At 36.4% G+C, this 72,089-nt stretch overlaps 2 protein-coding genes, 1 long non-coding RNA gene and 2 other non-coding genes across 14 annotated transcripts; all 5 read right to left on the bottom strand.

The window, feature by feature from the left end:
- Positions 1–19,495: 19,495 nt before the first annotated feature.
- Positions 19,496–41,526, bottom strand: LOC133769793 (uncharacterized). 5 transcript variants are annotated; one of them, XR_009867266.1, is made up of 9 exons: positions 41,265–41,526; positions 39,367–39,516; positions 38,897–39,041; positions 33,373–33,514; positions 31,454–31,625; positions 22,768–22,866; positions 22,362–22,475; positions 21,872–21,986; positions 19,496–21,317 (listed from the first exon to the last, which is right to left on the bottom strand). It is a non-coding gene; the product is annotated as an uncharacterized LOC133769793 (long non-coding RNA). The 5 variants fall into 5 exon arrangements; XR_009867264.1 differs by lacking the exons at positions 39,367–39,516; positions 41,265–41,526 and having other exon boundaries at positions 38,897–39,330; XR_009867268.1 differs by lacking the exons at positions 31,454–31,625; positions 39,367–39,516; positions 41,265–41,526 and having other exon boundaries at positions 38,897–39,330.
- Positions 35,563–35,629, bottom strand: LOC133770838 (small nucleolar RNA SNORD64). The gene has a single exon (XR_009867519.1). It is a non-coding gene; the product is annotated as a small nucleolar RNA SNORD64 (small nucleolar RNA).
- LOC133770844 (small nucleolar RNA SNORD107) lies at positions 39,242–39,315 on the bottom strand. The gene has a single exon (XR_009867525.1). It is a non-coding gene; the product is annotated as a small nucleolar RNA SNORD107 (small nucleolar RNA).
- Positions 41,527–41,725: 199 nt separating the features above from the next.
- Positions 41,726–46,107, bottom strand: SNRPN (small nuclear ribonucleoprotein polypeptide N). Its single transcript, XM_062205007.1, has 7 exons — positions 46,018–46,107; positions 44,543–44,694; positions 43,491–43,602; positions 42,913–43,065; positions 42,398–42,536; positions 41,995–42,120; positions 41,726–41,902 (listed from the first exon to the last, which is right to left on the bottom strand). Exons 1-7 carry the CDS (start codon positions 46,018–46,020, stop codon positions 41,865–41,867), a joined length of 723 nt encoding a protein of 240 aa, XP_062060991.1. The 5' UTR covers positions 46,021–46,107; the 3' UTR covers positions 41,726–41,864.
- Positions 46,077–62,741, bottom strand: SNURF (SNRPN upstream open reading frame). Of its 6 annotated transcripts, none has more exons than XM_062205009.1 (4): positions 62,637–62,741; positions 56,756–56,851; positions 52,186–52,311; positions 46,077–46,165 (listed from the first exon to the last, which is right to left on the bottom strand). In XM_062205009.1, exons 1-3 carry the CDS (start codon positions 62,648–62,650, stop codon positions 52,206–52,208), a joined length of 216 nt encoding a protein of 71 aa, XP_062060993.1. In that variant the 5' UTR covers positions 62,651–62,741; the 3' UTR covers positions 46,077–46,165; positions 52,186–52,205. The 6 variants fall into 6 exon arrangements, with proteins under 6 accessions (XP_062060993.1, XP_062060994.1, XP_062060996.1 ...); XM_062205010.1 differs by having other exon boundaries at positions 46,080–46,165; positions 52,160–52,311; XM_062205012.1 differs by lacking the exon at positions 46,077–46,165 and adding an exon at positions 51,560–51,595 and having other exon boundaries at positions 52,160–52,311.
- Positions 62,742–72,089: the final 9,348 nt, after the last annotated feature.

The following is a 72,089-nucleotide window of genomic DNA, read 5'->3' as shown; positions in this document are numbered from 1 at the left end:
TAAGGGTATACTGAAGTTAGACAGAGGCTGAATTCCCGTGTGGAGCTACTCTATATTTCTACCTATACCAAAAAGTTTTTGGTACTACAGTTTCCATTACCATTACAGAGAATGATTACATAGTAATATGCTTACTTGTAATGACTTCTCTAAATTTTTAAAACGTCCTGCTTATCACAGAAAATTTAAGGACTTACTACATTAAAGCTAAATTTATGAATTTGGCAAAACATCATCATAAGTCTTCTGATACACGTTGTCTCAGGGAAAAGAGGAGGTGTTTTAATAAGGTAGATATCAAATCTTCCAAGATAGTCTTATCATATTAAAGTATTCATAGTACAGATACCAGTAAGTTCTTGGCTGCTTTAATTGGTTATTATTCTTTAAATGACATATTTCTTCACTGGAAGTTTGTGTTTATTTGTACAATTTTTAGTGGATACTTCACTTGCTTACAATCTAATGTTGGCCTTATTTTCATTTTCTCCTTATTACACCCTTATTATATCCAAGTCTATACCACATGACTTCCATTAAAAGCTACAAAAAAGTAGAGATAGAGAACAGGGGGCATTCAGTCAAAGCTTTAGGTCATCTTCATTCATCTCTAATTCAATTGTACTAGTTCACAATGTCAAAAGTGATAGGACACTTTGGTTATCAAGTGGTCCTGTATGATTTATATTCAGGAGATTAAGAACTCCCCATTATTTTCAAAGTAAAAATGCCTTTATTCTCAAAATCTTTAGTATAAAATTTGAGGTAACTATTGGTGAAATTCTGCTCTAGTTATAAGAAACAAAGACCAAGCTTGGAGATATATAGATTTTAACCCACACAGCTACCATAACAGTCTATATGATCTATACAGACATCACCATGAAGTGTGAGAGGGACAGTGTTAAGGTGAAATGTGACAAAAAGTTAATGAAACGTTTATCATTGGCTAGTACACAAATACAGTCCTTTCATCAAAAGAAATCTTGAACATTCCAAGGGTTAAAGAACATATAGTAATGACAAAATCAGTGAAAATACTCCTGATTTACCATATATTAAAGATCAAAAGTAACTCTTAACCAGAAACTACCACCCTGCCTTAAACTTCACATTGATCAACCTGTCAATGTTCAAGGCTCTGTTAAATTTCCTTGCTGTAACTTATTATCAAATACTTGCCCTTTGGGACAAGTATTGTGGCACACTGGATTGAGCCACTGCTTCCAAAGCTGGCATTCCATATCAGAGTTCCTATTCAAACGACAACTGCTCTTCTCCCAATCTACCTCCCTGCTAACGGGCCTGAAAAACCGACAGTATATGCCCCAGTATTTGGGTCCCTGATACTCATGTGGAAGATCTGGATGGAGTTCTGGGATCCTAGTTTTAATTTGTACCAGCAAGCCATTACAGTCATTTGGGGACTGAACCAGCAGATGGAAGATCGATCCCTGTCTCTCTGTCTCTCCTTCTCTGTCACAGTGCTTTCAAATAAGTAACATCTTCTAAAACTAAACTATGCCAGTATATTTGCATCACCTACCACTACAGTGCCACTTGTCACACACATTTGATTTCACAGTTTAGACATAAAATAACTACTCTGTAGATACCCCATGCCTGCTTTCTTGTGTGAAACACCATGTCACTCTATATCCAGTTAAAAACACTCTTGAACATTTTGGACAAGCTTGGATACATAACCTCCTCCTTACAAATACAAATAATATATAGAACCAATAACATATTATTAGAAAGCATCACTAATTCAGGTAAGATTCACCTGCTAGTGGTAAAACCATGATGTAAATATTTGATAACAAGTAAGATATTTATATAATTTTAAATGATATATATTAACTCCCAATGTACGATAATCAAAAAGTAGAGAAGCCTAGTGGGTATTGACTGAACCCAATGGTAAAGTAAGAGAGAATGCAACAATGTGATATTATTTGTCACCTGTCAAGATTCACTAAGGAGGCCGGCACCGTGGCTTAACAGGCTAATCCTCCACCTTGCGGTGCCAGCACACCGGGTTCTAGTCCCAGTTGGGGCACCGGATTCTATCCCGGTTGCCCCTCTTCCAGGCCAGCTCTCTGCTATGGCCCGGGAGTGCAGTGGAGGATGGCCCAAGTGCTTGGGCCCTGCACCCACATGGGAGACCAGGAGAAGCACCTGGTTCCTGGCTTCGGATCAGCGCGATGCGCCGGCCGCAGCGGCCATTGGAGGGTGAACCAACGGCAAAAAGGAAGACCTTACTCTCTGTCTCTCTCTCTCTCTCACTATCCACTCTGCCTGTCAAAAAAAAAAAAAAAGATTCACTAAGGAAACACATCAATCTTGAAGCGTTGCTGCCCAAACAAAATGTGTAACTTAATCTTTTTCATGAGGTAACAAAAAACTCAAAGTCTGAGGTATTTTATTGAAATTTAGAAATGACTTTTGAGGAATTTCAGTTTCAAAGGCAAATATATATGGAAGACATAATACAGATTAAATAACATTAGAGAAAAATGGCAGGTGAATGTAATTTAGGATCCTTGCCTGGAACCTACATATGGGTGAAACTGCTATAAATAACATGACAGGAACAACTGGTAATAAGCGAAAATGGATTATATAATATTATGCATTTACAGAAGTTTATACATAGTCAATGATTTTGAAATTATTACAAAGGTTAATCTAAAATACGTTCATGCTATTACAAAGTGAATGCTTGGGAATTTTGGGTTAAAAGGACACAATACCTGTAACTAATAAGGCACCTTCTAAAAAAAGTAATCTATTATTTTTAATAATATCAATGTCTAATTAAAGACAAAGGCTGAGGAACTGTTTCATATTAAATTAAACCAGAGACTTAGCATCTGAATGCAATATGGGATCCTAATCTAAATCTGGGATAAGGGGAGAAAGGGTAAAGAACAAGATGAGAACTGGTAAAAATGTGACTATGGACTATATATCACTATACTTTTAAAAGGGATACATATCAGGATTTTGAAGCAGAAAGGGGAAGAGAAAATATAACAATGCAGGAAAAAAAGTTAATCTGGGTGAACAGTATATAAGGATATGGGTTTTTTACATGATTTCTTGAACTCTAAATTGAAATTATTTAAAAAACAAAATTTCAATAAAAATCCAGTATTATAAATTATACTTAGGGAATTTATGAACCTCTAAAAAGGACTAAATGTACAAAAGGTTAAGTTAAAAGAGTCCAGTGGGGCCAGAACCATGGCACAGTAGGTTAATCCTCAGACTGCAGCTGGCATCCCACATGGGTGCCGGTTCTAGTCCCGGCTGTTCCTCTTCCAATCCAGCTCTGTGGGAAAGCAGTAGAAGATGGCCCAAGTGCTTGGGCCCCTGCACCCGCATGGGAGACCTGGAGGAAGCTCCTGGCTCCTGGATTTGGATCAGCACAGCTCCGGCCATTACAGCCATTGGGGGAGTGAACCAACAGAAGGAAGACCTTTCTCTCTCTCCTTCTCACTGTGTGTAACTCTACCTCTCAAATAAATAAATAAAATATTTCTTGGAAAAAAAAAAAGAGTCCAGTGATCCAGGATGCTTCTTAGGACTGAAGGACAAAGTAGAGAATTTCTTTGTGTTGTAAATCATCTGCAATGATTCAATCTTTTTTTTTCCCCCCATGGCCACTTACAGTTTAAATTAGACTTAAGTTTTAACATTACCATTTCACCTATTAGATTGGCTAAAAAGTTAAAAGATTATTAATACCCACCATAGACAAATTGTATGAAAATCAGCAGTGCTGTTATATCATTGCTCTATGGTAGCTAAGAAAGCACTTTCAAGGATATTTTCACAATATTTACTGAAACCAAAGTATAGGTAACTCACAACTTAACAACACAACACCTAGTAAACTACCCTAATAAATGAGGAATGAAAGTGCTTTTGAAAAGATATATAATTATGTAGATTACATCATTATAGGCAGCAAAATCAAAGAAATAAAAACCCACAATAGAGAAATGCATAAACCCATTATAATCTGTATTCTAAATCCGAAAAAATGTTAAGTAGCTCTATGTAATGATTTGGAAATATATCAATAATATAGAACCTGAAGAATCAGGAAAATAACAAGGAAAGGAAAGAATTTCTTTATATTTTTGGTTTCTATACATAGAAACCTTTTCTGAACAACACTAAACCTATGCTTAAGGTTGGGGTCAAACTATAACCTGTGATCTAAATCCAGTCCTCATATGTATTTTGGGAAATAAGTTTTATTGGAAGATAGCCACATCCATTCATTATAGCTGCTTTCACACTACATTAGGGAAGTTGAACAGCTGCAACACTATGGCATGAAACTTAGTTCTTTCACACACAGTATACTGTACAACCTGAGTATTATCTTCCTGTTTCTGTAACATAAAGGTGTATGACTAGACAGTGATTTTATATTCTGAACTTGACATATGTTAACAAAAATAGTTTGAAATATATTTAACTTTTGAAGAACGGGTAGTGTAAGTTCTACCTCAGAAATCAGCTGAAAGAATAATATATTGAGGAAGGAGACACGCATAACTGTACATATTTGTGAGGTTTTTATATTTTTAACTCTCCTGTTGTTGAAAGTAATCAATGAGGGTCAGCATTATAGCACAGGTTTAGCCGCAGCCTGTAACACCGGCATCCCCAGATTACCAGTTTAAGCCCCAGTTACTGCTCTGTGGATCCAGCTCCCTGCTAATGCACTGGGAAAGCAGCGCACTTCAGAAAGCAACAGAAGATGGCCCAGGTACTGGTCCTCTGCCACCCTTGTGAGAGACTAAATGGATTTCCCAGGCCATTATAGCCACTTGGAGAGTGAACCAGCAGATGAGAGATCTCTCATTCTCTGTTTAAAACATTCTCTTTAACTTCACCTTTCAAATAAATAAAAATAAAGCTTTAAAAATTACCTTTAAGGAAAGAAACTGTAGTTTTAAAGTTCTTGGAATTGTTTTTCTTGCTAAAGCCAATCTAAAGAAGCTGATCATTATTAGATGTTCCTTTATATAAATCTATCTATTAAGACATGTGATTTAAGTTCCACAAGTAGAAAATTAAAACTTTAAATAAATAGTATTTTCAAAATAAGCTCACTCAGCTTAAGCAGTAAACAGATAACATCAAGGTAATGCAGATAAAGGAAAATATTTTTGATCATTGAGTTTTTCACTTTATTCTAACAAGGAAAGAATGCAAGTGAAACCAAGAAAAAGATAGGATTGTATTTTCTAGACAATAATGTCACCATTGCACTAAAATACCTACATTTATGGTGTGGCTCTCACACATCTATATTTGTGAAGACTTCCAAGTCTTAGGTTTCAGAACTGGCAAATAAGTGAACTGCATAGTGAAGAGAACCATGAAGGAGAACCATTGAGTTCAACAAAAAGATAAACTATAGAGGTTTAATTCAGGTAACACAGATGATATTTGTGGGACCTGTCTGATTTAAATGAGGAATGAAGTATTTTACAAATGCAAACAAAAGTGCTACATGAGAGGCACTCAGCTTGTCAGAAAGCCTGGCTATCACCTGAAACTGAGTAAAGTGTCCAGAAGTTTCCATTAATTACATCCACTGCATTCAAATCTCACTTCCATTTGTAAAGCAAAATATTAGTAACAAATGAAATGAGGTAATACACAACTATAGAGGGAAGCACAGAATACACTGAGAGCACAGAGTAATAGTTAACTTTAGGTTAGTAACATAGTAACATAAGTAATTACTTGCCAAAAAGCAGTTAACTTTTATTCTTGGGCATACTTCCATAAAAGTTGTGCCCCTTGGGATACAAAGATAGAGTAAGATCCCAAAAAGGAGAACTAATGTTAGCATTTTGGTGATGCTATGGGTGGAACCATTACAGATGTCTGTTATCCTCTTGTCCACAGTTACCCCGGGAAAATATAGAAGCTGCAAATGGAAATAAACAGCAGGTTATCCTAGAGTCATATCTATGATAAATGAATATCACCTTCAAGTATCTACTGATACTCCATGGAGAACAACTCCCATAATCTTAAGCTACAGTTTCATGTAAAAACAATGAAGTTGAAATTTTCCTTCCTCTGAATATATGCTGTGTATTGAACAGTTCCCTCCTAGTCTAAATTATTGTCATCACATTCAACTAGCTATTCATTTTTGAAACAATATTTCCTGTGCAATGTCTGCAAATTTACATAGCAGTTCAAGAGTTAAAACAAAAAAGACATAGTTACTCTAGGTATTCCACAATATTTTGTGGGAATCTTTCTAAAAAGCAAAATCCACAAATTTTTCTCACGCTTTCATGATGCTTCCTGTTTAAGTTTTAGTGTTTCCAAAAGTAACGAAGCACCTTGTATTTCAACTTCTGATTGAAATGTAGTCTTCTGACCAGAAGTATAAGATCATCTATTCAAATATAACCTCCAAATAATCACATAGGTCACAAAGTAAGTTTGAAGAGAAAGAAATTTAATTTCAAGCAACTCAAACAAGAATATTATCTATTGTTAGCATAGCCAAAAAGAGTAAGCCTTAACACTATTACCTGTAGGAAATGTCTGTTTTGGTCCTTACTTGGGAAAGCTTGGGAAAGAAAAAAAAAATGGGTGCTTGAAAATATCAAGAATTTTCACTCAGTCATCAAATGAAAGGGTTTTTTTTTTTGTTTTTGTTTTTTGACAGGCAGAGTGGATAGTGAGAGAGAGAGACAGAGAAAGGTCTTCCTTTTTGCCATTGGTTCACCCTCCAATGGCCGCTGCGGTCGGTGCATCGTACTGATCTGAAGCCAGGAGCCAGGTGCTTCTCCTGGTCTCCCATGTGGGTGCAGGGCCCAAGCACTTTGGCCATCCTCCACTGCCTTCCCAGGCCACAGCAGAGAGCTATGGCCTGGAAGAGGGGCAACTGGGATAGAATCCGGCGCCCCAACCGGGACTAGAATCTGGTGTGCCGGCTGGTGCCGCAAGGCGGAGGATTAGCGTGTTAAGCCACGGCGCTGGCCAAAAGGGTGTTAAAATATATTTTCACCACACCAGGAATGAAATATTCCTCATCTCCTATAGGCTCATCCAAAATAGTCACTGACAGTTCTATTAATTTCCTAAATAATGCACATGGAACTGAAATTCAACTTAGTGCTGTCATTACAACCTATATTACACTTGCCTTTGACTTTGCTTTCTTGACATCTTTTCCTATGACATCTACTCATTCCTTATTTACCTCTATCAGTCCAGCATTAATGCATTTATTCTGCAATATTCATTATCAGAGAATATAAAAATTACTAACTGATGAAAAGTAGCCAATAAAAATCTATAACCCACATATCAATAGCACAATATCAAAATTTAGAATTTCTTTTATCTGTTCTATTGCATTTAAAGGTAATCACTTCACAATATGATAATCTTTTATCTTTATAGAATTCTTATATGAGTTTAGATTTTAAAATACAACAAATTGAATTCAACTTCAAACTGGCAAAAAATTTAAACATACAGCACAACAGAGTGACTGATTCTTACCAGCACAATTGAAGAATGAAGTCCACAAAAATGTTAAGTATAGTTATTTCAGTTGATATGCATATACCATGTAGTGAAGCATCTAAATGTTTTCATTTCCCAAACTGGAAACACCTCAGTTAAAACTGTGGGAAATACAGGGAAATCATGACATACCAAAAACAGCTTATCATAAGCAGAAGGTGAAGTTGGCTCATTCATCAACCTACTATTCAGTCCCAAAATCATTAAAATAGAAAAAACTTTGTTTTAATTACAGGAAACTACTTTCTAAACTAAACTAACTAGGAATAGTTTTTGTATCTTAATTATCATGATATTTTGAGAACTTGAACATCAACATTTTCTGATTTCATAAATAAAAAGAATTCACTCTCACTCTCAGCCTGTAACATTCCCCATTTGCTTCAACTTTAAATATGACTTAGTTATCCTATCAGTCTATTCTCATACTGATCAATGTTCTACACCACTCCATGAGGAAGAAATCCAAATGCATAACTGAAAGACACTGGACTATGACCTGAGTGAGGTTTTTGGTTTTTCCTACTGGGAAGGGATTAAAGTACACTCGATAAGCAGAAAGAAAACTCACTATTTGCCAGCCCCGTGGCTCAACAGGCTAATCCTCCACCTAGCGTCGCTGGCACACCGGGTTCTAGCCCTGGTCGCGGCGCCGGATTCGATCCCGGTTGCCCCTCTTCCAGGCCAGCTCTCTGCTGTGGCCCGGGAGTGCAGTGGAGGATGGCCCAAGTGCTTGGGCCCTGTACCCCATGGGAGACCAGGAGAAGCACCTGGCTCCTGCCTTCGGATGAGCGTGGTGCGCAGGCCGCGGCGGCCATTGGAGGGTGAACAACGGCAAAGGAAGACATTTCTCTCTGTCTCTCACTCTCTCACTTTCCACTCTGCCTGTCAAAAAAAAAAAAAAAAACTCACTATTCATGTCCAGAAAGGTATCCTATGGTAAGCAGAGTCCAATATATAGTCCAATATATACTTTAAATTTGATTTGTTTCCTGATTTAAAGCAATAAAATGTATACATTTATGGAGAACTTGATATTTTGATAAGGTATTGATAATTCACAGAGCAATTACCTGTCTTATGGTGAAATATTTGAAATGTATTTATTTTAAAGTATAAGATTTTTTACAATGTTTTTATCTTTTCAAAAGCATTGGAGAAGTACACTTGCCAAATGCCTATTTGTTTCAGGTATCCATGCTATCTATTTTGCCAATGTATCATTGTGCATTTAAGAGCTATGACATAACTCTCCATGATCTCCCCCATATTACCAATGAGGTTCTACTGTCTTTGTGACATGCAGCCCATGAGGGACTCTCACTAGCACAGGATCCCTAATAATTCCTGATGGACAGTTGTTACTATGAGAAATACTCATAGTTCTAAATCACTGAGATTTTCTTACTATCTTAAGTTCTTTAAAGCACATATCCATAAATTGTTCCATTCTTCTACCCATCTTGCATTCATTTTGCATTCTCAATGGTATCTTTCCAAACATTTTTATCCACAGTTCTACATATATAGTTCTATTTACAATTCTTAGTTCCATCCAGAAACCATTTCTGGATCCATCCAATCATCCATCTGTCTGCCAATCCACCCTTATAGCAATGCACTTGTATAACAGCTATTCTTACTCCACCAGTATTCCTCACCTGACACCTGTCTAATACTCGTTTCTGTATGGTTGGGTTTATTTATGCATTCTAGCAATGACTAAATCATGCAAGGATGTATTCTACTATGTGTATATCAAAACATTTATGAAGGAGGTAGAGAAAGATAGTGAATCAGAAAGATGCTCCAGTGATCATTTCTACACAATGCCACCAATTTGAACACCTTCACAAGAGCTAAGGAACCCATGGAAGAGAACAAAGTCATCATCACTGATCCTCACGTAAGTGCACATCCAAGTATGAGATGATATCTATGTTACTCCAGTTAGAACAGTTATAAGGAATAAAATTTAAACAAATAGATTAAAAAACTGCTACTCCAGTTAGAATGGCTATTACAAAGAAGGGAAAATAAGAGAACCCTTATATGGCATTCCTTGGAAACTAAATCATAACAGATATTATGGAAAACAGTACACACTACCATATAACGAAGAAACTCCACTAGAGAATACGTACAAAAAGGTAATGAAATCAGTCTAAAAAAGAGACATGTGTACTCTCATATTTATAGCAGCACTATTCACAGCAGTCAGGAAATGGAAAAAACCTAAGTGTCAATCAACTGATAAAAAGATAAAGATTATATATACACATGGGATACTACTCCTCTATAAAAAGTTGAAATCCTATTATTTGCAACAACATTTAAGTCATTAGGCTACATTAAATGAAATAACCGAAGCCAAGCATTCTATCACTCATCTGTGTAATTTAAAATAAACTGACCTCATAGAAGTTCAAAGTGGTACCCCATACATATGTACTACTTTAATGTATCACATAAAAATAAGAGGCCAGTGCTGTGGATCAGTGGGTTAATCCTCCACCTTACAGCACCAGTAGCCTATATGGGCGCTGTTTCTAGTCCCAGCTGCTCCTCTCCCAATCCAGCTCTCTGCTGTGGCCTGTGAAAGCAGTGGAAAATGGCCCAGACACTAGGGCCCCTGCACCCATGTGGGAGAGCCAGAGGAAGCTGTCGGCTCCTGACTTCGGATCTGCACAGTTCTGGTCATTGCGGCCATTTGGGGAGTGAACCAGCAGATGGAAGACCTTTTTCTCTGTCCTCCCTTCTCACTGCAACTCTTACCTCTCAAATAAGTAAATCAAACCAACAAAAAATGAAAAAAGGGTCATGGAAAAACACAAAAAAGTGCCTGCTGTGATAGAATAATATTTTGAAATCCATGCATTGTTTTTCATAATAAACATTTTAAATCAAATATTTGAAGTCTTTTCAATTCGCTAATAGCACCAGCCAGCTGGGGCAGGAAAATTCATATAGCTTGAAGATATTAGGGTACCTCAATATTTAGACTCATTAATTTTCCCCCAGACTACTAGATAGAACATAAGCCTGGCTATAAGCTAACTACAAATAGCCTAGTTACACCTTCTAACTTTGAAATCATTAACTAGAAACTCAGCTATTTGTAAAATAATTCTAAACTGGAATGTCCTGGAATATGTGTAAGTATTTTCTGTAAAAGCTCTGAGAAACAATGAACTTCTCCAATAATGTGTCCATGTCTCACCTCCATATATAATGTGGCTTTAATGATTACTGGACAAACAAGCATAAGTGTGAAGAGTAGAATAAAATGGTAAGAATAGAAGTAGCACTAATAAAACTTGTTTTAAAATGGGAAATACAAAAGAACTCTATGAATATGCTTCCAGATTCTTAGCTACCACAATTTATTCATGTCAGAAAGTCACTCATGGAAAATGAAGAGCAACACATACTCCAGTCCAATTTTCTTTTGCATTTACTGTGAAAACAAAGCACAATGCAAAAAGGGTCAAAGATGACAGGGAGAAATGTTAGCAGCTTAATGAGGGAGGAGATACTGCTAAATAGTCTGAATCACAGATCACTTATTTAATGACTTTTGTTGTCTCATTGTCCAAAACTTCAACACCCAATCTTCTTTCCTCAGTACCACATAGGAAGTCACAAAGTAATATTAAACAATTTGTGTAACATATATAGTCACTATTTTCACAGAATGCTAAATTTTAACTGGAAAATCTAATATTCAATAAGTGAACATTTTACTCTAACCCATTTTACCTTCAATTTTATTTGTCAATTCAGCCACTCTTAATAATCATGAAAAGTAATGCACTCATATAATCTCCATTCCTCTGTATTAACGTGTGATGCATTCTTTTTCATAGAGGCTTCATAATAAAAGTGTGAACAATGTTTGAAAACTAAACAAAAAAACCCACTAATTGATAAAGCATTTGCATTTAATATAAAAAAGAGAGTAGATTGGGATATGATTTAATGTGACATTTTAGAAAAAGTCCTAAGAATGTAATGGATATAGTATCTGACCTATATAACTATAATCATCTCTAGTCATATGATCAAAACTTAACAGTAATCCTGCTAATTTTGGTCATACAATCAAAACTTAACAGTAATCCTGGTAATTTTGGAATTGCAGAGACAGATACTTGGCATAACAAAGACATTGCTTGAGTCCAGGCTCTTTGTCCATTTCCAGTGTCCTGCTATTCCATACCCAAAGGGCACAAGGTAACTATGGCTCAAGTACTTGGTTCCACGCCACATATGTAGAAGAACTGAATTGCATTCTGTGCTCCTAGTTTGTCCCAGCTGTCAGCAGGCAATTGGGAAGTCAGTAGATTTTAAGGCAATAATGTCAGCTCTCTTTCTCCCTCTCTAGCAAATTTTTTAAAAATTGAAATAAATTTAAATTATGGAATTATACTTTTTATAACATGAACAGTAAAATTTCAGGATCTTTGTTATTTTATTATTTAGTGATCATTCTATTTTCCAAATTATTTTTTAAAAGTATGGTACTTTTGTAATCAGATAATTATTCAACTTTTATAACTACATAATAGGCTATACTTACTTTTACTTCATTTTGTCAACATGAAAATACTTTTTAAAGTATCTAATTTCCTAAAACTATATTTATAATTACAAAATAAAAATAATTATTTCAACCAAAAAGTATTAAAAAGTAAATAAAAATCCTTCAAATGATATAAGGAAAATTATTTTTACATTTGAAGTGTTTATACAGGAAAATACTCAATTTTGCTGACTCATATTTGTGAAATAAATTATTTTCCTTTCAAGAAGGTTCCCTATGGGAACCGCCTGCAGTGCTGACTTCTTCATATGGGCGCCGGTTCAAGACCCGGCTGCTCCCCTTTGGACCAGCTCTCTGGTATGGCCTGGGAAAGCAGTAGATAGCCCAAGACCATGGGGCCCTGCACCTGCATGGGAGACCTGAAAGAAGCTCCTGGCTCCTGGCTTTGGATTGGCACAGCTCCAGCCATTGTGGCCAACTGGGGAGTGTTCATACATTTTTGTTAAGAACCACAACTATATTAAAAATGGTTTAATGTGCTAACAGGTACAATAACATTGTTTTATTGGGCTGCTGCTGTGGCATAGTAGGTAAAGCCATGGCCTGTAGTGCTGGGATTCCATTTGGGAACCAGTTTTGGTCCTGGCTGCTCCACTTCTGATCCAGCTCCTTGCTAATGTGCCTAGGGAAGCAGAGGAAGGAGGCCCAAGTGCTTGGGTCCCTGCACACACATAGAGACCGGGAAGAAGCTCCTGTATCCTGGCTTTGGATGGGCCAAGCTCTGGCCGATGTGGTCATTTGAGGAGTGTACTAGGAGATGGAAGATCTGTCTTTCTCTCTCTCTCTGCCTCTCTAGAACTCTGCCTTCCAAATAAATAAATAAACTTAAAAAAAAGACAACTTTTAAAATGTTATATACTAAGGGATTACTTACTAATTTGCATTATATTTCCATAAACTGCAATGTGACTATATAATCAACACAAATATTACATACATTATTGGTGTTTCTACCCTTATGTGTTATTACAGCCAGAAGAATGAGTGCTATGGCATGCCAAGCCCTCCTATCACCTTCTTACATAAATTCCTTTAATACAAGAACTCCACAGAAAAGAGACAATACATGACGAATGTCAAAAATCTTGTAAAAATGAATTGAAAAATAAGTTTTTGGGGAAAGGGACATCATTGCAATAGCATTTAAGCTAACAGTTAGGATACCAGAGTGCCTCAGTTAGACAGCTGACTGGCTTCTGATTCTACCTTCCTGCAAATGAAGACCATAGTTGGCAATGATGAGACTTGGATTGAATTTGTGGCTCTCAACTTCAGCCTCCCTGACCTGTGGAAATGGGAACCCATCTGCAAAATGGCAGTATACTCTCTCTCTGCCCATTATGGCCATTTGCAAAGTGAACCAATAGATGGAAGACCTCTCTCTCTCTTTCTCTCCCTCTCTCACTCTGTGTGTGTGTGTGTACCTCTTTCAAATAAATAAAGATGTAATATATAGACATATAAACCTTATAAAGATGGAAATATACATCTGTAATTTTCAAAATGTGGTAAAGTATTGACAATTACCAATTTTAGGTTATAGGTACATAAAGATTCATTAGTTTCTTCTCATTTCCAGTCTCTATACAATTTTTCATAATAACAGTTTCTGTCTCCATCTCTCCCTGTCACTCTGTGTTTAAAAATAAAACAAATTAAAACTGGTCTAAATGCTACCAGTATATTTTGTAACTCTGCTACTTGTTTTCTACAGAACTTAAGACAATATTAAAAATCTAACATAACAGGGGTAAGGACATAAACTCTTAAGAGAGTACAGTTTTGTGTCTTTTTAAAGTTAACCTAGAGTAAATTCAGTTAGTGTCAACTAAATACAATGAACATGGTAAGCCAAGAGAAACAGGGAAAACTTGATTAATGGATAGAACTTAAAATTACATAAAATAAATAAGCTCTAGTGTTCCAGGGAACAACAGATATTGTTTTCCATGTCAAAATTCAGAATAAAGGATTTTGAATGTTTTTCCACAAAAATGATAAAATGAGAAATATTTATCTACTCTGATTCGAAAATTACACAATGTATAGTTGTATATAGCAATACCTCATGGTACCTCATAAATATAATCTTTTGTCAATTTAAACATGTAATCCCCAAAGAGCTAAAATTAAAAGGTCAGTATTCATAAAACACATTTTTTTTTTGACAGGCAGAGTGGACAGTGAGAGAGAGACAGAGAGAAAAGTCTTCCTTTTGCCGTTGGTTCACCCTCCAATGGCCGCCGCAGTAGGCGCGCTGCGGCCAGCGCACTGCGCTGATCCGATGGCAGGAGCCAGGTGCTTATCCTGGTCTCCCATGGGGTGCAGTGCCCAAGGACTTTCACCATCCTCCACTGCACTCCCTGGCCACAGTAGAGAGCTGGCCTGGAAGAGGGGCAACCGGGACAGGATCGGTGCCCCGACCGGGACTAGAACCCGGTGTGCTGGCGCTGCTCGGCGCAGGATTAGCCTAGTGAGTCGCGGTGCCGGCTATAAAACGCATTTTCAATGACTTATACACAAAGGGAAATGAGAACACTAATTGTTGAATTTTCACACTTCACTATTATAAAAACTAGGGGTCAGCATTGTGGCATAGAGGGTTATGCCGCCCCCTGTCACTCTACCATTCAAATAAGCCAATAAATGTTTAAAAACTGCATAACCAAACTGAGACACAGTAAAACCAATATTAAGAAGAATTTTACAGCTATAAAACACTAAAATAAAGACTTCAAATTAACAACAGGAACTGAAATAAATAAAGACAAAGTGAGTGAAAGACAATACAGAGAAGAAATGATCAAACAGAAAACAGAAAAACAATAGAAATAACAAAACCAAAAAAAAAAAAAACACCTCAAGTCAACACTACTGACAGGACTAATAACAAAAAGCAGTGATTCTTAAATTATGACAATCAGTGGTTAGTATTTAGACTAGCAGTTACACTGCATCCAATATCAGAGTTCCTGGGCTCAACTCAAAGTTTTGGTTCCTGATTCCAGCTTCCTGCCAAAGCAGCCACTGGAAGGCAACAGGTAATGCTCCTGTCATGCGTGTGGGAGACCTGGATTAAACTCCAGGCTCCAATCCCAGCCACTACGAGCATTTGGAGGGTGAATCAGTGAATTACATGGCTCTTGTAAACTATTTACAAAATTAAAATGAGGAAGTAACCCAATGTCCATAAATGTATGGATAAAGAAAATGAGGTATATACATACAATAGATTATTCAGCTTTAAATGGTGAATAAGTCTGACAAATTCTACAACATGAACCTTGGGTCACAAAAAGACAAAGACAAAGGGGTTGGCACTGCAACGTGACAGGTCAAGCAGCCAACTCCCTGCTAAGATGTCTGACAAGGCAATAGAAGATGACCCACAAACATGGGTCCCTGCTGCCTTCATTAGAAGCCCAGATGCAGTTCCTGGATTCTTGCCTAGGCTAATGTGGCTATAGGGGGAGTGAAACATCTGACTAAAGGTCAATCTCTTTCTAACTCTGCCTCTCAAACAATTCTTAAAAAAGACAAATACAAATATTATACTCATATAAGATACTCTGCAAAGGTGGATGATAGGAACTGAGGAAAGGAGGCATAGAAAATTACCATTTAATAGATACAATTTACAGATTATATATGCAGTGGCGTGATTGTGGTTAATACTACTAACTGTATAGTTAAGAATGGTTGACAGTAAATTTAAGATTATATGTATTTATTACAGTAATAAACAATGTTTGGGGGACTGATAGTTCATATTCATACATATATTGCCAGTTTCCAGTGAGGGTTTACAAGCAGTATAAATCCAACAGAAATGAGAAGTAGCACCTGTATCTTGCTTTGCAAATGCCATTATCCACATAAAGCAGGAAGTTAAGGAGAAATTAATGGTTCCATAATTGTATCAGGAAAAGAAAAAATGACTCTGGGGGCCAGTACTGTGGCATAGCAGGTAAAGCAGAGAGCTGGATTGGAAGTGGGGCAGCTGGGACAGGAATCGGAGCCCATATGGGATCCCGCACCCCAGACCAGGGCTTTAACCCACTGTGACACAATGCCAGCTCCATCAAAGTTTTTAAAATAAAATAAAACTACTAATAGTAAAACTGAGATATTTGGCACAGCAATTAGGTCACCTTTTGGACACCCACATCCCATATGAGAATTCCTTGGCTTTAATCTGGCTCTGATCCCAACTTTAGATTCCCTGGAGGGAGCTACTAAAGGCGCAAGTGGTTAGCTCCCAGCCACCCACATTGGAGATATGGATCAATTTCTCAGCTCCTGTTTTCATCCTGGTCCAGGTCCAGTAGTTGTATTCATTTGGGAGTGAACTAGCATATGAGGTCACTGCCTTCCAAACAAATACATTTTTAAAAAGAAAAGCAAAAAAAATCTAACTCAATATTAATATAAATACTTGAAATAATACAGATCTTTCCTTATACTAGAAAATTACAAAACATAAATAACAATTTAAAATCATAATCTAACATCATACTATTACAAAAAATAAACACTGATGTATAAGAAAATAATATGAAAATAAAAACAGTATTTATATTACTAATTATTACACAGGATAATCAAATTAATAGCACTAAAAACATTGAGAACACAAAGTCACTTCTACAGTACCTTTCCACAAAAATGCATAACCTCAATTTCAATGACTAACATGACATAAATCCACACTGAAAGATGAAAATGTTCTATAAAATCTTTAAAAGCATAAGGATTATGAAAATAAAAGATAACCTAAGGAAACATACCATTCAGGAGGCATATGACAATCTCATGCAAACTGGTATACAACATCAAATCACAGACCAATAAAATGATACTAAAGCTACAAATATGCATATGCTACATGGATCAATTAACATATATCGATTTTAATATCCTGGTTTAGGTAATTAATTAGGAAAGGAACAAGAGGACTAATAAAAAAGTGATGTGTACTGCTTTAAAGCCTTTGTGTATAACCCTGTGGAACAGTAGTCATTCTGCATTTAACTTGTTGATAATATAACTAGTGGTGCATTAAGCCTGTGAACATAAAGTCTATAGAAATTTTGTTACTGCAAAAATTAAAGAAAAAAATAAAGGAAGGAAGGAGGGGCGATTGAAGAAGACTGACAGGGAAGGAAGCATGGTTACTTTAGCACTGTTATCTGCAAAATACACGAAATCTGTTCTCTTTATAGTAATAAAAATTACAAGCAACTGATGAAGACTACTGCAAAATAAAAAATTTTCTATTATTTTTAAAACTTATTAATTATTGAGACTGTACTGAAATTACTCACAATGGTTTTATAGAACCAGTGAAACTATACAAAACCCTACCATAAAAAATAAGGTATTATTAAGGAATATAACTTTACAAATTCTAATAAAATTATAATTATTGGAGGGAATATTAAAACTAGATTTTTATTCATGAGATGCATATTCTATTTTAGAAAAAATTTAATTCAAAATGCCATTTAATTAAATCTAAATGTCTACCATTTGGGGCAAGTCAGCTCAAGCTGACTCTACCCAAACGGTAGAGTTAGAAACATACCAGGGGATTCCAATTCAATCCCATCAAGGTGGCATGTACCAATGCCATTTCACTAGTCCATTTGATCAATTTCTGTTCACAATTGATCATAATGATAGGACTAAGAATCAAAGGGATCACATAAACAAGACTAGTGTCTGAAAATACCAACAGATAGAAAAAAAAAGGGGGGGGGGAGAACAATCCAACATGGGAAATGGGATACACAGCAGACTCATAGAATGGCAGATGTCCTAAACAGCACTCTGGCCTCAGAATCAGTCCTTAAGACATTCAGATACGGGTCAAGAGCCCATGAGAGTATTTTAGGCATGGAAAGCCAAGACACTCTGGAAAAAAAAAATGACCTAAATGAAATATCTCCCAAGTGAGATCCCAGTGGAAAGAACAGGGCTATCAAAGAAGGAGGTACCTTTCTCTGAAGGAAGGAGAGAACTTCCACTTTGACTATGACCTTGTCTAAATATGATCAGAGTCGGTGAAATCAAAAGGCTTCCATAGCCTTGGCAACTCATGACAAGAGCCTAGGGTGATTACTGATGCCATAAACAAGAGTGTCAATTTGTTAAGTCAACAACTGGAGTCACTGTGCACTTACTCCTCATGTAGGATCTCTGTCCTTAATGTGCTGTACATTGTGATTTAATGCTATAACTAGTACTCAAACAGTATTTTTCATTTTGTGTTTCTATGTGGGTGCAAACTGTTGAAATCTTTGCTTAATATATACTAAACTTATCTTCTGTATATAAAGGGAATTGAAATGAATCTTGTTGTGAATGGAAGGGGAGAGGGAGCGGGAAAGGGGAGGGTTGCGGGTGGGAGGGAAGTTATGGGGGGGAAAGCCATTGTAATCCATAAGCTATACTTTGGAAATTTATATTCATTAAATAAAAGTTAAAAAAAATCTAAATACCATTAAATCTGGTGAATAATATTGAATAAAAGAAGTTCCCTAAAGTAGCATAACAAGTTAATATCATTGTTAACATTCAAAGAGCCAAGGGTGCTTTTTTCCTGTATATTCTGAATATTTACAAATGTACTTCATCAGGATAATAAATGTGATCATAAATTATCAATTAAAGCCATTAGTTTTGGAAACTCAATGAAATGCAAAGTATAAAAATATAATTCATTTCAGAATGATTATCAATTACTAAATTAACTTTATAATACTTAAAATGAAAAGAGCCCAATAAAACTGTACTATGCAGTATTCCAAAATAATAACTTGATTAAAAATAGACATACCTTGCAGTCGTATAGGAAGACTCAGTTTAAAGAGATCTAGTCTCTGTTAATTAACCTATTATATTTGGTGCAAATGAAATTAAAACTGCATTTTTTTTTCCAACTTGCTATATAACTGTAGTCAACTGAGTGAAAAAAATGCAAATATAGACAGGGAATATTCTGAAAAAGAAGAGAAATGAGATAGAGCTCAATGGAATAGCTGAGACAGTATAAAAATCAATTACTAAAATGTCAATAGAATGGAAGATAAAGAAGTTAAAAGAAATTTGTCAATTCTATGCAGATTTCCCATATTATTGTGGTAGAACTTAAAATATGCACTAACTATGTAAGTCAAGGTGAACAATAATATTTAATTCAGTAACATTACATCAATCACTGAGAAAATGACAAAAATAAATGAGAAAATGTAAAGAAAATAATGATACTAACATAAACATGCTTTCAAAGAAAAAAACTCAAAAGACCATAACAGAAACATGGTTGTATTTTCAGTACATAAATTCCATCAAACAAAAGTAACACTACATTAAAAGGGAAAAGCATGTTATTTCATTTGTAATGAATGTCAAAATGTTAACATACTTGAGCATAAATGAACCCTTACAATTCACAACAAAGAGACTAAGGCTATATGAAGATGACCTCATTCAACATTTACATGACAAGAAAATTCTTATGAAGCATTATTATTAAAATATTGATATCTAATATATACACACACACATACACACACATGCAATTTTAGGAAATGAGGAATTATCATCCAAACTCTGGTAAGACTTTCTCCAATTAGTGGAAAACCACTCAAATATAGATGTTGTATATGTTTAGCCCTGGAAATTGCAACAAACTAAAATTGAGACTGCTCACTACATAGAAGCTCATGGAAAAAAATTAAACTCCCCTGGCACATTTCTAACTCCTGTGCCAGGTGATTCCAATACAATCCCATCAAGATGGCATGTACCAATGCCATCTCACTAGTCCAAGTAATCAATTTCAGTTCATAATTGATCACACTGATAGGTCTAAGAGTCAAAGGGATCACACAAACAAGACTAGTGTCTGCTAATACTAACTGATAGAATCAAAAAGGGAGAGAACGATCCAACATGGGAAGCGGGATACACAGCAGACTCATAGAATGGCAGATGTCCTAAACAGCACTCTGGCCTCAGAATCAGCCCTTAAGGCATTCAGATCTGGCTGAAAACCCCTTGAGAGTATTTTAGGCATGGAAAGCCAAGACACTCTGGAAAAAAAAAAAGAAGACCTAAATGAAAGGTCTCTGTGAGTGAGATCCCAGTGGAAAGAACAGGGCTATCAAAGATGGAGGTACCTTTCTCTGAAGGGAGGAGAGAACTTCCACTTTGGCTATGACCCTGTCTGAATAAGATCGAAGTCGGCGAACTCAAAAGGCTTCCATAGCCTTGGCAATTCATGACTAGAGCCTAGGGAGATTACTGATGCCATAAACAGAGTGTCAAATTATTAAGTCAACAACAGGAGTCACTGTGTACTTACTTCTCATGTGGGATCTTTCCTTAATGGATTGTCCAGTGTGAAGTAATGCTATAACTAGTACTGAAACAGTATTTTACATTTTGTGTTTCTGTGTGGGTGCAAACTGATGAAATCTTTACTTAGTATATACTGAATCGATCTTCTATATATAAAGATAATTGAAAATGAATCTTGATGTGAATGGAATGGGAGAGGGGCGGGAAATGGGGGGGTGAGGGTGGGAGGGAAATTATGGGGGGGGGGAAGCCATTGTAATCCATGAACTGTACTTGGGAAATTTATATTTACTAAATAAAAAATAAATAAACTCCCTGTTGATATGCAAAAAACTCAACAATAGTAGATATCATTAGAAAGAATGCAAATACTTATAAGGTGTAAAAATACTACATTCCATAAAATTCTATCTCCTTTGAGTTCACTCTGTGGTAACTGATAATTATAAACACATGCACTTCATACTTATGGAAGCACTCATATGAAGCCCTTGTAATTCCACCATCCAGAGCTTCTCTGAGCAATAATGTCCTGACTTTCCAAGTCTTTTGATTCAGGGCAACAGTAATAATGAGAGCAATAATTAGGTCTAGTGAATATTCTCTTCAATGAAATCTCTTCGGTCACTTGTCAAAAAAGTCCAGTTTTTCTGATCTGCAAGGAGTTTCCACCACAACTCATATTAAGGCAACAGTCATTTTGCATTTTGAAGACCAAATGTTTCTGCTGAAACTGGTGGGATAGCTTCTTTTCAGTCATCACCTGATAGGTCACAGAAAAAAACGGAAAAGATTAGAAGCAAACTAAAAAATGGCTTGCAAATGATATATTAACAGCCATTCTTATAAAAAACAAATCAACGTTACTCCGAGATATTAGCTCTCTTTTATATATCTTGCCACTATTGAAATATTTCTGTAACATTAAACTCCTATTGTCCACATATTTGGTTGCTTGTATCTCTAGATCACTCATTCATACAGAAGTATCACATGCAGTCTACATAAAATAGGATAATGGTGCCTGAAAATTCCACTGGAAATGATAGAGAGTTCAATACACTTTATGAAAAAAATAATAAAAATAGAGGATGTTTTTAGAGAACATTTAATTTCTAAGACATCCTTGGCCAGTGAATAATTCTGACCCACAGAATCCAGACATAAGAAAATGATTGCTATTTAGGCCATTGTTTCAGAGTAACTTGTTACATAGCAACAAACCAATGCTAACTAGCTGCCTTACCAAAATGGCAAAACTTAAAAGCAAGATATCTCAACTCTAATCAATATAACCCTCAGCTCATACAATCATACCGCCAAATGGATATTCCAGAGAGAGATCGGAGTGAAGAATATTTGGATGAAAAATTATTGTAACAGGTCATTCAGCAAACAAAGATGAGAAGTGGCCCTTTTGGATCTATCATACCTGGCACAAAAAAAGAAGAAACATTCTAAGTGAAATATACATTACTATAGAGGAACAGCTATGGAAGCAAGTTAGTAGATGTTGATATGGAATATTTCCAGGAACTACTGTTAACAGCAACAATTTCTCATTAATCAATCTTACAGCTGAGTCAATTCATCAACCTCAGCTATGATTCTATACCTTTGGAAATAAGGAATTTTTTGTGGTTTCAATTAAGATCTTACTTTCAGAACATCACAAAAATATCTGATACTATCAATTACATAATTTCTAATCATTAAACATTTAGTCATTTACTGCATGTTAAGGTGTTATGTTTGGTCTTAACTCAGCTGATTAAAGGATCACAATTCTGCAACATAATCTTCTTACCTATTACTTTCAATGCAGATCCACAAATTAAAAGTACTCCACAGGAAGCTGTTCCAGATTATTTCATACATACTCAAGTTAGTTGCAAATATATCTTTCTTTCAACATGATCACCTGAGAAATATCAACATCCAATATAGCCACAGTTACATACAAATCAAACCCCAGACTACACAAGTAAGAATTACTAGACTGGTCAGACAAGGAATAAAGAAATTTAGTGAAAACAGAAAATCTTTGCCCCTAAAGAAAACCTTTGTATACACAATGTGCTATATCCTGCAGCTTCTTGATCTAGTTCAGTATATTTAAGAATGGCACTGTAACTTTCAAGAATTTATCATCTTTATATAATGTTTATTATCTTCTTCATTCATTTGACAAAATATAATGGTTTGACACCTACCTCAATTTCCATCTTCAAACTTCTTTTTCTTGGGCATTCCAATACTGTTTCACTTAATTATTTGCTGCACTGCTGTCTAATAGCCTCTTCTTGAAATGACTAAAAAATTATCCATAATAGTCACAGGAAATACAAAGTTGAATAAAACAGCCCAACAGTCCCATATTTACAGGTAAAGATGAGACAGGCACAAATGGCTGTCTCTTTAAAATGTCCTCTGTTGTTTAAATGTTCATATTGAAAAAATATTTTAAAATTTCAAGTGAAGAAAATAGAAAAATCTATTTATATTCTGATTACACAGAACTTAAAATTTTTTGCCCTGTTCTTCCTATCATATTTCTATTCATATAAATCATTATGTTCATTCAAGATTTAATCACAAAGCAATATGTAAATATGTAGGTATACAGCCACTACCTTATATTTTATACATATAAAACTCTCAAACAGAATATTGAAATGAGCATCTTAACTATTAGAAATATTGGAAATGTCAGAATATTATTTCCCATACAAAATTAACATTTTTTATACTTAGGTATTAACATTTCCAGTTAGAAAAACTGAGACTTTGGTGTATCCTCTGAAAACAGCCAATTGTAGTTTGTTGCTAAATACTGTAATTCCAATTATCACTACAAAAGAAATGAAACACTTCCATTTTGATTTCTTCAGTGTTTTACATTCATGTTGAATATGCTACAATCATTACATTATTACTTTTACTAATAGATATTTCAGGAAATAGTATAGCATATACTAATTTTTAAAGTGAAATTATTCTTCACTGTGAATTTTTGAGACTTGGAATGAAATCCAAGTTGTCAATTATGGCAATTTGATTGTCATGGCCAAATTGCTGTTAAAAAAATACTGATTTATATTTTAATCAATAACAAATATGATCTTTATAAGAAATATTCTTACTGTGCACTGGGGATAATATTTGACATCTGTTTCTGATTATCATGCAAAACATAAACAAATATCAAAAATATTTCATAAACAAAGATTAAAAAAGAATCATCAGCTGTTTTGTTCTCACATAGATATATAAATACAGAAATAGATTAGAAAACAAATTGTTATGGATATTATTATTTAACATATTACCATACTTTCAGTTATAGCAATAAGCAGGATCCTGGAAATGTGTGCAAGTTTAGAATACTAGTTCCATAATTTTTAATAATTAAAATGTAAATTAATAAAAAAAACTGAGATAAGGGTTAGTCCCTTGAAAGAGCAATATCTGACATACCACTAAATCTGATTTTCAGTATTCATGTAAATATAAACATATACACAAAAATTAAGTATAATAAAGTGTAGTAAGTAACAACAATAGGGATATTTATCACTGATTAAAAAGGATAATTCCCTTTTGTATTCTCTTAGTCACAAAGATAAAAATATACTTTGGGATTCTTTGTTATAAGCATACTACACAGTAAAATAATGGTTATTTTTCTTGTTAAGAAACTCTAACACTTGGTAGTAATGGAAACAATTTGATGAAACAGCACTCCTGAAGACACTCAAATGTTACAGTTTTAAGAGGCCCATTATTATTATGCAAACACTTATAATGACATATTTACAAATGAGATTTTTTTAAATCCAACATATATATTCTCTACAAAGCTGTCTTCAACTTTGTCATACAAGTCCAAATAAATACAAAATAGTATTAATTCAAAGAGGTAGAAGAAAAATTTCCTTAGAACACATTTCCTATTACAACTATAAAATTATGAGTTAGTATATTTTTTAAATATATAACCCACACCCTAATCTATGGTTAGGATATATTATTTTAGATGAGAATACAATGTAAAAAATATATGTTTCTAATGTTTTCCTTCTATAACTATCCAATAAACAGGTACTAAAATACCTACGTCACAGAACTCACAATTTTATCAATTTCATTACCAAAACATTTGCAAAATACAATGAAACCATGAAATTTTACAATGACTAATTTACAAAATTATACTTTGTGAGATTCTGTACATCGAGAAAGACTAGATGTTAAAAATTAAAGTTGTGCATCTGTGTATTATTTACAAAGTTGTCTTGAATATTGTCATGAAATCAAGTGAGCACATACAGAACTTTATATAGTTCCAAGAGGTAGAATAAAATATTTTTGATGAAATCATTTGTCATATATTAACAGAAAGAAAAAGACAATAACAAAATATTCTATCAGGATGTTTATGACACCCAGAACGGCAAAAATGAATTTACATAGAGTTTCATGTTAGGCTTTTTTTTTTTAAACATGCAATTAATACTTGATACAGTGGCAAGCTATTCTCCTTCGAGCATGAATTCAATGCAGTGTCATCTCATTTCTCCTTGTAAAATCAAAAAAAAAAAAACATGAAAAACTTTATATAACTCCATGAGCTTGATTAATGGTGATCAACTTCATTACCATGTTAATTGCAAAAGACAAAAGTCCTAACAACTTTACAACAAGATATTTACAAAATTATACCTTGTGAGACTCATAAAACAACTAGAGGCACTAGATGTTTAATATTAAATACTTACAAAGTTGTATTTGGTTATGGCTATGCAATAACAAAACACAAAACCTCCTAATATAGATCTATAAAATGTTAGGAAAAATTAACCACTATTACAAATTTCTGTATATACAGGAAAACAAAAAAAAATCTATGTACCTTAAATAGACACAAATTATTTATACATAAAAACAATTTAACGATTACAATCTAATTCTGCTTCTAAAAATATGTAAACCATTTTCTCTCTCTCGCTAACTAATATATATACAAATAACATGTAAACTATTTAATAACTCATTATGCCAGTATTATTTGACAATCCCAATGAATACAATGAAAATACCACAAAATGAAAAAAAAATCAGTTTTCAAAAGAAAAATGTGCTCATCATCTGTTTGTCAACAATCTATATATTTAAAAAGTTGAAACGTTATAGATAACTATGTCAAAACATAGCTGTTTAATAGTAAATCTGACTGTGTATACTAGAATATATTCCTTCAAAGAAGTGCATTTTTCTACCTAGTATCCAACTTCCCTCTTTCCTCCACCATTTGTTTATATTATGAATAACCAGAAGAAAGGAGGTTGATGGCTCCAAAGTAATAAGGTAGAAATATTATCCTGATTTGATAAGTACATATGATGTATACACAGAAATATCACATAATTACTGAGAAATATGTGCAACTATTCTAATAATTTTTGAAACATATTTAAGGATATACAAAAACGATCATACAAAAAAAATCTGTTTTTCCTTAAGTGAAAAGAAAAAAAAAAAAACACCAGAGGACCACCCACGTCTAGCTCTTAAAATTTCAAAGTTAAACATTTCAACTTCTTAAACGTAACTTAGCAGTCACAATTTATATAAAATAGATGAAAATACCATGATTGTACATTGCAGGTGAGATCAGAATACATCCAACAGCCTTTATTCATATAATCTCCAAAATTTTATAGAAGTTAATTCATATTAGTAAAAGGTTGTGATTTTTAAAAATGTGTATCATCTGTGTGTATGTAGATACAAAGAGGTTTTTTAACATATAAATCACTACATATATGGCATTCAAAAATTGCCACTTATTACAGAGATTTGTTCTACCATTAACTTCAACAAACAAAATACCCTATACTTTTGAGAAAAATACAGTCACAGAATGTAACAGAAATTTCTTTTTTATCTACAAGGGTGAAGGACACAATTACATGCACACAACTAGCAGTGAAATAAACCTCCCCCTACAGTCTCAATGAAAACATATTAGGGTTAACATTTCCATGAGCAATAGAGCTTTACTGTACTCTATCTGCCTGTGCCATTACCCCAAAACCTAATACATAGAGAGGAGCTACTAATGAGAATGGAAGTATGCAAATTTATGTGCAAAGATAAATATGTCCAAACATAAATTAACAAAGATTATCTTATTGAAAAACCTTTAAGGATTCATAAGGAAACATACAAAAATCTAAGCTAATTAACAAAGATACTAACTCTATTGGTTATATACTAACTCTACCATTTGTGTCACAAGGAAAATTTCCCAATATGACTGACACTGCAAATACAAAAAATCTTATGACATGTATCTTCTATATAAAACAAGGTTAAAACACAGTCCCAATGAACCAAATAAATCTCAAAGGTAGTCTAGCAATTTAATTGTCAAACTAAAGTGTTTCTACTTTTATGTAGCAATTTGTTATTCAAAACATATACAACGAGAAGGCAGACCTGTTTATCGTATCTGGCACCTATAAACATCTTCTAGCAATTGAATGAAATTTCTATGATTTTAATAAATTTTACACTGGATATTAATGTGAATACAACGCTGTATATACATGTGTGTTCAGAGATCTCTATTATCCCAAAAAATGTTAAAGGGAAATAACTATATGCTATGTATATTTATCTACTTTTAACAAAAACATGCCTTAGGTTATTCAACTCTTGTAAAGAAGACTTTAACTGTGTAAATATTTAGAAGACATGCAAATATAACAACTCCAACATTTTTCATAATACAATCACTGTCTATTATATATACAACACTATTCCAGTGATCAGCCAATAATCTACTAGATATATTATACCATTATTATCATCCCCACAAAAGCTTACAAATTCCTGTTACAAGCATGTCTACATTATATAGAAAATAAAAATATTATTGAATAAAATTGAATTCAATTGGGAAATAAAAACTTTTCTAACCCATGGTATTTGGGCACATGTTGATTTTATGTTATACTCAAGAACAGTGTGGATTTTAATATAAACTATAAATCAAAGCAGACCAAAAGTTGCAATGTCATTTCTACTAGGTTGTATCTGTCAAGGTCTCACTGTCTTCTATGATAAATAGATGGATATATATTTAGTATGATACTATAATAATAGTTCCTGTAATTATGACAACCTAAAATTTGAGCCAAATGATGCAATGAGCATGGGTTTTTCAAATTGGCTATATTGTAGCACTTTTATAGGAATTTATAATGTCTATATACATACATCTAGAATATTATTTTTAAATTTTAAAATGGTAACATTGTCTGTAATAAATATTTAACAGTATCTACCACTTAGTGATTGATATTGAGAGGCCATTTACTGAATTAATGTTCAATGTTACTTAACAATCCCATAGGCAAAGTAGGGAAGAAAGTCTGACTCTTTAACATTAAGATATTTACAATTTGTATGTATTCATTTGCACCCAACGTATATCCATGGAATAAAGCCTAGAAGCCATACAAAAACCGTATTGTCACAAAATTCTCAAAATTCTACTCTTTCTTCTATTTTTAGCTACCAAGGAAATCTCAGTCCAAACATTGATTCTACCTCCAAATTTCAAATTACAAGTTTAAGATCAGTATCAGTTCCTTTTCTATAATATATGGGATAATAGAAAAGAACACCTATCCCTGAATACTAAGTTTCAACAGAAGCTGATTTCTTGATATTCCATCATTAAAAAAAAATCTTATACCATATTAATTTTAAAACAAAGAAGTTTCACATCTACATTCACAAATTCCATACACAGCAGCCTTAATAAAATTCCTCATAACAATTTTACACTTAAATTTCTCCTGGGGGGGAAATCCACAGCAAAAATCCAATAAAAATTTTTTTACATATATCATTGAGACATTCTAACAATTTCATTTCTATAACCCAGCACTGAAATATTTAAACTTTTTAGCAAACTTCTCATTAGAAATCTACCTCAGCAAATCTCATAAACAATATTTTGTATTTCATACACTGTTGTCAAATGCACATAAACAATGTCTTATTTTTTAATCAACATAAACCATTTCCATGCCCCCTTGTCCCCTACTGCCCTTTATCAATCAAAAACCAAATGCAGAATTGTATATAGATTTGACTGAGAATGCCTCCCTAAGTTTCAAAGGAAAATTTTACCATTTTTAACGATGTCCATACAAAGCCAGGCATGTCATGACAGCAATCATTAGAAAGATTCATTTTAAAAAATTAACTATTGCTGATTACATCAATTTCTAGAAATAGAGCCAATAAAAATAAAACATGAATCAGTAAAAAAGCTGCATATTTAATTTCATTCTCTTCCTCTTATGCTCCAAAGAACAGTTTGTACACATCCAAGATTAAATGACAATTTATATTTGTTTCAATACCACTATTCATTTTTTCCCAAGTACTTAAACAAAATATATATGCTAAATATGTTCAGAATTGAACCATCAATAAATATAATTTGAAGAGTTAGAGCTGTTTTTTTAATTCTAGAAGGAAGGAGTAGTGTCCGTTTAATGCATATCCTTACAAATATTGTACATGAAGTACTTTTACTGGTAAACCTTTCAAAGGCACATGGGTACTACATTACAAGAAAAACAAATACTCTTCATTTTTCTTTCTCCAGGTCCAAAGATTATACAATGGAATGTTCAGTATTTGAATGACAAGATGAAGCACAAGGTAGTAGCAATCTGTCGTGAGAGGTTTTGTAGCCAGTGAAGCTTTTAGCTAAAATCACCAAGTGATTCCTTCCCTTTCTAGGCATTTATTCCTGTAGAGTTAGCTTGTCAATTTGCGATTGTGTGTCTTAGCCCAGATATTTGAAGTTTTATATATTTGAATTTATTTCCAATTTGAAGGATAGTACTTAAATGTACTTCCTAGCAGTGATTCAGAGGCCATTTTGGAGAGAAATCTGGAAAATTGCTGTCCTGATGCCTGCACCGCAAAGTATCCAGAGAATGGTTTTACAATTTTACAATTTCATCCTCACCAGACACTGTCTGTAAAGATTTATCCTTCCACAGCAGACTGAAATAAAAATCATCCAGAAGTGCCAGAAGAATCTGTAACTTCAGTTTTATCAGAGCAGGTCAATCACTCAGGCTATAGTTTCAGCTTATGAATGTCAATGGAAAATAGGTTTGCAATTCTACCATAAACCATCATAGGTTGCAGTCAATGTTTCCTGCTGCAGAAATTTCTGGACACTCTTAAGGAACAGATGATGAAAATGAAAGAATGCTGCAAAATGAATGAATCCAAATGTTCAGTGCCTACAAATGGTAGGTTTCCAGTTCTCACTATGACAAAGCATACTCAAAATATTATCAGTTTAATTTTTGTAATCTTTGTCCTCTTCTTTGATTATATTCCTAACATTCCTGAAATAGGCCAACTTCAGATTAATCAAGAAAACCTAATGAGATTTGTCCTATCTTCATGAACACTGCTCCGCCAGATAGATGAATTAAAAAGTCTGATGTTAGAAGCAAGGGAAACAGACTCAAGATTATAAACATAGTTTAGGTAAAAAGACCCTCAGGTAGAAGAGTAGCTCCACAACAGTCACATAATCACCTGTGAACAGTGTCCGATGTGTAGGTTTCTAGAGGATGTCCTCTATGTTTCATGGGACAAATTTTTTCTAATAAATGAATCAGAGCTCTTTATCTCACTTCAGGCTGGCATCTTTCTACATCTTGTCAGAATTAATATTCAAATATGCTACAGTAATTTCCAGTTATTTCTTATTGAATTATGTTTTTTACATTAATTTTCAATCTTTTACACTGAGTTCCAGATGCGTATTATAGTAATCAATACAATAATCTCTTTTGCCAACCCCCAAATGACAGATGCATTCTCATTTGTTTTAATGTAGTCATTTACCACCATACCCACTAACAATTTTGTATTTTCCTCAATAGCAGTGCCACCATAACTTCTAAAATTTATACAAAGAACAGATGCTTTCAAAAGAAACTGGGTATATTTATTCTCCAGTGAGCTAGCCTGAAGCAGGAAGACATTCAGTAAAAAACAGAAGATTCCCATTCCTCTTTCCGCAACCCTGATATCTTGTAAGTCCCTCACTAACTGATGAAATAGGGAACTACAGTTTAACACAAGAATATTGCCCCAATTTCTAACTGTTCTTAATCTATAAACTCTAACAAAGAATAAGAGAAATTGGGGGTAACAATGGAAGTCAAACTTTGTCTCTTTTTTTTTTTTTGTGGGCACATTTCTTGTACCATCATGTATTTAACTTAATTTTGGTAATATAGAGAACAAAATTTGCCTACCCATCAAGCACATAAAGTGCTAATTATTATGTGAAGCCTTGGAGAAAAATAAAAAGGGAACACAGGCATTTAGCAAACCATTATGTTTTCTCTATAAAAGAACATTATCATAAATCAATTTTATAGACTATTGGAGCTATATTTTCAAACTCTGACATGCATCTTAGATAAATGAAATGTGTTCTTAAGAATTCTGTGAAAACACCACTATGACTTCAACGATTTCTTATGGATTTATTTTGTTGCTGTTTGTTCCCTTATCATTACGTAGGATCATAGTTCACTTAGTAGACAAAATTCTCAACCTATGTAAAATTTCAAGCCTTGATTTTCAGCCGAGCTCACTAGAGAGGACTGCATATTACACAACTGATAATTAGAATGAAAATGTATCATGTGCCACACTTTTTCACAAAAATAACAAAATAATTGGATTAATTCTCATTAAAATCACATAAAAACCACATTTTAAAAATCTTCAGTGATATCTTCTTATTTTATTCAATCCATCCCAAAAAGGAGTCACCTTGCTTGAAATCTGTGTTTCTTGTTCAGTTGCTTTATCATGGGGAATGACTAAGACTTAACCTTAATAGGTCCACATTCTTCAGCATTTCCAACCCAGTAGAGTACCAATGAAAGTAGATAATGTTACAAAGTAGCTACACACTCTCTTATAACACCATTCCAGTAGAGAACTGCCATGAGAAAACAAAAAAAAAAAAACAAGAACCAAATAAAACATTTATAGCTACACTATAATAGTGATGTATAAATTTCCCACAACAAACCTAACTCAAATAAATACAAGGAAATTGCCAAACATGAACCACATAAAATAACCAAAAGTTGGAGGCTGGAACGAAACAAAAAAAAACTATTCTTGCTTGCAAAATATTGGTATGAAGAGCTCAGTATTTAAGAATAGTGTTACCTTTTCCTCAAAATGATAAATATTAGGTCAAAACTGTCATGTCTAGTTATCAACAGAGTATTCACAAAGATCACATCATCATTTTATACTGTACTGCTTCCTGAAATTTTTTTAAAAATTTTTTTTGACAGGCAGAGTGGACAGTGAGAGAGAGAGAGACAGAGAGAAAGGTCTTCCTTTTTGCCGTTGGCTCACCCTCCAATGGCCGCCGCGGTAGCACGCTGCGGCCAGCGCACCGCGCTGTTCCGATGGCAGGAGCCAGGTGCTTCTCCTGGTCTCCCATGGGGTGCAGGGCCCAAGCACTTGGGCCATCCTCCACTGCCCTCCCTGGCCACAGCAGAGAGCTGGCCTGGAAGAGGGGCAACCGGGACAGGATCGGTGCCCCGACCAGGACTAGAACCCGGTGTGCTGGCGCCGCAAGGCGGAGCATTAGCCTAGTGAGCCGCGGCGCCGGCTTTGCTTTCTGAAATTTTAATTCATTTATCTTTTACTATCCAATGTGATTTTAGTTGATTGAATAATATAATTTAGTGAAACTTGCATTAAAAATTTTCATTCTTGATTCACTATTAGAATTTATCAAAAATAAGTTTACTTCTTCAAAAGAGAAGCATAATTTAATTGTATGTTACCAATTTGTTCTAAAAATTATATATTCATATTCCCAAGGAAATTATACATTTATGTCTTCCCAGACATTTGACCATAGTATCTACTATCATTAATTCTTGTTTCTTATAACCTTTACAAGAAAAAAAAATTTCATACTGATTGTGATTTTTCAGACAACTTTCTTTCAGTATCTTCACGTATAAAAATGCTATATTTTAAGAAAATGAATGTTGCACACTGAATGCAGTTATTTTCTAAATGTTGTACCTTAACTGGTAGCATTTAAGGTTACAATTAAGGGGCCGGCACTGTGGCGTAGTGGGTAAAGTCGCCGCTTGCTGCTCCACTTCTGATCCAGCTCTCTGCCATGGCCTGGGAAGGCAGTAGAAGATGGACCCTGCACCAGTGTGAGAATCTGGCTCCTGGCTTCAGATGGGCCCAGCTCTGGCTTTTGCAGCCAATTGGGGAGTAAACCAGCAGATGGAAGACCTCTCTTTCCCTCTCTTTTTCTCTCTCTCCCTCTTTCTGCCCCTCCTCTCTCTGTGTAACTCTGAATTTCAAATAAATAAATAAATCTTAAAAAAAAAGACTTCCAGGAGAGGTTTGAGAATGAATGACTTAGCCAAAGTTGATTAGAAATATATAGACCTTTATCTATTCTAATAACTTTAGATATTTTTATCAACACTTCTTGCTAATCATAGTAATCTTAACAAGATATGATCCTACCTATAAGGTCATCTATAGAAAAGTGATAAGTGAATATTAAAATACACATCTGGCTGAGAGATGTAATTGATGATACAAATGACAATTCTTAATCTTCCCTATTCCAGTTGTTCCAAAATTCAAACTTATTGTCAAAAGGTAAAACAACATCACCACTACTCTCAGTTTACCTGGTTTGCTTTGTACAACTCAAGTCCAAAAACTTTCTTTACTCTTTTTCTCTCCACTCACTTACTAATAACTCATTCTTTCCATTAATCTCTCATCATATTCTCTTTGATCACACACATAGTTTTCTGGAACGAAGATTCCCTTTAAATGGAAACATCAACAAGTGGAAGAAATAAACAAATCTTATCACAAAGCCAACCCTTCGCACACTATCCACCCCTTAACACACACATGCAAAAAAAAAAAAAAACTATTCTCTTCTGCAGATTCTAATTAGTTTATTTAGGTCAGCTGTGAATAATACCAATTATGCCATAAATGGGGTTATTTGGACTGGACTGAAGCAGCAACTGCTACTGTGGCCTCTAGGTTGCACCAAACACCCTAAGGTCAAGGAACTGATGCCTACACTACATAGCAACAGAGCTCACATTAAACACTTCCTTTTTCATTATATGGCTTGCCTCTAATCTAATTCAGGAAGAAGGTAACTTACTTCTCAGCCTATCCAAGTACAACCCTAACAACCATAATTAGGAACACTAAGAAAATTTCAAGAAATCCTGGTACTTACAAATGCAGTTAACATTTCAAGCAGAAATCAATAAAGTAAAAAATTATACAAGAACTTCTCCACTTCACTTTTAAATGAATGTTTATTTCTTTGAACCTCAAAAGCTTTTCACTGTAAACTAGTCTCTTGTCATATGGGCACAAAGACCCACATATCATTTATTAACATGCACACATTGATAAAAAAGATTACATTCAGATCTTATCAACTAATTAAGATAATTCGAGAATAAGGTATTGCTATATTCAACACTCTGTGGTAAATATTCAATACAGTCTATTTTAAAATAAACTGAAAAATCACTATTGCTCACTCATAAAAAAGTACCAAAGCTAAAATATATAGGCATAGGACCTAACTACACAATGTCCATCACAGATTTAAAAAAGGTGTGGGGAGAGGGCACTGGTTCATATCCAGGCTGCTCTACTTTGATGCAGCTCCCTGCTAAAGCCTGGGAAAAGCAGCAGGAGATGGCTCCAATGTTTGGGGTTCTGCCACACACATGGTAGACATGGAAGAAGCTCCTCATTCATGGCTTTTGCCTGGCAGAGCCCTGACCACTGCAGCCATCTGGGGAGTGAGCCAGCCGAGGAACTCTCTCTCTCTGTTTGTCCCTGACTTTCAAATAAATAAATATTTTAAAATAAAACACTCATCACTCATAAAAGCAAAAATAAAGAGAATAATGTGAGATAAGAGAAGTGATACAAGAAATATTAGGTATTTATCAAATCATTTCATAGCTCTGGGACTCAGCATCAACTACTGCAGAATGCTAATTACATTTCCTTAACTGAATTATCAAAGGTCAAATTTCTAAATCACCATTTATGTCTTGCCAAGTTAGAGAAAATGGTAACTTACTAGGAGGATAATTAATCTTTCTGAATGTATCTTTAGTATTCTGCAAAATTATAAATCCATGGAAGTCCCACCTTAGAGCAAAATGATGTCTCACTAACAAACCAGCAGTTTCTAATATTTCTGATTAATGGAGAACCTGCTTCCAAGGTAGGGTTTGGGAACAAATTATTGAGAACTGGATGACGTGAGTAACAGGGAAAAAATCATAACTTTTAAATCTTTACTCTTGAATTTATCACTCAAACATACAGTGTAAAACACAAAGGTAGGGGGTTGGCAATGTGATGTAGCAGGTAAATCTGCAGCCTACAGTGCCAGCATCCCATATGGGTCCTGACTGCTACACTTAATACCTTGCTCCCTGCTAATGCACCTGGGAAAGAAGTGGAGGAGTGCATAAGTGCTTCGCCCACTGCACTCATGTGGGAGACCTAGAGGAAGCTCCTGGCTCCTGATCAGCTCAGTTCCCATCGTTGCAGCCATTTGAGGAGCAAACCAGCAGATGGAAAGTTTCTCTCTGCATATGCCTCTCTGTAACTCTACCTTTCAAATAAATAAATCTTTAAGACAAAGAAAGGTATGCTATATCAATGCTTTGAATATAGAAGATCTTCTACAAAGGGAACTATATTAGTAGATATGGAAACAATTCCCTGCTACTACAGTATAAAAACCTACAGTTGTTAAAGCATTGAAAGGAAACACTCATAAAATCTATGTCCTGAGTCCTTGGACTGACACTTAGGCTGGACTTCAGAGTAATCACATGGAGCCTCCCTTCATTATGCTCAGTAAATACAGCTCATCATAAATCCAGCCCAGATCTTTCCAAGGTCTTCCTCAACTACTAAGGCAATTTTGTAAAAGTATAAATGCCTGCAAAAAGTACATTTCTACCCATACTCCTTTGCCCTAGGAGAATAATCCACTTTATGTGACAATGGATGTGAAACAGAAACAAAGTAATTCAAGAGACAGAATTATAAGGAAAAGAGAGACAAAACACACACACACACACACACACAGCCTTGGCAATCTGTCAGAATAATACTGAGATCACCTCCGCCTTGCGGCGCTGGCACACCGGGTTCTAGACCCGGTCGGGGCACCGATCCTGTCCCGGTTGCCCCTCTTCCAGGCCAGCTCTCTGCTGTGGCCAGGGAGTGCAGTGGAGGATGGCCCAAGTGCTTGGGCCCCTGCACCCCATGGGAGACCAGGATAAGCACCTGGCTCCTGCCATCGGATCAGCGCAGTGCGCTGGCCACAGTGCACCTACCGCGGCGGCCATTGGAGGGTGAACCAACGGCAAAAGGAAGACCTTTCTCTCTGCATGTAATGCCAGCATCCCTTATCAGCACCAGTTCAAGTCCCAGTTGCTCCACTTCCAATCCAGCTCTCTGCTATAGCCTAGGAAAGCAGTAGAAGATGGCCCAAGTCCTTGGGCTCCTGCACCAGCATGGGCAGACCCAGAGGAAGCTCCTGGCTCCCGGCTTTGGATTGGCTCAGCTCTAGCTGTTGCAGCAAATTGGGGAGTGAACCAGTGGATGGAAGACCTCTCTCTTTCTCTCTCTCTGCCTCTCCTCTCTCTGTGTAACTCTGACTTCCAAATAAGTAAATAAATCTTAAAAAAAATTAAAGATTTATTTATTATCTGAAAGGCAGAGCCACAGAGATAGCAATCCTCTATTTGTGAGCCCACTCTCCAAATGACCACAACTACCAGAGCTAGGCCAATCCAAGGCCAGGAACCAGGACCCTCTTCTAGGTCTCCCATGTGGGTGCAGTGACTCAAGCACTTGAGCCATCCTCTACTGCCCTAACAGGCACACCATTAGGGAGCTGGATTGTAAGCAGACAATCCGGGACTCCAACCCGCACCCATGTCAGATGCTGGAACTGCAGGCAGTGGCAACTTTACCTGCTATGTCACAGTGCCAGTCCCTAAATAAATAAATCTTTACAAAATAAAGTCTGGGCTAGCACTGTGGCACAGTGGGTTAAAGCCCTGGCCTGCAGAGCTGGTTCAAGTCCTGGCTGCTCCACTTCTCATCCAGCTCTCTGCTATGGCTTGGGAAAGCAGCAGAGGATGGTCCCAGTCCTTGGGCCCCTTTACCCAAGTGGGAGACCTAGAAGAAACTCCAGGCTCCTGGCTTCAGATTATCTCAGCTCCAGCCATTATGGCCATTTGGGAAAGTGAACCAGGGGATAGAAGACCTCTCTCTCTGTCTCTGCCTCTCTGTAACTCTTCCTTTTAAATAAATAAATCTTTTAAAAAATAAAAAGTGGTATCTTGAGTTATACTCTTCTGAGAAAAATTCTGTGAATATTGTAGAACTGGCAACAAAGGATTCAGAACACTACATAATTTAGTTGACAAACCAGCTGCAAGGTCTAGGAGTACTGACCCTAACTATAAAGGAGGTTGTACTGTGGGTAAGTTTTTGTCCATTGGGGCAGGCATTTGACCTAGCAATTAGGATGCCAGGTAAGAAACCCACATCTAAAAAGAATGCCTGGATTCAATATCTGCCTCTTGTTCCTGATTCCAGTTTCCTGCAATGTAGGAGGCAGTGATGATGGCTCAAATGGTTCCTGTTACCCACATGGGAGATATGGATTGGTTCCTCAGCTTCTTAATTTGGCCAGCTGTGAAGCAGTAGATGGGAGAACTCTCTCTTTCCTTACATCTCTCCCTCTGTCTCTCTGCCTCATAAAAAGAAATAAAAGAAAGGAAAGCAATATAATCTTTAAAAAATCTTTCTGTCTTCCCTCTCACTATCTGTAACTCTGCCTCTCAAATAAATAAATAAAATCTTAAAAAAGGAAAGCAAGCTTTCAAATAGCACATACATACACACTAATGAGAAATGTATTTTAAAATATTCAATCAACTCTTGTCATATTTTAAGGAATTCTCAGAGGCCGGTGCTGTGGCACTGCAGGTTAAAGTCCCTGGCTGCAGTGCTGGAATCTCATATGGGCACTTGTTCTCATACAGGCTCCACTTGCAATCCATTTGCCTGCTAATTTACCTGGGAAAGCAGCAGAGGATGTCTGGTGCCACATGGGATGCTGGCACTGCAAGTGTCACCTAACCTGCTGTGCCATAGCACAGGCCCTCATTTTGTCCTTAAAAGCTAAAATTCCCCAGCATAGTTCCACATTCCTTTTCAAGTACTATTCCTTCGTTATATAGTCAGAAAACTCTTGGTTTGCCTCATAACTATGTTTTGAAATATCTTGATTGTTGGCTATATTATCATCCAAGCACTTCAGCCATTTCCACAGGCACATCGCAGGGAGCTGGATCAGAAGTGGAGCAGCTGAGTCTCGAACCAGCACCCACATAGAATGCTGGCATCACAGGCAGTGGCTTAACTGCTATGCACTACAATGCCAGCCCCTTGAATATACATTTTTTTAGGTATAATGCTATTACTACACACATAAGAGTCTTCAGCATAGTGTAAACATAACTATTTTATTCACTGAAAAACCAAAAACCCCCTGTCCCTTGTTTAAAAAGTAATCACTTTATTGTAGTGGTCTAGACTAAACTAGAAATAATTCTGAGTTATGCCTGTTTATTAGCATAGTGGAGGCCAATTCCTGACAAAAATGATATAAAATGTAGAAGGACTATTTATAACTGTTTTTGTTTCTCAGTATTCCCCTCCTTGATATATGGCTACCTTATCTCTCTTCATGTAGAACATATATATCCAGGAATTTATCTCAAATATTGCTCTTAAATTAAGCACCCCATGTCAATAAAGATTTCCCACTCTTATCTCATTTATACATTTGAACTAAAAATAAATAAAACATCTACCAAAATACATTGTAAATGACAGGGTACTAAATGAGTCTTGGTAAATACTAAATAATTCAACTTCCCACTCCTTAGATATAGCTAACAAGAGTATGAAGTCAGCTGTCAGACAGGCTTAGATTCTAGTCACAGATACTCCATAAGATATAACTAATGTACCTACAAACATGCTTTCTTATCTACTGCAGAAAACTAAAAAAAATCAATTGTCATAAAACACTAAGTGTTCACATGAAGGTATCATACTCACTGTGTTTGTGTTTCAATATGCTTCCCTAGAATGCTGGCACATTTTTATGGAAGAGGTGAAAGTCCCAATTTGACATGTCCATGTTTCCATCTCAGCATATGCTATGCTTGTGCCTTCTGTGACTCAAGGGCAAGCTTCCTTTTAGCTTTCAATAATATATAAAGTGTAGAAAAAAGAAAAAAAAGGATTAGCTCAGAATATCCATTACAATAATGCATACTGGAGGGCTGGTAAAGTATAATATTACTCCTGAGATTTCTACATATCCAAAGTTCTCCCATGTTAGGTAAAAATTTCCTATTGAGAATAATGTGCTCTAATGTTCTAAATGAGGCACACTGACTGGATTTCAGAAAGTCACTTTAGCTCAAAATTTGAAATCATTATTATTCAGACAAGGTCCTATGTCATCATGAACCTAGCCAAGGCCTCTGCGATATATACTATTTTTCCTTACAAGGTTACTTTACCTGGAATAGTTTATGTTTCTGTCCTAAATACAGCTAACACGATTTTCAGCCTTGTTGTACCGCTACTGGCTGGCTAGGATCCACAATGATGCCACATCATAAATTTCAGTAAACAAATTCTCTTTGAGTCTTTCAGAGTCACCAACTAAGCTGAAAAAGTTGCAACACAACATCCCATTTTAGGCACATATCACTCTACCACTAGAGAAAAAACTTTAATAGTATGTATGCTTTGCTTGATTTCATAAAATTCATATACTAAGAATTACATATGTAAAAAGATTCAAGGATGCAAGGATGAAAAAGACAGAATCATCAACTAAGTATAAATACTATACATTTGAAAATTTCAACCTCTATCAGAGCAGCTACAACTGATGCTTGCTGAAATTAACAAAGGTAATATTGAGGTGAACAAACTATGCTTTTCATAATATTTGAAACAACATTATGAAAATTCTAGGGAAGTAGCAGTATGATCACAATATATGTCAACTAGTTACTACTTGAAATATTTTATTTCAAGTAAAAACATTAAGAAACAAAACACCAATACATTAGTTATAATATTGGTATGATAACCTAATTAAGGAGTAATGAGCTCAGAAAAACAAAGTGCTCCCTTTTTTTTTAAAGGATTTATTTATTTGAAAGTTAGAGTTAAAGAGAGGGCACGGGCAGAGGCAGAGAGATAATTTACTCCTGAAATGGCCGTGTGGATCTGAAGCCAGAGGAGCTTCCTCAGGGTCTCCCATGTGGGTTCAGACATGGCTGCTCCACTTCCAATCCAGCTCTCTGCTATAGCCTGGGAAAGCAGTAGAGGATGGCCCAAGTCCTTGGGCCCCTGCACTCGCATGGGAGATCCAGAGGAAGCTCCTGGCTTCTGACTTTGGATAGGCACAGCTCCAGCCATTGTGGCCAATTGGGTGTGAACCAGCAGATGAAGACCTCTCTCTCTCTTTCTCTCTCTCTCTCTCTCTCTCTGCCTCTCCTCTGTGTAACTCTTTCAAATAAATAATAAATAAATTTTAAAAAGGAGATATTAACAATAGTCAAAGTTGCATGGGAGTATATGGACATTCTTTGTACTACTGCATAATTTTGTTTTCTAAATTTGAAATTATTCTGAGATTAAAAATTAAAATATATACTTCTAATGACTCTCACAGGCTTAAATGTATTCCACAATTAACAAGCTAACTCCTACATCAACAATTAATTCATAAACTGCATAGAAGCAAAACCTAAAATTATCTACCTTTTAAAAATTATTTACTGGGGCTGGAATTGTGACATTAAAGGTTAAGAAGCCTGGCATCCCATATGAGCACTGTTTCAACTCCTGGCTGCTTTGCTTCTGCTTAAGCACTCCACTAATGTGTCTGTGAAGGGAGCAGAAAATGGCACAAGTCCATGGACCCATGCACTCATGTGGGAAATCTGAATGGAGTTTTAGGGTCCTGGCTTTGGCCTGGCTTGATCCCAGACTTTGAAGCTACTTGGGAAGTGAACAAGCAGACAGAAGAGCTCTGTCTCTCACAAACAACCTCTCTCTGTAACTCTATCTTCCAAATAAACAATATAAACCTTAAAAACTAAAAATGATTTCCTTTCCATAACTAACACAAACAGCATCTTGATATAAGGGTACTCCTTAGCTGTTTAACTCCAAAAGATATTTCTCAACATTTCTAGTATATCACAAAGTAATGCGGTTGGACATAAGCATAATATACACAAGTAGTTTAATGTGCCAATTAATTTTAGAATGTAAGTTAACTTCATTGTAAGTAACACAGCTTGATTATCCTAATTATCCCAATTATCTCAAATACACAACCCCTGCCTCCCAGGACCAGGATGGTCATGCTTCTAGTAATTTGTAAATGAATACTTACTGGTAGGAATAATTATTTCAGAAGTAGATCCTCCGTTCTGATCACAGGACACTGTAAAAATTGATCAACTGAGGAAAACTTCAAGAAAAAGAATGATACCTAGTGCAAATGCTTTTTAACAAGTATATAATACTGACAAGTACTACTGGCCTTCAGATAATGTGCACAGTAAAGTGAGGAGCAGGAGGCTAGGTATGAACCATAGCAAAAATCATAAGCCCTCAGGTCATGAGTATCCTGATTATGGAGATTTCACCAACACCAGTCAACACGCAAAATCAAAGTTAAAAAAAAAAAAAACAGAAACAAATATCACAACCATATGCTCCAAGAATTAAAGAAAAAAAAATTTGAATGAATTGCTTAATAGAATTTACTTCATTGACAACAACTTCAAGATAAAAAAGTTTCACTCTGACCTGAAAAAAATCAGTAGGCAACAAAAAATGTACAACGGTACCTCACAGTTTAATTGTTCTATGCATTTATTATTAACAATTATCAATGCATAAAGAGGGGACAAAAAGCTCACAAACACTCTGCACAATTTCACAAGACGTATTGGAGGGGAAAAAGTGACTGACACAGATCAACAGTATCTTAGGGTCTTGGTGGTCGCATTCCTGGGGGAGGTGGACCTGGAAAGTAAAAGAAAAATCCCATGAGACAGACAGAGAGCATATAATTCGAAGGCCCTGGCTGACAGCTAATGCTGCATGCCCCTATTCACCTCTAATTCCTGGTGGAGGGGGTCTCATTCCTGGAGGGGGCATGCCTATTGGTGTCCCTCGAGCAGGGGGGAGCCCAATTGGTGGACCCATGGGTGGTCTCATACCAGGTGGTGGTGCCATAATTCCTACAAAGAAAAAACATCAGAAATAAAGTCCTCCTAATTTGGCTCAGGAAAGTTGTTAGAATTTAGTTCTAACATAATACTGAAGAAATGGTCCCTAACACCAGTAAATTTAAGTCTTAATTCCTTGGTTGTTACCCCTGTATGCTATTTCCAAAGCAGCTGGGGCAGTGTTGTGGTGCAGTGGGTTAAGCAACTACTTGCAATGCTGGCATCCCACATCACAGTGCCAGTAAGTCCCATCAGAGACCCAAGTTACTCCTGTTCACCAATCCTTTACCTGGAGGTGGGGTTGCTCTGCCAACAGGTGGGGGTGGAGTCCCTCGTCCTGGTGGGTACTGTGTTGGGGCTCCAGCAATGCTGGCAGTAGCAGCAACTGCAGCAGCTGCAACAGTGCCTCTTCCCTGTGGAGTCATTACCTGAAAAGAAAGTAAAAGAGGCAATCCCTCATATAGTGTTCAAAGACAGAAAAATATAAGGTAGTTATAACTTACTAGATACTAAACACAGGAATTTCTCTTGTACCATTACTCCCATATTGTAAAAAAAAAATCATGGCATATACAAGCTCTTTTTTCCCCAACTACGGTATATTCACTTATTTCTCCTATCAATAGTGGTGATTTACTATTATCAAAGTAGCTAACATACTAACTTTCTCTAGAATAATCATCCATTCATTCTAAAGCATCTGCTACTCACACCATAAAAAGATGTACAGCATCTTAGACCTTAACAACCTCACACTCTAGTCACACTTTTTCTATAATCTAAAACTCTCTTCTAGTGTCTTACCTGCTGTGATGGGCCTCCAACTCCTCGGACAGGGCCTGCTAATCCAGCAGGAGCTTGGGGAATCGGGACCCCAGCTGGTACACCTCTGCCAGCAGCCCTACCAACTCCAGGGCCACCTGCAGCTCCAGCAAGTGGTACCCGAGCAATGCCAGTCTGAAACAAGAAAATTGACAGCTTAAAATGAAATGATCCACTTGAGCTTTTATTCACAAGTCACTCCTCATTTTTTCCATGCTACCTATTCCATCATTAATTCTGCATTCCAGTGAATAAATGAGTAAGGGCACCATGGTATAACCCACCAAGCAAAAATAAATCAGCCCATTCCTATCCTTATCTAGATGGTATCCAGCATATAGAACACATCAGAAAACCCTTAAATCCTAAACTACAGACAACCAAGAACTGACAAGATGTGACAGGCATATTTAATAAAGGTATACTGTGCTATGTCTGTTTTACCGCTTTCCACAGTCATAAATAATTGAATGTGCTTCCACATCAAAATTCTGAGTCACTTAAATGCATTTTTTTAATTATTTAAAAAAAAGGTCTGTCCTGTTTCACATCTTCCTTACATCTTTTGGAGGTGGCCCCTCAACAGTCATGGATACCAAGTTCTCTCCACGTAGCAACACCAGACCCAAAACCCGCTTTTCTTCACGCTCCGGTTGTTTTGCATTCTTTGGCCTATAAATCATAATGAAATTTTAGTTAAGATGAATTTCAATGATTTCTAGATCAGTCAGCAAAAAGATTTATAGAACATTTGAAGCATCAATTAACACCCAATGCCAAGATGCTGAAATAGTTTTTGAGTTATTTTCATCCTTACAAACAAACTTAAGCTCAATGCAGAAAGAGGGGACAAAAAGCTCACACTCTGCACAATTTCACAAGACACACTGGAGGGGAAAGTTACTGAGACAGATCAACAGTATCTATGTTTCCCTTGATGTTACACCACAGCAAAACAAAATACTTTTCTCAAATACAGATGGAAATGCCATGGCTAAACTAGGTAAGACAGGCAAAATTAAAACATCAATTACTATATTAAGAGGAGGAGAGGAGAGGGAGAGAGCAGAGAGCTTCTATCTTCTGGTGTACTCCTCAAATGCCAGCAATGATCCACCTAGGACCATAGCTGGGAGCTGGGACCTTAATCCAGGTCTCAAACATGGGTTGCAGGGACCCATTCAGTTTATCCATTACCACTCCCAGGTCTGCATTAGTAGGAAGCTGGAGTCAGCAACTGGGGAAGGGTATTACCTCAGGGTACTCGTCTTAACCACTAGGATGAACTCCCACCCCTACTATCCTTTATTTCAATCAATATTCCTTCAATCCAAAAGACTGTTACAGACTCCAAACAATAACATATCACTCTGCTTTGAGGTTACTGAACAATCTTATTACAAATAAATCAATGATTGTTTTCACAGTTAAAACAATTACCTGGATGCAAGGCTCTGACCTAATTCAAAGATAAGGCCAAGAGATTAAGCAGACATGTATTGTAATTGCTTCGCTATTCAGTTATCCTTTAAAAACCCTACATCATCTCTCAACTTGGTTTGCCCCTGCCTCTGACTCCATCTCCCATTATATAAACCCAAACCACCCTTACTTTATCTTCCTGAACTCATCACAATCACAGAGGATCAAATTCATATGCTTGTCAAAAGCCTTAAAGGTGCCAATGAAGATTCGGCCATCTTGCAGGATACATCTCATTCTATAGTCAATGTGCTGCAGCATCTTGCTACTCTTGCCCACAGTCTAGAAGTAAGAAGATAAAGAGTCAGTGATCAGCTTGCTCATGTCCACTTTCTAACCTACATCCATTTTCTAGTCTACCATAATTTATCTTATCTTTTTCTCCCATATTCCTCCACATTTAATTTATTGGGCCAAATCTGAACTTGGAACCACTAAACTCCTCTAAAAAAGTTTCCCATCATAACTAATACTTTTCCCCAAACAGAGATCCACGAGCCTCATTTCTTTATAGAGCTGAAAATTTTAATCTTACACCTTTACCTGTCTAATCTTAAATCCTATCTTTGAACACAGCACATTATCTTGCTGACAATTTCTTTTACCCTGGACAAATTCCTACTTCAATTAAAACTTGTCAAGTTCCTAAGGTACCATAACATGCAGACATGTTGTATCTCTATTTTTGCAATGTGACACTGGATGACTAAGCATTAAGAAGCTTATGACTGTTTACAAATCCTAGTAATTTTAACCCCTTTGGGAATGGTATCAATCATTTGATAATATATACTCTAGACTGAGAACCACAGAACTCTGTGGTTAGGATGCTGGCTGGTTAATGCTCACTTGCTCCCTCCCTTTGCCAATTGTTCTCCTGTGTACTAATCAAGCCCTTCAAGTTTTGAAAAAGCTTTCCACAATAATCAAGCCCTTCAAGTTTTGAAAAAGCTTTCCACATAGTCTTTATGTCTACTATAATCTGACCTAAGAGTCAAGATAGTCCCTTAATAATTCTAACGATGACCAAAAACTGCTTCTGTATGTTCTCATGTTCTAAAACATCTCAAGATCGTTTCGAAACAAATTTGCAATAATTAACAAGAAACATTGCAGGCCGGCGCCGTGGCTTAACAGGCTAATCCTCTGCCTTGCGGCGCCGGCACACAGGGTTCTAGTCCCGGTTGGGGCACCGGATTCTATCCCGTTTGCCCCTATTCCAGGCCAGCTCTCTGTTATGGCCTGAGGAGGCAGTGGAGGATGGCCCAAGTGCTTGGGCCCTGCACCCACATGGGAGACCAGGAGAAGCACCTGGCTCCTGGCTTCAGATCAGCAAGATGCGCCGGCCGCAGCGGCCATTGGAGGGTGAACCAACGGCAAAAAGGAAGACCTTTCTCTCTGTCTCTCTCTCTCACTATCCACTCTGCCTGTCAAAAAAAAAGTAACATTGCTAATCCCTGTTTTTTTCTCAGCACATTTAGAATGCATGTCTACATATTTATTCAAACTTTCAGAATCCAAAGGCACCCACACACAACTGCAAACTACTATTTGATGCCCTTATAACAACTTACCACCCCCCATCTTAATACATAAACATCTTACCATGATTGCTGTTCCACCAAATTCAATGTCCAAAGTAAAATTTCAGGACCCTTAAGACCTAAGGGAAGGCTATAGATAAAGGTATGATGGCAGGTTCTCCTAGAAACAATGCAAGCTGGGCAGAAGCTTCACAAACAGTAGACGGAGCCTGCAGAGGAAAGCATGTTACAGCTGCACTACAATCTACCATGTTTTAAAACAGGCAGACAATTTTGCACAGATATCACTGCAAAACACATATTCAAAAAATCCTTTATCCCATGACTCATTCACTATTCCCTCATCTTTAATTCCCACATTCGACATAGCTAGGGTTGATGAAACTCACTAAATTACATTTTACCAGTAAATTTCATTTAAACATCTCAAAATTTTACTATTCTTCCTATCTTTAAGGTATTGCTTCACTCCCATACCTAAAATTAATTAAGTATCTCAAACATTTATAACACAAATTATTCCTGAGTTAGTTCAAGATTTTATTGTGGGGCGAGCGCCCTGGCTCACTTGGTTAATCCTCCACCTGAGGCGCCGGCATCCCATATGGGCACCGGGTTCTAGTCCCGGTTGCTCCTCTTCCAGTCCAGCTCTCTGCTGTGGCCCAGGAAGGCAGTGGAGGATGGCCCAAGTGTTTGGGCCTCTGCACCCCAATGGGAGACCAGGAGGAGGCACCTGACTCCTAGCTTCAGATCCGTGCAGCACCGGCTGTGGTGGCCATTTGGGGAGTGAACTAATGGAAGGAAGACCTTCCTCTGTTTTTCTCTCTCACTGTCTATAACTCTACCTGTCAAATAAATAAATTTAAAAAGATTTTGTTGTTGATACTTTTTGTTTGAACAACCTAAATATTCAGCTGTAATATTCTTTCCTTCCCAAAGAGCACCTTCAAATGTAGTCTTTCCTCACCTAGAACCAAATGTATTATGAACGTGCTTAAGACTTCCTATGTCAAAGGCTGATACGTAACTACTTAACAGAAGCACATTGACAGCTTTCTTGTTTATCAAAGCGCCATGCATAACAAATTAACATTTTCACCATTACTTTTTGTAAGAAAAAAAATGCTATCAATATGGCAATCAAATCTAGCCAGCATCATTATTCAGTGGCTGAAACTGCTGATGGTACAAAGAAACACAAATTATATTATTTTTTTTTCAGTAGGAATTTGGAGTTAAATATAAAAATAGAATAATATTAAAAACTAAATTCCACTAGGATTGTTCTTCACTGTTTCCAATAGATAAAATTCTGAAACAGCACATTAAATGTTAGGTATATTCTGAGTACTTCATGGTTTGAAAATAATCATTAAAATCATGACTATAAACTACAGGAACACCAAAACAATAAAGTAAAATAAGTTTTTGAGCATATATGGAATTTTATGCCAACATATAAAAGAACATAAAAATACATGATAACTCTTTCCACAAAGGTCTAAGATGTTTAAGGGATGTCTCCTATAGTTATAGAAGCTTAATTGCAGTAAGACATTCTATGAGATCTTGAGAGTTCTTAGATCTTAAGATCCAAGAAATCCCTGACAATTTTTCAGTATACCCAACAACCTACATTTTCCACATACAAGCTTTCATGCATTCTTTTTAAAGTTTATGGTAAACAATCTACTTATGCCCTCAATATACTGTCCATACTGCTAAGACGACTGATAACAGATTGTACTATCTATGTACCTACTTCTATCTACAGAAATGGCATCAAGAATACTCCAGTGCCCAAGATCCAATATTTGCACATGAGGTAACACATTATCTAAAATTCATGAGAAAATCCCAGGCAACTATTCAAACAAGGAGACTGAACTACTACTTCAATCAAGTGTAATCTCTGACCCAAAATAACATAATGAAGAAAAGTTTAAGCCTGTTAATAGATGTCCTGAACAATGCCTAGCATAGGACTGTGCATAAAGCTATCTAAATCCAGCAATACTGGGATTTCTATCTGACTCACTCAGTTTACATTTTAATAACATTACACCTATTCAGATTTGGGAACTTCAGCCATACAGATATAAGTAGATTAGTGCCTAATTGAAATTGAGGAAATGACTGTATGAGAGTATGAATAGACTGGAGGGATATGTTCTCAAAGCAGTTTGCAGCAATGACTGCACAGTTCTTCATATTTACTTAAAATTTTTGATTCATAAACTTAAAAATGTTATGGTATGTAAATCATATGACAATCACAATAAAGTTGTTTTTAAAAAGCAAAAAGCAAAGGCTTCCAAATAAAATGGAAAGCTACCAAGATTACCTTTACATTGTCATTGGCACACAAACACATACAAAAGAAAGTGCTAGTCAATCAAGATGTTAATGATCCCCTCACAGTGAATAATGGAAATAAACAGACAATGGGCCATGGGCTAGTAATTACAGTAAACTAAAGTAGATGCAGGGTTTTTTGTTTATAATTTTCATTTCAATAGAAAAAAATAAAACATTGATAAAACTATTCTTATGTAAGGACTAAAGCTATGGGAAACTTTTCAACTTAAAAAGACAAAGCTTTTATGTTCAGGCATTAACAGATTTGAATAAATTTCCCAATCCAGTCTGTTTTAAATATTCTACTCAATTAGACATTAGATGCACATGCTTCTATTAGCCTTGTGATTGCTAGATTTTTTGGAAATCAACATTTGTAAACACAATTTCCTCATATAGTGAATATCAGAGTAAGGGAAGGCCATTCACTGTCCTAGGTCTATCCATCATGAAGACCATGTGTTGTTATCTAGTGATTGAATATGAAATGCAACAGGGAATTCAAGTTAGGGCCTAAAGAAATGGGGACCTAGAGAACTAAGGATGTATGGATGTGTGGATGTGTGGATGTGTGTGTGTGTTTGTAAGTATATGTAAATAGAAGAGATACTCACTTTACTCAGAACTCAGATGAGGGGGTGACTGTTTAGAATGGTTAAAAATAAAAATGGGAGCACATTAAGAAAATGGAGTTGAAATTTGACAAGTATGAAATATAGAAATAGTTCTTTCTCATCCCTAATCTGGCACACTATAATTATTAATTGTTGTCAATACCAAGTAAAAAATATCATTTTGTAGAATAATCAAATTTATCTCTACAGAAAAAAAGAGAACAAAATGTGTCTACAAGAAAGATTAGAAGAACAGCAATATCACTGACAGCAGGCTTGGTGCTTCTGACAGAAGGGTTATGTGAGCAACTCAATGACCTGAGTTCCTCACAGGCGTTCTCCAAAATTTTGGAAATCTGGACTTATTTTAAATGACAAAATTTCATAAAAATATAGGCATCTTGAAGTCAAAAATAAAAAAATGGTAACAAATGAAAGCTCATTGAGCCACAGTAATATACTGCTCAAATTTATTAAAATTTTAAAATATGGAAAATCTCCCTCAGTACCCTTTAGAGAAAAGTGTGACAAAAGATTAACAATAAAGAATGGGAGAATATACAACTAATTGGAAAATATTCTTCCACAGAGCACAGCCAACTAAATACCACACATACTTTCCATCACTGGAAGTTTTTATTTAAAAACTAAGAGTTGTAAAGAGAAACTAACCACTTTTTAAGTTTGTATTAATTATTTGAGACAGAAAGACACAGAGAGCTCTCATAAATTTGAATCCAGGTCTCCTTTGTGGGTGGCAGGAACCCCATAACTCATGCCATCACTGCTGTCTACTAGAGCTGTTTTAGCAGTAAGCTGGAGTCAGGAGTCAGAGCTGTGAATCAAATCCAGGTACTCTGATACTGAACACAAATGTCCAAATGCCCACCTCTAGTCTAGGAATGTTTACATCAATTGACTTCCTGTGATGCATTTTAAAAATCATTCCAGGGGAAATCATCTGGCATAGTAGTTAAGATACCCATTAGGACAACTGCATACCACATCACAGTACCTACATTGGTGTCCTGGCTTCACTCCATATTCCAGCATTCTGCAAACACTGTATCTGTGGAGGCTCAAGTATTTGGGTACCTACAACCTACATGGGAGACCCAGATTGAATTCCTGACTGCTGGTTTTGGCCTGTCCCAGCCCTGCCTGCTTCAGTTATTTAGGAAGTGAATCAGTGGATGAGATCTCTGTCCATTTGTTCATCTTTGTATTTCAAATCATAAATACTTTTTAAAAGAAAAAGATTCACTCTAATATTATACCCACACTTGGATACTTATCCTTTTGTACCAAGAAACAGAACTAGAGGTTCAATATCCCTTTTCCAAAATGCTTGGAATCAGATGTATCTTGCATTTCATATTATTTTATACGTGATTATTGGCATCTGCAAAATAATGTTTCATATACAACTTACACACATAACATACAGTCACTTTATATGGTATTTTTGTGCATGAAAAAAGTCATGGTGTTTGGAATTTTCCACCAGGGGTGTCAGTACTCGAAAAATTTTGTATTATTTTCAGTTACAAGTTTGGAAATTAAGGATGCTCAATCTGTAATATTCATAAATTTACTTTCCAATTTTCCTGGCTATCACATTGTTCAGATGTTTATAATTAAAATAGGAAGGTATCAATTATTAAAGTATCCTTCAAGTGAAATCCATATGATTTCCAGACCCTTCCCCTACTGCAGAAATACCTAGTATTCTACATACTTTATATACAAACTTTCAATAATCCCTTTCTTCAGCACTTTGCTATACCCCTTGGCATCACTGTGGTGTTTTCAATTAATCTGTGTCTCTAAAACAATGATCAGTAAATGTTTTTATATAAAGAGCAAGATATTAAATATTTTAGGCTATTCCTATCATCTGATCTGTCAAAAAGTTGCCACTGTAGTGCCATGTAGCCATGGGCCTTACATAGACATAGCTATAGTTCAATAAAAATCTACAAAAATATGTAGTGGGACAGATACTAACTCCTACTCTAATGAAAGCCTAATAGCTATCATTGTTTAGGTAAAACTAGCAGTTGGACACAGAATAAAATAGGATATGATTAAATATGAGAAAATGAAATGGTTCTACTGGCAGATGCTAATATGTAATTTAAATAACATACTTAGAAGTTTTCAAGAGTATTCTAACTCAACTGAGAAGCCAAAAAATGTCTAGACACAAAGAAAATCAACTGTGTGTGTGCCTACTCATTGAAAAATGCCCTGAGGGGCAATTTTCAGATTCCCTAGCTTATTTGCAACAAAGTTCATCTTGGAATGTTGGATATTAAGGATTCAACAAGGGAGTTCTCAGAAAATATGTCTTCTCAGATGTAAATTCAATATAGTAGCCGTAAACAGTCCTAATTAATTCAAGTTGAGGGGCAACATTTCAAAAACAGAAATAAAAATCTAGAAGAGAACTCACCCATATACCCTTTCTGATCATATTTTCTAAACAGTATATAGCAAATTCTCAGAAATAAGGGCATTCTATTATTAAAACAGAAAAAAATGAAGTAAAAACAAGGTACTGAATCAATGTGAATAACTTTCTAGAAAATATAAATAATCAACATAAACAGTAAATAAATCTACATCACATTAAAAATTTATGGATAATCTTTATTGCATTGTCTGCTGATTCCAATAAGAAATACATTGGTGAAAACAGAAAAGTGAGAAAAAAGACAAAACAATGAAAGAAATAGTTAGTGAATAACCAAGGAAATATTTAGATTCTCTAATAATCTTGATAATCATGGTATAATCAGTAAATATAAATGATATTATAATTATAATAAGACTGGTAAGTGTATTTTAAATAGCACACTATTTTTATGGCAATGAAAACTAATGTTACTTTATAAACTCTTGCAAAATATTTAAATCACTCACAAAAGAGAATTATAAAGCATTAACGAACAGTTTTTTTTTATATATAAGGTAAAGTTGAAAATCAAATAGAACACAAATAAAACTATCCAAAAGGCACACACTACAAAGATTGGGACACAAAAACATTGTCATGGCAGGAACATTAAGGATTTTCTTTTACTCTTTTAAAATCTTTATGTAATTTGATTTTTTATAAGTATTTATTTAAAAAAAAAAGTCTTTTCAAGTGCCCAGATTACTAAATGAACACCAAACACCCTTTTTTTCAATGATTTATTTTCTCATCATTACTACATCAGCTCTAACCTGGTTTTTACTTAGAAGTCAGCTACCTTGATATTCCAATACTGCTTTAACCACCTCTTGGTGTCTCGGCTAAGAATGCCTGTCTTAGTTCCGCCTGGAAATCCACCACAGGTACTTGCTGCTGTTGAGAACGTCTTGGGTACAACTGACACCTACGATAAGAGCATAGTATACATAAATGACAAAAATACATTTATTAATATTAATCATATCAAAGAGTATAGAGACTCTTCTATTTATGACAATCCACTTTAATGCTCAGAGAATGCCATTACTTTGTTAGGAAACTATAAAATAAAACAAAAGTCTCTGAACACAAGGATGTGCGAGGAAACAGTGAATACTTACTCAGTCTAGGAATATTTCCAAAGACCCAAAAGACCAAGAGTTGTTAGTTCTACAGAAAAAGTATCAGCATCATGGCCACTCAATTTACAATCATCCTATGTGGAAACCATCTTTTCTCCCATAGGCTGGGTGAAGAATTTGGTAATGCATTTTCAAAGCAATCATCCATACTTATCCATCCTCCTAAGATATTCACCCATAGGCTGGGTGAAGAATTTGGTAATGCATTTTCAAAGCAATCATCCATACTTATCCATCCTCCTAAAATATCACCACCTGAAAAAAAGCACCTCAACGGTACAGCTTGTTGAAGAGCTCTAAAACTAGGTAAATCATACATCTATGAAAAGGCAGGGCATTTTAAAGTAAAGATCTCAACATACCCCTATGGATCAGTAACCTGATCCTGAATGGAAAGAGATGTAGAAATTTAGTTTGTTATGCAACAAGACACGCCTAGGACACAGGAGGAGAAATTACCAACAATCATGCCCTTGTTGATAAAGAAAAAAAGAGATAAGAGGAGGCTTCAAAAGTTTCATGGAATATTCACCCTAAGATTTATTTATTTGAAAGGCAGAACAACCAAGAGAAGGAGAAAGGTGCAAAGAGATGCAGATCGATCCCCGAAATGGCACCAACAGTCAGGTCTGGGCCAGGTTAAAGACAGGAGCCAGGAACCCTATCCTAGTCTCACGCATGGGTGGCAGACCACCAAACTGTTGGGTCATCTTCTGCTACCTTCCCAGGAATATTAGCAGGAAGCTGGCTAGGAAAAAAGAGAAGCCAAGACTCAAACCAGCACTCTGATACAGAATGCTGCATGTGTCTAAGCAGCTGCTTAATCTGCTGAGCCATAAGGCCTGCTCCCCACAACAACTTTTAATTCCATTTTTCAACAAACTTTTTGAAGCTTCATCAGTAAACAAAAATATTCATTAGCACTTGGATTTGGAAATGTGGACAGTGATAAAAGATTTTCTACTTCGTAGTTTTTCAACATTTTTATCACACTGTTTGATGAAGAGTTTAGTAGGCCATGGTCCCTAGCTCAAGGAGGTAACTTCTAAATTCTAGAAATTTACCCCAAAGGGAGATTATCTTTTTATTCCAAATGAATTCTTTAGATCACACCTGAGTTTATGCTACTCCGATGACTCAGGATGGTGGCCAGCCCTACCACAAAACACCAAGGTAAGAGGGTAGCGGTTATAATTCTGATATCTTAGATGGGGGATGGTCAGTGGAAACTGAGCTTAATCACATGACCAAGGATTCAATCAATGTTGACTATAAAATGAAAATACAATGAAACCATTAATATTTAAAAGTTCTGCTGGGCTTCCTGGTTGGTGCATCTTGGGAACAAGGAAGCTTTGAATTTGGGACCCTCCTAGGTCTTAACCCATTAGTATGTTCTTTTTAAGCATTTTATAATAAAAATTTTACTTCTGTGAGTCATTTTAACAACTTATAAAATCTGAAGGTGCAGCAGAATCTATTGCCAGTTGTCAAAAGTAGGGGTAGTCTGGGAACTGCGGAGCTTGTAGTTGATGCCTGAATTCAAAGGAGTCTAACAGAGAGATGATATAATTTACCTATGAAGTCTGCATTAAGTCTTGGTTAGTAATTAAGCCTTAGTATCTTAATTACATTCTACATACTTTTGGATTTTCCTATTCCAATCACTGAATAACGGAATCTTAATTTGGCCATTCTCTATTCTGATTTCTGTTACCAAATGGCAACCAAGTCTCTTATCTAATGAAGTCCTATAAAGTGTTTCAGAAAGGAAAAAAAAATCAGCTTCTTAAAACCTATGGGGCCAGAGCTGTGGCTCACTTGGCTGATCCTCTGCCTGCAGCGCCGGCATCCCATATGGGCGCTGGGTTCTAGTCCCAGTTGCTCCTCTTCCAGTCCAGCTCTCTGCTATGGCCCGGGAGGGCAGTGGAGGATGGCCCAGGCGCTTGGGCCCCTGCACCCACATGGGAAACCAGGAAGAAGCACCTGGATTCTGGCTTCAAATCAGCGTAGCGCCAGCTGTAGCGGCCATTTGGGGGGAACCAACGGAAGAAAGACCTTTCTTTCTGTCTCTGTCTCTGTCTCTCACTGTCTAACTCTATCTGTCAAATAAATTTTAAAAAAAAAACTAAAGATAATTTCCTATTGCATTAGCCCTTTGAGTTTAACTGTAACTCAACAAAAGACTAAATATAAGAAAGTAGTATGTTATTCAATACCAAAGAACAGGAACTGATTTGGTGGTATATCTACTGAGGACAGAATAATCATTGATATTCTAAGTGAGAAGAAGGGGAAAAATTAACTTCTATTATGTCCATGTTAATTTGTGGAATATTCTGTTTAGTTATATTGGATTTTACTTGTTTTTGGATTTTTTGGAAGGACTACTTTTATTTAATAACCTTTTACTGGTCTCTAGGGCAGATACCTTCACAATGCCTCCAAGAAGACTGATAAGCAATACTTATAGTTTGGAAAAAGATGGGAGATTAATAGAGATAAATACTAATGAACATTCATCATATATATAAAATATTACTATTAAGTGTCCCAATCCTAAGCATATGAAACATAAGGCAGACAGTATCTACTGAAACCTTACACATTCTTGCAACCCCTTACACTCTAAAAGAGACAAAGGAGAAAATTAGAGTTTCCCTCCCACCTCATATTCTTCCAGTTCAAGAACCTATAATACACAGAGGGTCAGGAAAATTCAAGTTATTTCTTCTTTAAAAGAATCCAAATATTTCCATATATTTGTACAAATAAAACACCAAATGAAGCTTACCTCATCCCAAAACAAGATTAAAGATGAGATGATTAGTTGTATTCAATGTCACTGAGGCCATATAGGATAAACTCTTAGCCAAAACATAAAATACTAACTACATCCCCTCAAGAGACTCTAACCACCATCTATATCTCCTGTACAATCTCTCTCAATTATCCCCTGGAAACTGTAGGGTATTCCCAGAAGTGCACTGACACTTTTTAAAACTTTGCAATTACAAAAGACTAACGGGGAAATCAAGATATTATAACAAAATGTATAATCAAATTATCATATTTTAAAGGACAAACTATCTTTCACAATATACTAATATTTATAAATAAAATGTAAATACTCCTTTCAAAGTAATTTTCCAAAAGTGTAACTTAAACAATACTTGGAAGAGAAAAATAAAATTAATTGAGGGCAAACAAATAGTCCTTATTCTCCCTAGGTATTTAAAATGTGCAAGTCTTTTACAATTTTTGTATATAAAATGAGCACATGAAAATAACACACACAAATTTAATATCTACCTTCTATAATTAAAATAAAGTTAGATGAGGAAATTAGTATTAATACACTGTATTTCTTAACTATTAACAAGATAGCAGGTTGCTCTGAAAATCAAACTAAATAATGCATAGTTAGGTTAATGATTAAAACAATTATAAGATAGGTATGCACACTGATCTGGAAAGATCCCAAGGAATATCTTCATACAATACATACAGCAATATCATGCAGTCAATTTTAGAAATGTGTCCCGCCTATTCCCTTCCTCTTCTCTCTCTACTTCCCACATAGACAAACCCACAAGAGCAAGGATGCACAGGTCTGAAGGATAGAGGCCAAAGTAGTGATAGGTTATCTCTGTGGAGGGAAGGGAAATGAGTTGGTAGAGGCTTTAAAATTTGACTCACTTTTTATGTAAATGTATGTCAGAGTTTTAGGGGCAATAATAAAATGCCAAACAGTCACTGTATATACAGCATTTCTCAGGTCACTGAAATGTTAATGTACTCTTAATTAAAGCTGTCCTTTAGAAACCTAAATTGTGTGACAGCCCCTACATATATATATTATAATAAGAGGAAAAATTATGTATACACTAACAGAAAACAAAACCATTATTGCAGAATTAAGAATCAATATAATGTTCCACTAATGCACAGAACATTTTTCAAGCATATAAGAAGTGATTTTAAAATATAAGAAACTGGAAATAATTTAAATATGTGTCCTGTTGAAAGATAAATACAAAAAAGAAAAACCAGGTTGGGCTGAATTAGGACTATGTAATTAAAAACAATTTAATTAAGGATAATTTCATTGTTATATATGCATGTACTTCAATTACCTATATTTTAATCTCTTTATTGCTCACTTTACTCTGTTCCAATTGAAACAGGAGTCAACATGAACTACTTTTCAACCCAGTGTATACTCACTCTTGATTGCTCAATGAAGCAGTCCTCCTACGTTTAACTTGGACTTCCACTTCTGGCACGTGCTGCTCTGTAGTCCGTCTCAGGTGTAAGCGATCCCTAAAATAGGAGGATTTGTTTGATAACTTCTTGAATTCTGAAACAACTATTTATGTAAGGTATATATTTGGAGCTACATTTAAGATGGTGGACTTTTAAGAAAAAATATCCCAATATTCAAAATAACAAGTATTAGATCATCACTCTTTAAACAGAATGAATGTTGTAGCAACTTTCTCATTTTACAAACCCATCATGTCAGAAAACTAGGCTGAACCAAAAAGTTAGGAAATAAGCTAAATGAATATATTCACTACTATGTATCTTCATATACATTTATAAATGAGAATTAAAAAAAAAACAGTGGAAAATAGAAAATGTGTATTGTGGGGTATAAAAATTGAAATCCATGCAGTCTTTTCATAATATACTTGTTCCATTAACTTTCTAAAGGCCCTTTTATATACATCTATATGTCTACACACACACACACACACACCATACAGTATCAATAAATACTTATCTTCCGCTACAAATATAGCAAAAATGATTCTAAAACTAGTTTGAGAAAATATATTCATTTGGTAGCATGGAGTGGTAGAACAAAAGCTTAAATCACAAAATGTGTACATTAAAACAATGCTGCTTTCTTAGGGTTTGCCAAACAAGCAGAAAGGATTAAACAAAAATAATCAACATAGCAAAAAGAAAAAGAAGGAAAAAAACTCCATTTTATGAGCAGAACATGTCACAAAATGGCTGTTCAAGGGAATTAACTGAGTATAAAATTTCTTACTCAGGTTGTATACTTTAGGAACTGTAGAAACCACTCACAAAGTTGTAATTTAAAAGCACTAAAGCAGAATGAACAGAAAAAAATGAGCCTTTTACATGTCATGCAACTTACATCTCAGGGGGAGAATTCGGACACATTCCAAAAACTAATTCTCTGAAACTAGATGTTTTAAAAACATTTTTTGACTTCTCAATAACCTATGTTTTTTATTACTAAAAAAATTTAAATATTTAAAACTTAACTTTTATACATTTGAAAAGCCGGGGGTGGGGAAGATGTCTCCCATTTGCTGATTTACTCCCCATATTCCAACAACAGCTGAGACTGGGCCAGATTTAAGCCAGGATCCAGGAATTCAATCTGGGTCTCCACCACAGGTGGCAGGAACCCAAGTATGTGAACCATTACCTATTGCCTCCCAAGGTATGTTTAGCAGGAAGCTGGCACATGAAGCATACACTGGACTCAACCACAGGCACTCTAATGTATCCCATGATGTAACACATATATCTTACCTGCTGTACCTAATGTCCAATTTATAAATTATTTTTAAAGTCAAATATACATTATAGTCTTAAATTGTAAGATTCTATACTTTGCTAATCTTCATGACTTTGAATTTAATGTTTCCCCATAAACATGACACCTGAAGTACAAAAACCTTCACAGACACACTGAATTTCATCAAATATGAAAGACAAAAAAGGTCTGCTTCAACGGATGCTAAAATGTCTACCTGAACTCAAAAATAGTGATTACTGGAGGCTAAGAATAGTCAAGGAGGGGGATAATGGAAGTTCGGATACAGGGTAACAAAACACACAGGATAGTTTCTAGTGTTTCACAGCACTATTTGGTTATTATATCACAATAATGTATTATATACCATGTAAAGAAGTAAAGGAGAGGATTTGGTTGGCTCCAAATGTGGAGTAAAGGTTGGTAGATGGGATGCTAATTGACTGATTTGAGCCATTCACACTGCATACATAGGTCAAAAAATTTGCACTGTGACCTATAAACATGTACAATAATTACATATTAATCAATTTTTTTTCAAAATAAAGAAAAAATATAATGACAATAATGGCAAAAAAGATTTGCATTTCATGCAGCTGATGAGTCTAGTTTCCAAAACAAAACATCTAAACAATAACAAAAATAGAGAGGAATGAAACTTTTTGTCAGTGACAAAGTTTAGAGGACTGGTTGTGGTGAAGGTTGCAAAGGTGTATGGTATATACTTTTAACATATCAATATATATACTTACTTAAAACTTTCTGTATGGTAATCATATCTTAAAGTGTTCTTTTAAAGTCTTATTCCAGAACTCATAAGGAGCTCTTACAACTAAACAATAAAAAGGATTTAAATAAGCAGTTAGGGAGGAAAATGTAATGTGTGTATGTGTATACATACATATTTAATACAATATTAATTTTTTTAATTTAATACAATATTATGCATTGTAATTATTATTTATATTATGTAATTATTATAATTATGTAATGCATGTATGCGTATACATACATGTTTAATACAATATTAATTTTTTTAGTTAATACAATATTAATTTTTGTTCCCAAAGCATTTTCATTTAAAAAAAAATCTGGAAACAAACTCCAAAGTAAAAGACCAATGGGATCCTACAATATCATTACTAAACTTTTTTAATTTTCTATAAAATATTTAATGTGCCTTATGTAAAAAAAAATGGGATAAAAACTCAACTCTGTTCTTGGTGATTAAAACAAAAGAGTGTGAGATTCTTTCCCTCTGCATTTTCACAACCAGAAGAAAAATCAGTACATCCAATACAAAACCTGGAGAGAATTATCCAAAAAGAGAATTTTGTGTCATCTGGCATTCTGGAACTGGAGAACAAAGAAATCACATTCATTCCCTACCTTAATAAGTAAGGGAGGCTGTCTTAGCCAGTAACAACTGTCACTCTAGCTCCATTCTGAGCCATAAATATGAGGCAGTACCAGCCACAGTCTTAATTCACATGGAAGAAACAAGATTCTAAAAACTCAATGTTTCTTGACATGCTAAGGAGAGCACTCATAACTTGCTCTCTTCAGGGATTCCTCCTAAAGCACCTAAGTAACATAATGCAGTGATGATTAACTTGGAAATCTACATCCAAAATGTGAAATGTTAGAAATTTAGCTAGAACACAAATTGAACATTAAGAAGAAGGTAACGAGAAAACAAGAATGTATATTGATAGTAAATGGGAAAAATGCTTCACCAATAAAAACAAATCAGATAAATTATGGAATCAAAATTTTTATAAACCTATGAATAAACCCAAATAATGACCTTGCTTCAAATAGCAATATAAAAGTCCTTGCACTAAGCTTCTTCATTCCAAATCACAAGATGAGCTCATATTCCCCTCATTTTCAAAATGCCCTAATGTACTGAGCCAGATAGATATTCACTGGATAGGAGAGACCAAACTTCCCAGGTCTTCCAAGGGGATCCGCCATATTGAGATCCTGAAGCTGAAACTACAAAATGGCGGACCAGCATGAACACTAAGCCTGCATAGTCAAATGAGCTACAGTTAAACCATACTGGTCTCTTTATACAAGAACTTGATAATGCCAGACCTCTGCTATTTTTATACTAACCAAAAAGAGACAATTACAAAATTAAGTTTTTCAAGCTTCCCGGATTTACCTTTTTGTAAATTACAACTCAGACACACCCTTGATGATAAATAGGGAGGGGAGAGGAGATAAAGAAAAAGTGCATGAAAATAGTGAAAAGGAAAACAAAATTCTTAAAATCTTTTTAAAACCAAGTAGAATGTAGAAAAGCAATTATCCTGTTCACGATCTTTCTCATTAATTTTCATAGCAGCTCCAACTTCAAAATGACCCAAAATCATTCATTAAGAAATCTAACTAAAGGCAATTAACTCCTGACCCTTCACACACACCTTTAGTCCCACAGGGTTCTCCCCACTTTTCTGATTCCATTTTTTCTGAGCAAACAAAATTTCAGCTTTCAGTTCCTAGCCCTACGTTTGACACACCCCTCACCTTGGTTGGGACCATACCCCGATTCCCCCAGCCCTTCCCCCAACCCGGTTTAAGAAAATCATCTATGCAACAGATTTTCACAATGGAAAATCCAGAGATGAAGGATAAAATTCTTGATGAAGCAACTGTTTAGTTATCAACTCTGGAAAGCAGAAATTAAAAGCTATGGGAGAGTTACTGAATCCATTTTGATAAGAGAATTAGGCTGTGTACAATACAATCAAAAGAGAATTTATGAAACTGAAAAATAAGCTTTTCCAGACAAATCTCTACCAAAGATGCAGCTGCCTGCAGCACAACAGGTCTTGAAATGGCTGTGCGGCGGGTGAGCACTAGACCCCCACTGCTCCAGTCTACTGCAACAGTATGGCAGAATTACACTGCAGCTGCCATCCCACACATGCAGAGGCTGTAGAAATCCCTGACCTCCCCCTCATTCTTTCCATCCTCCACTCCGGACTATGGAGAAGGGGATGCTACAAAGCCTTCCATGTGGAGCCTGCACTTCCCATTCTCACTTTTGTACTGTGCTGCAGCAGGAGGGGGAAGGCGCAGGAGCTAGAAGAGCTAGGTAGAGTGGGTAGCTGCTATCCTCCTCTGCCAGAGGCTGCGCAACCCCCTCCCCACAACCCCCCCCCCACCTTAGGCAGAAGTAACTGTCATGTCCACTGCGCCTGCGCAACCTCCCCACTGCGACACTTTGAGTAGTGGGCAGCCATTCATCTCAACCAGCTCCATTCCTCCCCTTTGGAATGTTTGCTGGTAGAATTCTAAAAGGGCGGAAGCCGGGCTGACGTGTGCTACCCTCCCTCCTTGCCTGCTATATTGTGGGGAGGGGGCAGCCGCCCCCCACCCTGCCGCGCTTGCGCAGATCCGCGACTCTGCAGCAGCGGCCATCTTTAGAGAACTGCACAATGGCGTTGACAGGCGTAGGACCACTGTGCGATGCCCAGATTCCCTAATTTGAAACACAAAGATAAGCCCCAAACAGAAAAGAAGCCCCTGCGATGTCATTTCACGCATGTCAAAATATGTATAAAAGTTCTGCACAGTATTTACCTAGCATACCATTCCCCACAAACGTGACGGGTAGTAAACCAGTAAAATACAAGGAAAACAAATGTTTCAGCAGTCTTCGCTTCATTGTAGGGGCAGAGCAGTTTTAAAAATAGCATGATCACAATTTGCAAACTGGACCACTGCAATAAGCCACAGAAAATCTTAAATTCTTGTTTTCCTCAGACTAAAGCCTACTCAGCCCCTCTTATCTTCCTCTCACGTCCCCACCACACCACAGCGATCAACCTGCAGCTCCCACCCAGTCGCTTCTGACACACAAATCTTTCCAACACCAGAGCTGTGCTCACCTCGACATACAGTCTTCCCATTGCACTTCAGATATCCCTGTGGCGCCACTGCCATGAGAACCGAGCAGATCTCATCTCCTCCCACCCCTCCGATGGTGCGGTCACTCTGCCACGAGACCTCCCTCACCACAGGTCGGGATGAATGCGGCCGGCCGTGCCCCCTCCCTACATCACAGACTTGTTGATGTACCCTCTCCTGTGGAAGTCACCTTGGCATACCCCAGCCCGCACCACGCTGCCGAAACCTTGACATACCCTCCGGAAACCCTTCCCCGTGGTGGGCGCGGCTGCTCCTACGTACTCCCACCGCCACTGCCGCCATCAACACATACCCTACCGCCAGTCACTGCCTCAGATCGGAAAGACAGAGGTTCACTCACAAAACAACGAGCAACACAACGAGATAGGACAGATACGGGGACATGACCGCGCAGTTCGGGTACCCATGGTGGCAGGATGGCCGAGTCCCAAGCCTCCACAGGTGTCCAATCTGATTCTCCAGAACAAAGGATTTTAGGACCCTATTTCCCAGTTCATTCAATACTCCAAGTCCTGCAAACTTGGAATATCTGAAGAAAAATGAACATCCCTCAGGCTACTTCTAAAAGAAGCCTGCCGCCGGACCGACCTTGCTCGCTCCATCGCGTCACTGACCGCTCCTCAGGCCGAAGCGTCAGGCATCTCCGGCAGCGCCGGAACTCTGCGCCGGACTCGCTGCCGCAACGCAGATTTATCGTACCTCCCTGACTGCGCACGCGCGTCAGCTTGCCCCCGCGGCCGCGCATGCGTGCCCGCTTGCCGCAGTGCGGGTGGGGGGGGGGGGCAAGAGTCGGGGGCAAAATGCTCCCTGACCCAAAAGACCCTAATGGGAGGGGGCTATTGGACTCCCAGCACCGGCTACGGTGCTACCCTGAGAGAAACGCTCTAAAACCCAGATATTCAGATATTTTCTAGTCTAGAAATATTGTCGCGGCAACACTGTCCAATCGTGCTTGAAATTAGCCTTAGGTATTCCTATAGGCAGTTCAGAAACACTGATTTGGAAAGTGAAATTGAGCAGAACCCAGGCCGGCACTGTGGCGTATTGGGTCCGGAGCCAGCATCGCATATGGCCACCGGTTCTAGTCCCGGCTGCTCCACTTCCCATCCAGCTCTCTACTGTGGCCTGGGAAAGCAGTGGAAGATGGCCCGCGTCCTTGGGCCCCTGCACCTGCGAGGGAGACCCAGAGGAAGCTCTGGCTCCTGGCTTCGGATCAGCCTGAAATCGGAGACGACCCCCAGCTCCAGCCTCTGCGGCCATTTGGGGAGTGAATCAGCGGAACGAAGACATTTCTGTCTCTCTCTCTCCGTAACTCTCTCTCTCTCAAATAAATAAAAATCTTTAAATTGACGAGAACCATAATCAGTGTAAAAGTGCCAGTTTCTTGAAATCTTATCCAGAATATCTGTAACTCTAAAATAGATGCTGCATTATTCACATTTGGTGTGATGTTCCCCCCTTTTTTAATTTCTACATTTTTTATAAACCATGAAAATTATTCCCACTTGAATCATTTAATTAAACTCTAAAAGAGAATGGATAGTTCAATTAGGAAAATCAGCTATTGTCCTCTTTAAAACAACTTAGATCCTTATCTACAATCTTTAAAATAATCTTTCTTTACCTGAAGTAGGGTACATTTTTAAAAATAAGCTATGCTAACCAGAATGGGGGAACAAGGTAAATTCATACAGTTTTAACAAACACTTAAATATATAACCTTTGACCTAGCAATATCCTGTCTACAGATGTAACAGATGCATTGGTAACTCCAAAATTTCCACATTGTTTGTAGCCTGGGGAGAAGACAATGCTGATAATAGGAAGCTGAGGAAATAATCCTTAAACTATATTTGCATAGTATTTTGCATACCATTGCCCTTTTCTCAATTGTCCCTCTCAAAGAACTAGAGGTGGTATTGGTTTAATGGGTAACAAACAGCTAAAATCCCCTCTTTAACTCCCTAAACTACTATTCACTTTCCAATGATCCTGTATTCAAACAAGTATGCAGAAACACCAATGCCCAGTTTCATCATAATAAAACCTTAGAAACTATGTAATGTGCATTAGAGTGAGCAGCCTAAATAAGTTGTGTACACATAAACAACACAATATTGTTGACATAAATAATGTCTTATAGGATGAATAATACAAGTTATCATATAAAGTTATCAATATCCAAAGGTTTTTTGAAGTACAAAAATCTAATTTCTAATGGTTAATTTTTAAATGTTCAGTATAGTCACATGAGACGTTAACTATAATCATGAAGGGAATAGTAAAATATAATGTAAAAATAAGTATATGAAAATATATTATAAACATTTTTATTTTCATATTGAAAATTATGAAATAATATATACCAGCACAATCTAGTGCAGAAAACAATGTTTGGATTCAGGGTCTGTGGATTCAAATTCTACCTTTTGTGCTTGACAACAATGTAACCTTGAAAACTATGTGCACTGTTTTCCTAATCTGTAAGATAGGGGTTATATTTATCTTAAACAACAATTTGACAAACTTAAAATACATATTGAGAACAGGGCCAATAGAATTGTTGGGTCTTAGAATGAATTGCACCAAATGTTATATTGATACTTCCTCTGGGAATAGGATTCAGGTATTTAGTTTTTGTGATTGCTGTTAAATAAAATCTATGTCTTGTTAAGATTTCCTCAGTTTTCTTTTTCGCTAATGTCCTTTTTTCATTGCAGTATACCACATATAACTGGGTACACACATCACAGTCCTCTCTCAGAAGCTTCTCTTGAATGTAATGATTATCTTTTTTTTTCTTTTTGTTGCACAAGTTTTTTGCAATGATCATGAATTACTCTGTATAACTAAAATGCTAGTATTATTAAAATTACATGTATTTCTTAACTCTAAGTTACTTGATTATCTAGTTTCTTAAACCTATTTTCTCCAGGTTCTGGCCTGCTCTCTTTTAAAACTCTGCCCATCTCATAATCTCTTGTTGATTCAACTGAATGAGAACGTGGACTTTTTGGGGGGAGGGGATGAGCACTGTGGTGTAACAAGTTAAGCTGCCACTTGGGACACCCGCATCCCATATCTGAATGCTGGTTCTAGTTCTGGCTATTCTATTTCCCATTCAGCTTCCTTATAATACACCTACAAGCAGATGATGATGGCCCAAGTAAATACATGAGCCCTTCCCATCCACATGGGAGACCAGATGGAGTTGTGGGCTCCTGGCTTTGGCCTGATCCAGCCCAAGCTGTTGCAGACATTTGAGGGGTGAACCTGAAGATTGGAGGTCTCTTTCTCTTTCTATCTCTGTTGCTCTTTCAAGTAGATGAAAATAAATAAATCAACAATAAAAAAAAAGAAGTGGGCTTCAGATTCTTGAGAAGGCCTTGGGCCTTACAGACAATCCAAAGAAAATTTCCATTTGGCTCAGTCATCTCCTTAAGGGCATAATTTCTGTCAGTAAACAGGCTTGTTTAGCAAAGGTACAGAAAACAAACCTGCCAGTAAAGTTTGTCTTGGGTATGTTACTAGACCCTAATATGTCTCAATCATTTCTTTGTTTTAATACAAAGTCTACATTAGCCCTAAACTAGACACTTAAGAATATGAACTTATGGGGCCAGTGTTGAGGACTAGTGGGTTAATAAAAGAAAAAGGATGTGCTTATTATTTCAAAAAGATGATGAGCTTAAAAACACTAAATCTAGAATAAAGCTATTTTTTTTAGAACTGACACTAGAGGATCTGAGAAAAGTAATCAGAAACCTTGCATCACACCACATACCAAAATTAACTCAAAATGCAACACTTAAATGTAAAATTTTAAAATATAAAATTTTGAAATTGATTTAGAATAAAATATAAAACTGTATAACCTTACAGTAGGCAATGGTTTCCTAGATGTGACACATAAAACATAAGCAACCAAAATAAAGCTGACTTCAGTTACATGCTTCAAGCACACTATTAAGAAAGTGAGAAGACAAACAGAAGAAATGGCTAAAATGTTTGAAAATGATAAAGCTGATAAGGATATAGCATCCAGCATAGTAGAGAAATTTTTCAACTTAATAAAATCATAAGAGAAATTTAAATATGGAAATAATTTAAATATATAGTTCTGCAAAACAAAACAAGAAAATGTATACAGATGTGTAATCAGCACATGAAAAGATCCTCACCATGAATCAATAGGAAATACAAATGAAAAGCACAGTGAGATGCCACTTAGGGCTGTAATTAAAAGGACAATAACAAGTGTTATAGAGCTGGTGGAGACATTGCTAAAGGAAATGTAAAACTGTGAACCCACTTTGGGAAAAGTTTGCAAATGCCTAAAAATGTTAACGTGTGAGTGTGACCAACAATTCTCTTCCTAAGTATATACCAAAAAGAACTGAAAATATATCCATACAAAACATGTATATGAGTTTTCAGAGGCCTTATTCATAATAGTCAAAAAAAGTGAAATGACTCAAATGTCCATCAAGTAAAAAATGGATAAGCAAAATATAGTATGGCATGAAATAGCCATGTAATGAAATATCATTCAGCCACATAACCATAAATGAGGTATTGATTCATGACACAACATGGATAAACCACAAAAACATTATGGTAGGTGAAAAAATCCAAACACGAAAGGCCATATATTGTATGACCCCTTTATATGAAATGTTCAGAACAGGCAAATCCATGCAGACAGAAACATTATTAGCTACTCCAGGGGATAAGAGAGTAGCAAATGTGGAGGGATTGCCAATAGTTAATGAGGTTTTCTTTCAGGGATGATGACAATGATCTGGAATTAGTTAGTAGGGATACTGAGAAAATACTGTGAATATATATATAAAAAAAAACACACTGATTTGGGTAATTTAAAAAGGTGAATTTTATGTCACGTAAAAGTCAGTTTTTTGAAATCCCAATTGAAATACATTATAAAAAAAAACTGACCAATAATCCTCAAAACTGTCAAGGTTATGGAAAACAAAGTCTGTGGTCTTTATTGTGGTGGAGCAAGTTAAGATACTGCCTACCAGGGCCAGTGCTCTGGCTTAGCAGATAAAGCTGCCACCTGCTGTGTCGGCATCCCCTATGGGCGCTGGTTGAGTCCTGGCTACTCCACTTTGGATCCAGCTCTCTGCTATGTCCAGGGAAAGCAGTAGAAGATGGTCCAAGTCCTTGGGCCCCTGCACCCATGTGGGAGCCCCGGAAGAAGCTCCTGGCTCCGGATGGGCACAGTTGTTGCTGCCAAACGGAAGTAACCAGCAGAGGAAAGAATATCTCTCTCTCCCTCTCTTCTTCTCTCCCTCCCTTCCTCTCTCTGCCTTTCTGTAACTCTGCCTTTCAAATAAATAAGTAAATCTAAAAAAAAAAAAAAAAAGATACTGCCTGCAGTGCTGGTTGGAGTCCTAGCTGCTCCACTTTTTGATCCAGCTCCCTGCTTATATGCCTGGCAAAAAGGAGAAGATGGCTTAAGTCTTTGGGCCCCTGTCATATGGGAGATTATGGGAGATCTGGATGGTATGCCAGGCTCCTTGCTTATGGCCATTTAGGGAGTGAATAACAGATGGAAGGTGTCTGTCTCTTCCTCTCTGTTTCTCTGCTTTTCAAATAAAAGAATAAGCATTTTTTTAAAAGCCTGAGAAATTACCACAACCAAAAAGAGTATTGCAAGATGAGTACTAAATACAATGCAATATCCTGAAAGATCTGAAACAGAAAAGGGACACTTTGGAGAAGCTGAAGACATCTGAATAAAGTATGAACTTTAGTTTGTGGTAATACACATGATACCAGTACATTAATTGTAACATATGTACCAAAGAACATGTTAACAATATTATGTACATATAAAACAGCTCTGAAATAAAAAGCAGAGGAAAACAGAAATACAATCAATCAGAAAAGGATATACAAAAATGTTCTTACCTCAAAGGAGAAGACAACTGGTGGACAAGAGTAGAAAACTGACTTCTCACTGAATAATCTCATTTTTCTTTACTAATCTGTCACTGAATTTATGAACTGCACCAAATAAACAAGCAAATGTTACAGTAAAGGTTGTTCAAGTAATCTCTCCTGAAAACAGCACATAATAAGCAAAGGTAAAATAAAAGAGGCAAGAGAACATACTTGCAGTATATTTAGATGATTAAGATATACCCACTACATCAAAACTTCACAGAAATCAGTAATAAGAAATGAACTTCAAAGAAAAAAGTGTGAAGTGGCAACCTTTTGGCATGATGAAAACATCACTTTGCATGAGGCAGGGTTAGGGTGCTGGCATCATAGTGGGTTAAGTCGCTGCCTGCAATGCTACTAATTTGAGTCCAGGCTGTTTCCCTTCCTGTCCAGCTTCCTGCTAATGGCCTGGAAGAAGTAGCAGAAGACGGCCCAAGTCCTTGAACTGCTGAAACCACGTGGAAGACCCAGATGAAACTCCTGGCTCCTGGCTTTGACCTGGCCCAGCCACGGCCAGGAGTAAACCAGCAGATGCAAGACCTCTCTGTCTCTCACTTTTTCTCTGTAACTTTGCCTTTCAAATGAATAAATATTCTTAAAAAAAAACAAAAAACAAAAAAACCTTTGGATGCCTGCATCCCCTATTGGAGTGCCTGAGTTGGAATGCCAGCTGTACTCCTGATTAATTCCAGGGTCCTGCTAATGCAGAGCCTGGGAGGCAGCAGTAATGACTTGGATCCTTATTACTCATGTTAAGATTCAGGCCAAGTTCTGGACTCCTTGCTTCCGCCTGGTTCCACCTTGACTTTTGTCAGCATTCAGGGAGTGAACCAGTGGATACGACATTCATTCATTCATTCTCATTCTCTTTTTCCTTGTTTTCCCTTAAAAAAAAGAAAAATCAATCAATCAATAGTGAGTCTATAATAAGGTGTCTTTTTTTTTTTTGATAGGCAGAGTGATAGTGAAAGAGAGAGAGACAGAGAGAAAGGTCTTCCTTTTTGCCGTTGGTTCAAGGTATCATTTTTTAAAAGAAAAAGTGCAAGTATGCCCAGGAATTATGAAATATTTGCTCTTTATGATATCCCTATAGTGAACTTGCTGTAGTTCTCAACTAGGTATAATTCTCTATACCAAAGCAGTCCTTTCTACCTTTGGGTCTTGCATAACTAAATATGCACAGCGTGGAATTTCCCAGGCTCCCTACTTTGCAATGCAGTGGGTTTTCAAACACCGTCTGCCCTCAGGAAATTGTGACTCAGGAAAGACAAACAATGGAAAACATTCAAAAGAAGCCAGAAGACAATGGCTGGATTCTAACCTCAAAGTCTTTAGGCCTTTAACACAGACATTCTGCTCCATCAAAATTCTAGTTGGGCATGATGTACAATCCTTACAGCATTGTCTTTTAATTTTCTTGCTTTTTCTATAAAACAGGTAAATAATAAATATAGTCTAGAAATTTTCATAGGAAAATAGGTCTACTCTAGAAGAAAAGATTGAATGATTTAGAAGATTTCTACTCTAAGCTTTTATTAAATTCTCAACCACTGATTCAACATTAAGAAATTCTAGTCTAAAATGTAATGGTAGATTAGAATCTTTTGAATCATATAAATTCCTTTGTATTTTCTTAGTTTTTGGCAGCATACAAAGTTCAGCCCAGGAATGAAAATAACATGTATTGCTACTTGGGTAAAGAGCCTTTTTTTTTTTTTTTTAATTTGACAAGTAGAGTTATAATAGACAGTGAGAGAGAGAGACAGAGAGAAAGGTCTTCCTTCTGTTGGTTCACTCCCTAAATGGCCACCACGGCCAGCGCTATACTGATCTGAAGCCAGGATCCAGGTTCTTCTTCCTGGTCTCCCATGCGAGTGTAGGAGCCCAAGCACTTAGGTCATCCTTCACTGTCCGCCCAGACCACAGCAGAGAGCTGGACTGGAAAAGGGGGAGCTGGACCGAAAGAGGGGCAGCCGGGACTAGAACCCAGCACCCATATGGGATGCCAGGATGCTGGCATAGCAGGCGGAGGATTAACCAAGTGAGTCACGCTGCCGGCCGTAAAGAGACTTTTGAAGGGAGAAAAAATATCATAAAAGATCTACAACTACATGTAAAATAAAATAGAAAATCAGGTTAGGTTTTAAATATAAATGATAGTGAAATTTTATTTGTGGTCCCCAAACAATCCCCAGTCCACCTTCTCTACCAATAGTACTTTTTGTGGAACAATCTTTAAAATACAATACTGATCTTAAATAACATTTCAACTAATACTAAAATGATGGGGCCAGTATTTTGGCTAACTGGGTTAAGTTGCTACCTGCAATGTCAGAATCCCATATACACGCTGGTTTGAGGCCCAGCTGTTCTGCTTTGGATACAGCTCCCTGCTAATTGTATGGGAAAAGGAGTAGAGGGACACCCAAGTGCTTGTGCCCCTGCTAATCACTTCAGAGACCTAGAAGAAGCTCCTGGCTTCAGCCTGGCCCAGCCCTGGCATTACAGCCTTCTGTGGAGTGAATCAGCAGATGGAAGATCTCTCTCTCCCTCTCCCCTACCCTTTTAAATAAATAAATATATTTTTAAAATTAAAAAATTAAACATTATACCTACTAAAATAATACTTATTTAAATTATATTCTAATGTGTTATACCAAAACAAATATAAAAGGCATACCAATTATAAGACACAAATAAATTTGAGGCTCTTGTGAATTTATTTTAAACCTTAAAAACCTATGTGATGTAGACAACAACAATGCAAACAATACTTTAGAGGGACTTAAGTCTTTTTATGATAAATTTAAAAATTTAATGGCAAACATTTAGCCTACCAATTAGTCCCTTATCAGAGTATTGGGTTGGACTCCAGGCTCCAGCTCCTGATTCCAGCTCCCTGTTAAGGTGAGCCCTGGGAAGCAGCAGATGATGACTCTAGCAGTTGGATCCCTGCCACCCAGGTGGAGACCTGGATTGAATTCCTGGCTCCATTAAGCCTATTCCAGCCATGGCCCTTTCAGGTAATTGGGGATTAAACTAGTGTGTGGGAGTACTGTATATGTGTCTGCCAGCCACTCACAGATAGATATATGTAGTTATACACATGTGTAAATATTAAATTCATGGAAAATATATTTAATATATAATTTTAAAAATTCAGAAGCATAAATATAAGGTCATACGACTTTAAAGACTAGATGGTTTGAAATTTGCATTCTAGGTGTTTGACACAGCAGTTAAGCCATCATTTGAAACCTTGGGATGCCTGCATCCCATATGAGAACACCTGAGTTTGAATCCTGGATCCACTAGCCATTCAAGCTTCTTGCTAACGTAGACCCTGGAAGGCAGCAGGTGATGGCTCAAGTACTTAGGTCTCTGCCACTCACCTGGGAGATAAACTGATCTCCAGCTTCCTGGTTTCTGCCTAGGCTGGCCCAGAATTGTTGTGGACACTTGGGGAGTGAACCAGAGACAGGATCTCGATATCTCTCTCTGTCTCCCTCCCGCAATAAAAATAAATAACAGATTTTAAAAATTGCATAATATGTGAGCAGCTATTTTTATTTTTTTCATTTACTTGTTGTACAAACACATACCCTGCCTATTTCTCTAGACAAAATACTTTTCTGGATACTATAACAGCAGCTCATACAGGGGCCAGGACTGTGGTATAGCTGGGTAAGCCTTGGCCTGTGATACCAGTATCCCAGATGGGTGCTAGTTTAAGTCCCAGGTGCTACATTTCATTGTTTTATTTTTTAAGATTTATTTATTTGAAAGGCTGCATGTGTGTGTGTGTGTGTGTGAGAGAGAGAGTGAGAGTGAGAGTGAGTGAGTGAGTGAGAGAGAGAGAGAGAGAGATTCTTCCATCCACTGGTTCAGTCCCCAAATGACCAGGACTGGGCCAAGCCAAAGCCAGGAGCATCCAGTACATGAATGCAGGAGTCCAAGTACTTGGGCCATCTTCCACAGCTTCCCCAGATGCATTAGAAGATAGACAGATAGGAAGTGAAGCAGCCAGGATTCAAACTGGTGTTTGTATGGGATGCTGTCTCTCCAGGTAGC

The sequence above is a fragment of the Lepus europaeus genome, chromosome 11, assembly GCF_033115175.1.
Source record: "Lepus europaeus isolate LE1 chromosome 11, mLepTim1.pri, whole genome shotgun sequence".
Taxonomy (NCBI): domain Eukaryota; kingdom Metazoa; phylum Chordata; class Mammalia; order Lagomorpha; family Leporidae; genus Lepus; species Lepus europaeus.
The sequence above is the reverse complement of the archived record's forward strand: the minus strand, read 5'-3'. Positions and strand labels throughout refer to the sequence as shown.

Coding starts and splice junctions, on each gene's coding strand:
- SNRPN (XM_062205007.1), bottom strand. Junction 43,066..43,490: donor AGGGGCCACCTCCAAAAGAT/GTAAGGAAGATG, acceptor TTCTTGTTTCAG/ACTGGCATTGCTCGGGTACC. Junction 42,121..42,397: donor CAGAGCAACCCCACCTCCAG/GTAAAGGATTGG, acceptor TTTTCTTTGTAG/GAATTATGGCACCACCACCT.
- SNURF (XM_062205009.1), bottom strand. Junction 52,312..56,755: donor GCTTCATTGAGCAATCAAGA/GTGAGTATACAC, acceptor CTCTTATCGTAG/GTGTCAGTTGTACCCAAGAC.